Genomic DNA, 71,808 nt, shown 5'->3' with positions numbered 1-71,808 from the left:
GTTTTTGCTTATTTTGCCTTGTATCTTCAACTGTGTTCAAAACATGGTCAGCCGTACAATAGCAAAAGCATGGCAAACTAATCTCCTTGCACAAGAAGAAAACGGGGGAAATGTGGAGAGTATTATTAATAATTGGTTAGCTGAGAAAGGCCACACTGATATAATGCCACTGGTTAAGCTGAAGGAGAAAAGTCAGCAGTCAGCAAGCTGAAAGGAAGAGTCAGCAGCGACCTTGCTGCAACATGAGGATAGGGAGTTGAGATTAGTCCTGAATATATCCTAAGAATATGTAGAAAGTATCAAAAGTAGAACCATAGGAATGTAGAAGTAGGCGTAGGGGCTGATATGTAAGCTGACCAATCCTGAGCTCAACTTTTGCAATATGTATGAAGCTCATTATTAACTGTATTTAACCCGCCGTACTGATCAATAAAATTGAGCCTGTGATGATCAAATTGATGTCCTGGTTCCCTTCCGCCGACAGGGGTGGCTCCTTCCACCTCCAACTTCTCCCCTGCAGCGTCCATGGGGAGCTGCCAGGCAGGCTGAGAGCTGCCTCTGGCAGGTGGCACATGCCCTGGGCTGGCCAAGAGCTCTGAGGGCTGCAGGAGCTGCTCTGCCGGACAGCCCTGGGCAGACCTGGCTGCAGCCCCAGCTTCACCCCCTGCAGCCGTCCCTGGCAGCAGGAGCCGTCCTGCCCTGTCCCTGTAATGGTGCCCAGGGCAGCCCCGCTCTGCAGCACATCCTCCTCCTCCTCCTTCTCCTGTGCCACAGAGAAACTGGGAGAGTCCTCCTGACACATCCCCCACACTGTGGCATGTGCTGGCTTCAGGAGATCCCTCTAGGAGCACAGGGGACATTGCCCTGCACCCACAGACTCACCATGCAGAGGGCTGTGAAGATCTTTCCCCAAGTGAAGTCTCAGCTCAATGTCTTCCTATTCTTATTGCCTTCAGCCTGTCTCAGCCTGGCTCCTGTCCCCTCAGTGCCTGCAGCTGAGCCCTCAGCCCTGCTGGGCTGGGAGAGGAGCTGGTCCTGGGAAGAGCTGTTCCTTTAAAGCTCAGCAGCACAGACACAGCACAAGGACTTTAATGAGCCTCTCAGGGATTTGGTGTTGTTTACATCAGACTCGCTCCCTAAGAGCATCTTCAAAAAGCTTCTCAAGAACTCAAAGTTAAATTTAGACTCCAAAGTTTCTTGAAGTTTTAATGGGTCCCACTGAGGGACACAACTGGGAAAGTGTCCCCAGGTTCCAGTTAGAGCAGAACACTGGAGGCAGTGATCACAGCTGTGGAGAAAGAAGGCAAAGGTGTCTCTGTTGCTGAGTAAAGCTGGATGTGTTTGAGGAATGCAAAGGGCCAAGGCCTGAGCCCCAGCCCCTGGCCAGGCAGATCCTGTCCCTCCCTCCTTGCTCAGGGCTCTTCCCGGGATGGGCACTGGCATGTGGGGATGTGCAATGGTAAGGGCAGGAGCATGGGGCGGCCCCTGCCAGGCTGCTGAGCAGGGACAAGGAGGCAATGAGGCCCTAGGCCTGCAAGGGTCACTTGTCTCCTGCTCCTGCCTCAGTGCTTTCCTTTTTATTGAAAAGAACCATCCCTCCTTCCCAGGCACCCATTGTGGGAAACAGGACTCCCATACTACTAACCAGTATGATTAAGCAGAAGACACTTATTGTTTACGTTATGCACTTTTTTATACATTCTAACCCTACTGCATACACTGATGACGCTCTTCTTCATTGGTGCCTCTCTCGTCCTTGCGTTCTGCACGCACTTCACAGGGTATGTGATTGTTTCCAGTCCAGGTGGTTCACAGCCCTCTGTTATCGAGTTCTTGCGGTCCTGGTATTTTGTTTCTCAGCCTTTTCTTTCTTCATTTAGCACAGTTTATGCCTTAGTAACCTTGGTGAATTCCAGAGGGCTCTGACAAGAATGACTACAAGCAACATGGCTTGTGCACATTGTTGCCCAAGTTGTTCAGATACATTGCTATAATTCCCTCTTCTTCTTCTTCTTGCACCAGCCAAACCCTTTTTACTATATTTTCTACCAAGCAGGTCATCAATTTCACTATGCATGGAATAGCACAAAGCAATATAATAATAACTACTAGTAACAACAAAGCTCCCTTTAAGGTATCTTTCAATCATCCAGTTATTCCCCATTCCTCAAACCATTCATCCAAGCTCCAGTTATTCACAGTCAATATCTTCATGTTGTCTTCTAGTTGTTTGAGTTTCCTGTGAATTGAAGAGAGGTTCATAAAACACATTCCTTCAAAATTCTCACACCTGTGCCCATGTGCTAACAGCAAAAAATATATAGCAGCTCCATTTTGCAGTGTGCCATGTCTAGTGTTTTCTAAATCAGTGCGCATTTGATTTAAAATAGCTGAATTTGTGTCCACTGTGAGAATCCACAAAATCACAGGGTTTTGGGAAAGCTGCAAAAGGCAGGCCTCAGAGACAGCAGAACTGTGATTAGAGCTAAGCAGCAGCCATGAGATAGATCAGCAGAAAAATTATTTGAAAAGTAGAAAAGCAAGGACAAATAGAACAATGGTGTGTGTATTAACGCTTGTCTAGAATAACTTGCTAAGACACAGAAATTTTTTTCTAGCAAGATATTAGGAAATTTGAAGCTTAATAATGGAGCTCTGTGCATTGTGTTTTAAGGCTTACAAGCAGGTATTGTATTCAAAATAAGCAAGCATTGTTTTATCCAAAGGTACCTGTGCTTATAGTGGTTGGATAGAACTGTCAATATGCTTTTGCTTTGTGTGATTGGTCAAAAAACTTAGAAAGGAAGTTGTAACATTAAGTTCTTGGTCTGCTGCTTGGGATGTGAGCTGCTGTCATCTTCCCATTGTCATAACCATGTAATGAGACTGGTGCTGAAAAATAAAACAGCTCAAGGCACGTTCCACAGCAGTCCCGTCCCGTTTGTGATTTGTAAATAGCCCCCAGCTCCCTCCCTTCACAAGAGAGACTGTGTAAAGTACTTTATGTTATTCGAATTTCATGAATTCTAATATCATATCTATTTCATGAATTGCTCTCAAAAAGAACCAAAGCCCCCTGTCTTAAGGCACTTTCATACCAACATGTACACACACCTCAAAGAAAGACCTCCAGTACTTCACCAGAATCATGAATGTAAAATTATTGAAGGGCCATAGCCTCTCATTATGTGGGGGAGAGGATATGCTTGTGTTTCTACAGATACAGGACCCCAGTGGATTCCCAGAAGATTTATCAGTCCCTACGTAGACCACAGATCCGGAAGATAACCCCTCAAATGAACACAAAGTCAGCTCCCTCTCCCACCATGCCACAGAAGCAGCTTTCTCTTGGAGATGAAGAAGAAAGAAATTCATATATCCAAACATTGTGGCAAGGACACTCATCGCACATAGATATATCCCACTGATAACGTCCATGTCAATCTCAAATGCAGACACACTCCTCCCTTTTCCGTCCCTCTACCAGTGACCCTTTATCCCTACCCCTCCCTCTTTCCCCTCTTGAAACTACTCCTTTTTCCCTGCCTCAAACTTCCCTTAAAAAAGAGAAGGGAGTGATTGGGAGGAGTTGGTAAGAACTATAGGGGGAACTTAAGAATATTTAAGGATGTCTTAAAATAAGTCAACTAATGTGTGTTTTTGCCATACACAAGTGAAAACTACCCAGTTGGAAAGAAGAAGTATGATTCTTTCTGCGACATCCTCCAGGGCACCCTGCAGCAGTACCAGTGTCACCATTGCCATCGTCTTTATCAGCCCTTATCCGTATCCAAGTGACCACCAGCTGGATCGTCCCTCAGCCAAAACAAAACATCTGGGTCACTTTGGCAAAGTCATTAAAGCCAGACAATCTTTGCATGGCCATGGAAAGCGTGGATGATCTGCTCTCAACATGCCTGGTGGGAGCTCCCCTGTCACCAAATGACTACCCATACCTAGATAAGAAACCCAACCCCGTGGACACCTGGGACAAATGGACAAAGATCCTCCCACACCATGTCTCCACAGGATTTGCTTTTCCAGGCCCAGGATGGTGTTCTGGGCAGTGGCATGAGGCATAGGGTGGGTCTCCAGCCATCCAGTGGTGGCTTCCACCATGGTCAGCACATAGCGCTTGCCCTGGTGTGTCTGGGGCAGTGGGATGGAGTCAATCTGCCAAGCCTCCCCATACTTGTACTTGGACCACCGCCCACTGTATCAGAGGGGCTTCACTTGCTTGGCCTGCTTGATGGCAGCACACGTTTCACAGTCATGGATAACCTAAGAAATACTGTCCATGGTTAGACCCACCCCTCGGTCTCCTGCCCACTTATAGGTGGCATCCCTGCCGTGATGACCTGAGGCATCATGGGCCCATCGAGCTGGGAACAACTCCCCCTTATGTTGACAATCTAAGTCTATCTTTGACACCTCTATCTTTGCAGCCTGACCTACCTGCTCATTGTTTTGGTGTTCCTCACTGGCCCAGCCTTTGGGGACATGGGCATCTACATGGTGGACAGATAGATTTTCTACCCAAGAGACAATGTCTTTCCATCCATCAGCAGCCCAGATTGATTTTTCTCTACGCTGCTGGTTTGCCTTTTTCCACCTCTCCAGCCAACCTGACAGAGCATTGGCTACCATCCATGAATCAGTGTAGAGGTCGAGCTTTGGCCACTTCTCTCTTTCAGCAATGTCCAGGGGCAGCTGAATGGCCTTGAGTTCCTCAAGTTGATTTGATCCACCTTCTCCTTCAGTAGCTTGTGCAAATGTTGTGTGGGGCTCCATACGGCTGCTTTTCACTTCTGGCTCATCCCTACGATGTGACAGGAACCGTCAGTGAAAAGAGCATGGTGTGCTTCCTCTGCTGGTAGCTAATTGTATGGTGGAGCTTCTTTAGCCTTGTCACATTTTTCTCTTCATCAGTGAGACCAAAGTTCTCACCTTCCAGCCAGTATGTAATTGTCTCCAAAATCCCAGGGTGATTCAGGTATCCAGTACGGGCATGCTGTGTGATTATGGCAATTCATTTACTCCATGTGGCATCGGTGGCATGGTGGGTAGAGGGAACCTTTCCTTTAAACATCCACCTCAGCACTGGTATTCAGGGTGCCAGAAGGAGTTGTGCTTCCATGCAAATCACCTCTGAGGCAACCTGGACTTCTTCACAGGCAGCCAAGATTTCTTTCTCTGTGGGAGTGTAGTTGGCTTCGGACCCTCTGTAGCTTCGGCTCCAGAATCCCAGTAGTTGGCCTTGAGTATCCCCATGCACCTTCTGCCAAAGGCTCCAGGACAAGTCGCGGTTCCCAGCTGCAGTGTAGAGCACGTTCTTCACCTCTGGTCCTGTCCTGACTGGGCCAAGGGCAACTGCATGAGCCATCTCCTGCTTGATCTGAGCAAAGGCTTGTTGCTATTCAGGCCCCCAGTGGAAATCGTTCTTCTTGTGGGTGACCAGGTATAGAGGACTCACAATCTGGATGTGTATTCTCCAAAAGCCTATGGCACCTTGGAATGCTTGTGTTTCCTTCTTGCTGGTTGATGGAGACATTGTTGGGATCTTACTGATGACCTCAGTGGGAATCTGACACTGTCCATCTTGCCACTTTACTCCCAGGAACTGGATCTCTCAGGCAGGTCCTTTGATTTTTCTCTTCTTGATGGCGAAGCCGGCTTCCAGCAGAATCTGGATGATCCTCTCCTTTCTGAAACACTTCCATGGCCATGTTCCCCCACACAATGATGTCATCGATTTACTGAAGATGTTCTGGAGCCTCGCCCTTTTCCAGTGCAGCCTGGATCAGTCCATGGCAGATGGTGGGGCTGTGCTTCCATCCCTGGGGCAGTCAGTTCCAGGTGTACTGCATGCCCCTCCAGGTGAAAGCAAACTGAGGCCTGCATTCTGCTGCCAGAGGAATGGAGAAAAATGTGTTAGCAATGTCTATAGTGGCAAAGCACTTTGCTGCCTTGGACTCCAGCTCATACTGGAGTTCCAACGTGTCTGGCACAGCAGCGCTCAGCAGTGGAGTCACTTCATTCAAGGCACAATAGTCCACAGTCAATCTCCATTCTCTGTCAGACTTGTGCACAGGCCAGATGGGACTGCTGAAGGGTGAGCGGGTCTTGCTGACAACTCCTTGGCCCTCCAGCTCATGGATCATTCTGTGGATGGGGATCACGGCATCTCAATTTGTTCAATATTGCTGGCAGTGCACCATCGAGGTGACAATTGGTACTTGTTGCTCTGCCATCCTCAGGAGTCCTACTGCAGATGGGCTTTCTGATAGTCCAGACAAGGTGGTTAATTGATTAATGTCCTCTGCCTCTACAGCAGCTATTCCAAAGGCCCACCTGAGTCCCTTTGGGTCTTTGTAAAGCTGTTCCAGAGGAAGTCTATGCCCAGAATCCACGGGGCCTCTGGGCCAGTCACAATAGGATGTTTCTGCCACTCCTTCCCAGTCAGGCTCCCCTCAGCTCCCAAGAGGGTCAATTGCTGTGATTCCCCCATCACCCTAGCAATGGAAAGAGGTTCTGCCCCCACATGTCCTGATGGTATCAGGGTACACTGCATACCTGTATCAACAAAGGTGTTGCGTTTTTGTTGTTCTGATGTGCCAGGCCATTGGATCCACACCATCAGGAAGATCCAGTTTTGCTGTACCTCTTCCTGTCTAGAGGCAAGGCCCCCCTAGCCCTTGCTGTTATTTCTTTCCTGGGCATACATACTAGAGGTACTTTCGAGGGAATCTGAGAGATCACACCTGGTAGCTTGGTCATGGGAGGTTGAGGCTACCTTCACTGTAGTGAATCTCCCTCAGTTAGTGTTTCCCTCATTGAGTTGATGCGCAACTCCGACCTCATTATCCACCAGCGCATCCACACTGGGGAGAGGCCCTACGAGTGTCCGACATGTGGGAAGAGGTTTCTGACCAGCTCAAATCTCCGTCTGCATGAGCGGATTCACACAGAGGAGAGGCCCTTCCACTGCCCTGACTGTGAGAAGGGCTTCAAGCAAAAGTCCACCCTCATCACCCACCGGCACATCCACACTGGGGAGAGGCCCTACGAGTGTCCCCAGTGTGGAAAGAGCGTCACCCAGAGCTCTGCCTGGACCAGACACCAACGGAGGCACCGGTAAGGGAAGCCCTGCAAATGCCACAAATGCAGGAACAGCTTCATGCACCACTCCAGCTTCATCCCCCATTGGAGGGCCCACATTGGGAAGAGCCCTGGGGATCCATTTTCCCTGTGATCCATCTGGGAAGACACCTGTCCCTTTTCCTGCTGTTGCCAAAGACATGATGTGGGATGGAAGAACATGAGAGTCTGGCCATGGCCGTGTCATTACATTCACTCCCACCTCAGGTCATTGCCAGGGGCAGGAAAGAGACTCTCTCTCTCTCCCTCTGAGGAGAAGGGTGTCCTTTCCAGGCAGGGGAAAGGCATGGCCAGGAAGAGCCTGCTGTTGATGTATTAGTTTTCCCTGTAAACAGTTTTTCTTATCTCTTCTGTTATCAATATTATTTCTGTTTCTGTTTGTTCCTTATCTCATTGCTGTTCCCAATAAATTGTTCTTATCCCAGCCCAGGATCTTTGCCTTTTGTGCTTTCCATTGGAGGCAGGAGGGCAGCGAAGGCAGTGCGGTTTTAGCGGGAGGAGGAAATTGGAGACTCTCATTCCTGAACCCTGGCCCATTGAAACCGAGCATCCCAGCTGGTCCCAGCCCTGGTGGCCATGGCAACAGCCTTGGGAGCAGGTCCCTGGTTGGGGCTGGGGGAACCTCTTCCATCTGGTGCCCAGGGACAGGAGTGGAGGGAGCGGCTGCAGCTGAGTTGAGCCAGGCTCAGGTTGGATGTCAGGAAAAGGTTTCTGCCCAGAGGCTGCTGGGGCCCTGCCCAGGCTCCCCAGGGAAGGGTCCCAGCTCCAGGGCTCTCTGAGCTCCAGCAGCGTTTGGACAGCGCTGCCAGGCCCAGGCTGGCGTTGTTGGGGTGTCCTGTGCAGGGCAGCAGTTGGACTGGAGGATCCTTATGGGTTGCTCCCAGCTCAGCCAATTCTGTGGTTCTGGGATCCCATGAGCCTGGGGATGGGTCTGCCAATGGTTGCCATGGCAACGGACTATGGCTGCAGGCCTGAGCTGGTGTCCATGGCAACCACCCCTGGCGTGGGGTCTCCATGGAGCTGCCAAGGGACTAAGCATAGCAACAGGGGGCTGGTGATGGTTGCCATGGAAACTGTCCATAGCAACAGGGGGTTGGTGATGGTTGCCATGGAAACTGACCATGGCAACAGGGGGCTGGTGATGGTTGCCATGGAAACTGACCATAGCAACAGGGGGCTGGTAATAGTTGCCATGGATACTGACCATAGCAACAGGGAGCTGGTAATGGTTGCCTGCTAAGGATCAGATTTGTTACAGGCCCTCAGAGGGGTTCCATGGGGACTTTCCAAGAGTCTCCAGGCTGTTCCAGAGCTGGAATGTCACAGGCAGAGACAGGGGCACCATGGACACCTCCCAGGGGTTTCTGGGATGGTAAAGAGCCGTGTGGTCAGAGGCAGTCACAGCCATTCCATGGTGACAATCCTAGGGACCTTGGGCTGCAAAGGCACCGGTCTGTCACAGGCACTCACGGGGGCTCCACGGTGACGTCCCAGGAGTCCCCAGGCTGCCAAACAACTGGGATGTCCCAGGCACTCACAGGGGTTCCTGTCATGGGCACAGAGGGAGCTTCAGGCAAAAGCTTTATTTCTTTATTGGAGAAACTTCTGATGAGTCATGAGGTGAAGAAATGACACCCAACAGCCACCATGGATCCTCAAACCCCTGCAGGGCCCGTAGACTTCTAAAATTCCTTCTAAGAGAGGAGACTGGGAGTGGCTGGATCCAATACCAGCCCCAGACTTTGTCAAAGGTGTAAAAGATTGAACAGGTGGAAATCAACTTCAACACAATTTGTCCCACAGGATTAATGACAGAATACCAGATACATTTATATAAATATGTCTCTGGCTTATTCTGATCATGATCATATGGAAAGATCACCAGCACAGTTATTTACTCCACTAATCAGGAGCTATAACAATTAGTAGAATATCATGCTCTAGGCAGCAGTTTTGAAGTCAGCAGGGCCTTGCTGGAGTTGCTGCAGCCCACTGCAGGCAGAGTCTCCTGCTCCAGCAGGAACTGCCTTTCCTGTGCCATGAGCAGGGCAGGTCCCGCTGCAGGAAAAGCCCCAGGCCAGCCCCTGCACAGGGAAGGCCTCGGGCACAAGGGCAGAGTGCCATGCTGGGAGCTGTGCCAGGGAGAGCCTGAGGCACCAAAGGCACCTTGGCAGCAGCAGCTGCTTGCAGGCCACGGCCAGAAGCCTCCCTTGGCAGCCCGGCCTGGTGGCCACCACTGCAGAGCTGCTGCCTCAGGGCTCATTCCTGGCTGGGCTCTGAAAAGCCACTTCTGCTCCAGCAGCCTGACTGGGCAGCCATTGGCCCCAGCACCTTGGGGACAAGATATTAATGACAAAACTCTTCATGCCAGCAGAGCCAAGGCAGGGGCAGAGGAAAGAGCAGAGCCAGGCCCAGGGGACAGGGCTGCCATGGTGATGGCTGTGAGGTCACTGCCCCTGCAGCAGCCTGGCTGCCCTCAGCAGACATTCTGGCCAGCAGTGTTGTGAGGGCACTCAGCACATCAGAGAACCCATACTACAGGAATTCTGTCCCTGAGGATGAGAGGGTTTCACTGGGTCAGGCTGCACAAACATCCTGATCTTAGACAGTTCCTGTGATGGGGTATCCCTTTCTCTGGAAATACACTTGCAGCTTTGTGCCTTTCTCATAACTATAAAAGATTTCCTCCTTCTACCAAATGTAAATCCACCCTCATTCATTTTAAAGATATAGACCCTTGTTCTGTCACTGCAAGATTTAGGAGAAAAATCCTTTAATCACTATTCTTCCATTTTCACAGGTCTTGGAGAGGACCCAAAAGTCTCCCAAGATGGGGTTTGGAGGCCTCATCAGATAAGCACCAGGGAGAGGCTGATAGCTCTGGGGTCAGTGGGGTAGAGATTGAGGACTAAACGGGAATAGCCTGGGAGGGATGGAAGGGTGGTTTCAGAGACTCTGGAGCTTTTTCTTCATAGTGGGAATGGGCCTGAAGAAGACATAATAGCACCAAGGGCAGCTGGGGAGGCCCAGACTGGCACCAGGAGAAAGGAATTTCCCTGGCAGGGCAGGGCTGTGGTGCAGCACAGCCCCCAGCAGGAGCCTGGAGCAGCCCAAGGCTTTGTGCGGGCAGGCAGAGGCAGGCAGGAGGCAGAGCTGTCAGCAAAGGAAGGGCCCAGCCTGGTGGGGCAGCCGGGGCATGCCGACAGCCTGCAGGGAGAGAGGCACAGCTTTGCTCAGCACCAGGGACACCTTTCCCTCGCTTGTCCCCACCTGTCATCACTGCCACCTGTGTTCTGCTCTCTCTGGAACCTGGGGACAGTTTCTCAGTCCTGTCCCTCACAGGGATCTATTTAAAGTACAAGAAACTTCAGTATTTCAATCTCACTTTGAACTCTTGGGAAATTCTTTGAGCACACTCTGAGGGACTGGGTCTGATGCAAAGAGCACCAAAGCCCCAGAGGCTCATTAAAGTCCCTGTGCTGTGTCTGGGCTGCTGAGCTGGGCCGGGCTCGGCTCCTGGCAGGGAGCAGCTCCTGGCAAGGGCAGCGCTGCAGAGAGACAGCTCTGGCCAGGAGCAGCTCCTGTGCACAGCCCAGCAGGGCTGGGGCACTGCCAGGGCCCCTCAGGGACACCAGTAGGGCACAGACAGAGCTCACAGGGGCTCAGCACTGGCAGGGGCTGTGGGATGTCCCAGAGGGGGCTGTGACACAGCAGCACCTCTGGGGCTGTGTCATAGAGGCGCAGAGCAGCTGTGATGTCAGCAAGGGGTTGTGTGACAGCACAGAGTGGGATGTGTGAGGTCACAGATTGGGCTATGACATCACAGAGTTTGTTGAGTGAGGTCACTGAGCAGCTACAGCAACATAGAGGGGACTGTGTGACATCACAGAGCAGTCTGTGACATCAAGGCATGGCTGTATGACATCATAGAGCTGGCTGTGAGGTCAGAGTGTGTGCTGTGACATTACAGAGTGGCAGTATGACATTGCAGAGAGGGTTTTGTGACATCACTGAGACTGTTGTGACATCACACAGCTGCCTGTGACAATAAAGAATAGGGTGTGAGGCCCTAGAGCAGATCCTGCCATCATAGAGGGTATCTCTGTGACATCAGAGAGTGGGTTGTGACATCACTGGGTGGCTGTGTAACATCACAGAGCAGGCTGTGACAACACAGAACAGACAGTGACATCACAGGGTGCCTTTTTGACATCACAGTGTTTTCTGTGACGTCACAGTGCAGCTGCATGACATTCCAGGGTGACATCCCAGATTTGGTTCTGTGGCATCACAAGCGTGATGTGTGACATCCCAGAGTGGGCTGTGACATCATTGGTGTCTATGTGACATTGCAAAAGAGGTGTGTGGCATCATAAGGGGCAGTGTGACATCACAGGGGCAGTGTGACATCACAGGGGCTATGTGACATCACAGAGGCTGTGTGACATCACAAGGGTGCTATGTGACGTTCCGGAGTAGTCTGTGACATCACAGGGGGCTGTGTGACATCACAGGGGCTGTGTGACATCACAGGAGGCAGTGTGACATCACAGGGGGCTGTGTGACATCACAGGGGCTTTGTGAGGTCACTGGGGAGGTCACTCTGCCCCAGCCCCCCTCACAGCTTCCCCCAGAGCAGTCCAACCCTGCTCGTGCACAGTGGGGTCCCCTGTCCCCCCAGGTCCCCCCGCCCCTGGCTGTCGGGAGTTTAGTTCAGGCATGGCTTGAAGAAAAAGGCCATGAAGCCATGCAATTGAGAGAAAAGTAAAAGGTAGTTGTGAAGCAGTTCCCAGCCTGACTTCTATAAACAATTAGACTCTTTCAGGCATCATTGTATAAACAATAAAGTTCTCAGGCAGTCTTCCCATAACAAGTGTAACACTCTCTCTGGGAAAAGATGGCACCCTGAGAATAGATGTGGAAGTTTTGGGAACCGTTCGTATCACAGTGAGAACACTGGTTTTGTTTTGTGTAAACAATCAACGGTGTAGTAAAACAAAAGGTGTGGTTAGAGTTTTCTCTGTTAGCCTATCATAAACCTGTATTTCGGAATATGCATGAAGTTCGTTAACACTATTATTTAAGATGGCTGATCGATCAATAAATCGAGTTCGATGCATCAAAGGATTGGTCGTTCTTCCCTCACTTCAACAAATGGTGACACCTGGACGTGATAGCGGACACCACGACGATCGCGAACACCACGGGGATTGCGAACACCACGAGAAGTGAGGACTGGTTCGAGCTCCGAAGCAGCGGGAGCGGCAAATAAGCGTGAAACCAAATCGGAGGAAAAAAGCTGCCGATACGCGCCGTGCCCTGGCGACCATATTAGATGGGTCCAGTCGATACGTGTGGCCGAAGCCTTGGAAAACGCTGCTAGATAAAAGTGCGCACTTAAAAGAGGTATGGAAAGGCAAGCCACATATGAACTTTTTATTACGTTTTTGCAAAAAAGGCAAATTAAGGGAATAGACTTACGGAAGGAATTGCAAGGTCTTTTGGCTTATGGTCTGGAATGGGGAGTCTTCGTGAATCCCCACACAGTTTACGAGTTAACGGAATTGTGTGAATTCGGTGATTTATTGTCAGAGGCTGCTTTAGAGAGTGGTAAAACTGCCAAGAAGCTAAGCAGGCCATGGAGAGTGATATATGGTGCACTGTTTTACTATCTCTCTGAGTGCAAGACAGCGGCCGCAGCTCGCGGAGCTTGCGAGTCTGTGCTACTCTGAACTCGGCACGGGCGCTCCGCCATGGCGAGCAGCCGCGGCGAGCGACGCGGGAGCGGAGGCAGCGGAGGGGAGAGCCGAGCCACTGCCGCGGGAGCTGAGGCGCGCCGCCCCGGTAGAGAGTGAAGCCACCGCGGGGGGAGCCGCCACGGGTGCAGCGGTGCCTGCAGCGGAGTCAGCCTGCCGGCGAGTAAACAAAGAGCCCAGTGCAGGGGGGGTTTTCGCCCGCTCCAACACACGCGCCGTGGGACTGGAGCGCTTTTTGCAGCGGGAGCGTTTCTCCCTCCCCCCACAGCCGGCAAAAGCTTCAGTTTAAGACCTAACAGCCTAATGGATACCTCGGTTTAGGACCTAACAGCCTAATGGATGTAACTTTTGTCAGCAAAAGGAAAAGATCCCTGTTGAAATTAAGAAACAAGTGATGGTAAACAAGGAAAGTTAAAGGCACTTTTGTTCTTCCTGGCAGAAACTATGAAACAGGAATCAGCGTACTGTATGCATGGGTCAAATTTCGGCCGATTTGGCTTGTCATTGGTTACGCTGTCTTGAAATCACCTGCATTAACATAGACTTTAACATCAGAAGCCCGGATGGTTCAGTCAGCGGAACATCAGAGTCTAAAATTATATTTTGAAAAGTTTAGAAATTAAGATGTGTTGGATTGATTGTATGAGTGAGATTGTATGAGTGTGCTTTTTGGTATAAATGCTGCAGTAGAAACGTGAGAAAGGTTGTTTTGATTTAGTGTTTTGGAGTCAGGCCTGTGGGTGAGTGATAGTGAATGCTATATTTTATGTTTATAGTAAGTTATCTGTTATTAAGTAGTTTAAGTTAAATTATTTATTAAGTGCCGTTCTGTTAAGGTTAAGTTTGTTAAGTTTATTTTCTGTTAAGTTCGAGGTCTGTTAAGTTTAAATTGTATATTAAGTTAAGTTAGATTCTGTTAAGTTTGATCTTACATTATTTACAAATAAGTCTGTTATTTAAAGTCAGTTAAGTTTTGTTATAGTTAAGTTTTATTAGAATTAAGAGATTTTACATGTAAGTTCTGTTGATTTAAAAATCTATTAAGTTTAAGTAAAGATAAGTTTAAGTAATGTTAAGATCTATTAAGTTTAAATATTTAAAGTTTAAGTATTTTAAGTATAAGTGCTATTAAGTTTAAGTGATGTTAGATAGATTTATGCTTTTACGATAGGCGTTTATTTTATGGCTTGTGTGCAAAGTGTTGTTGTGAACATCAGAGAAACCTTGCTAGCTGAAAATACTATTTAATTATTAGAACTGCCTATTCTTATGTTGCAAAGAGTGTAACACAGCTAGCCCATAGAATTTTGAAGCCAGTTAATTTCTGTTAATTTACAAATAAGTCTGCTAAGTTAAATATTTTAAGTGCTTTAAGTGTATACTATTTTCTCACCACTCCAAATCAACAAAGGACTGAGAATCGCCCAGCTGATGCCATTTCAGCCAAATGACTAAAGGATTACAGACTGTAAAACTGATTTTGAACTTTTCTGAGAGGCCCGGGGAAGGGGTGGATGTGAAAATCTCAAGGACAAAAAGGATTGTTTTCAGACTTGCCGTTCACCTCCTCTCCAGGTTCACATGAATGAAAACAGCTAACAGCTGTCTTTTCTTAGTCCAATTACCACCTACCTTGCAATGCCTGATAAGGCCGGACATTGTGGCTCAGCTGGGGGTGCGTTTAACCCTTTGGGATAAAACGCCGTTGCCGGACGACCAGGAAACTGATTGACATTATTGAATCATTATCATCTTTCCATATAAAAGGACCGGCAAAAGAGAACTGTCTTGAATGTCACAGCCCAAATTGTGCTGCTTGGGTTGCACTGTGTTGTGGGGGTTGTGACAGGACCTTTTGGGTGGATCAGTTGTCACTTTTTCATTTATGGTGTAATACCTGTAATCATAGACATACCTGGGAACATAATTGGGAGTGGGCACTGCGGAGTGAAACAGGACTAAACACTGCCTCAGCTTTAGATCTTTATGAATCGCATGAGCAGAAAATCTTGGCTTATTATTGGTGGGAGGTACAGTGTATTTTGAAAAGGATTAAAGCTCAAAGTGCATCATATATAACCTCTGTAAGGTGTAAAAAACTGGTGCCTTTAACACAACATTCCGTTGTAGGGCCTATAGAAGGAGATCCCAATCAGGCATTAGATAACTGCATTAGAAGGATACAAAGGTGTGGTCTTCAGGTCTCGGGAACAGTAAGGTTAAAAACTGATAAGAAGAAGAAGGTCAAAGTAAAACCAGAAAAATGAGGTTTCCTTTTATTATATTACTTGGTGTAGTGGTAGCTGAAGAATTAAAGGTAACACATTTTAGTCAACCTAGAGATAATGTATGGCTAACACTTGCTAGGCAGATTAATCAGACATCGCTTTGTCTCAGCATTGGAGGAGTTACTAACCCCTTTCGAACATGTTTGGTAGGGCTTCCAGTATAGTCTCCTTAAGAATTCTGCAGTCTTATTAATAACCGTGCCTTATGTATGCGCAGTATGGTAAATATTAAATTGCCTGTACAAAAAGGATATACGGCCAGTCAAAGTGACGGCTACCGCCAATGCCTGTTAATTCAATCACTTAATACTCCTTTGCATTCTCCACCTGAGGAGTTGGAGCTTTTCGGAAGTGCAAATGCTAGAGCATGACCAGCACTTCCAATGGTGGGTGGTTCAGCTTTGATTACTCTAATCCTCAAAAGATGAATCAGCATAAACAAACATGGGCTACTCTGAATTCATCTCTAAAGCCAAACATAGTGTCTAAACAACTCTACAACCATTGTAAAGGCTCTAGCATCATAACACCTAAGAAATTACCTACAGAGATATTTCTAATTTGCGGAGATAGAGCCTGGAATGGTATACCTGCCCAACCTCAGGGTGGACCTTGTTATTTAGGCAAGTTATCACTATTCCACCCTAATATATCTGTACTAATGCAATTAAGTCATAAGATAAGCAGGCAAAAACGTAGCTTACATAATTTAGACTGTAGTCAAATAGGAGATCCATGGTTCTGGAGTAAATTTAAGCAAGTGATGGTTTCAGCTTTCCTACCATGAGGTGCTGCAAGCAAAGCATTGACTCTAGCAAAACAAATAGGGTGTTGGGCTAAGGGTGAACTGAATAAAACTTCACAGATATTAGATATGTTAACTGCAGATGTACAGAGTGTTAATCACGCTGTTCTGCAAAATAGAGCTGCCATAGATTTTTTACTATTAGCACACGGCCATGGGTGTGAAGAGTTTGAAGTGATGTGTTGCATGAACTTACCTGATCATTCTGTATCTATTCATGCTAAGTTAAAAGAGCTACGACTAGGGCTTAACAGCCTTAAGAAAGAAGAAGGATTGGGAATTGATGAGTGGCTTAAAAGTTTCGGATTGGGACCCTGGCTAAGAAACCTTATAATATATGCTATAGGGATATTAGGTGTACTTTTATTGCTTTTACTTATATTACCTTGTTTCTGTAGTTGTATCCAAAAGATGGTTAGTAGGATGATAAAACCTGGCAAACTAAACTCCTTTCTCTCAAAGAAAAAAGCGGGGGAAATGTCGGGAGTTTAGTTCAGGCATGGCTTGAAGAAAAAGGCCATGAAGCCATGCAATTGAGAGAAAAGTAAAAGGTAGTTGTGAAGCAGTTCCCAGCCTGACTTCTATAAACAATTAGACTCTTTCAGGCATCATTGTATAAACAATAAAGTTCTCAGGCAGTCTTCCCATAACAAGCAAAACACCCTCTCTGGGAAAAGATGGCACCCTGAGAACAGATGTGGAAGTTTTGGGAACCGTTCATATCACAGTGAGAACACTGGTTTTGTTTTGTGTAAACAATCAACAGTGTAGTAAAACAAAAGGTGTGGTTAGAGTTTTCTCTGTTAGCCTATCATAAACCTGTATTTCGGAATATGCATGAAGTTCGTTAACACTATTATTTAAGATGGCTGATCGATCAATAAATCGAGTTTGATGCATCAAAGGATTGGTCATTCTCCCCTCACTTCAACACCCGGCCCCGCAGCCTCCCCCAGAGGATGTTCCACGAGATCGACCCCAGAGCCTGACACGGGGACGGGGGGCCGGGACCCTGGGGGTGGCACAGGGGGACAGGGACCCCCTGGCAGCGTCCCAGTGTCCCCCAGGGCCCGAGCCTCGGTCAGGGCTCCTTCACACTGCTACGAACGAGGGCTTGAGAGCACTGAAAAAATCCCCAGCAAGGGATCAGCAAAAACCAGATTTAATATTAAGGGAGAGTAGCATAGATTTCCTTGGCAAGAGTCACTCTGCTCCTGACTGGACACTTCAGGCACAGAAAGGAAACAAAGTAACAACAAAACCAAAGTAAATCCAGGCAATCAAACCAGAAATGAACTGAGAACTGTCCTTGTGTGTGTGTGTATGACACAAGGGCAGCGAGGGCAAGGATAAGAGGACTACAGCCTAAAAGCTTTATTAAGCTCAAACCTAACAGAATTTAACTTACACCTTAACCTTAAGTGATACCTTCAACTTCACAATTTGGCAGAAGAACACTACTTAACAGTATTTAAGCTAACTTATAACTTACCAATTTAAAACAGGAATACCACTTAAAAAATTAGGTAATAACTTAAAATAAACTTTAAATCTTAGCAAAAGAACAGCTCTTAGCAGCATTTAACTTAGCTTAGAGCTTGTGACAAAACCTTACTTACTGATATCTGGATATCTAACTGTCTCAGCTATCCAAGGCACTTCAGAGAGCAGCATTTCTGCCACATTTCCCCAGCACAGGCACTCCTGTGTGCACACACACACAAAGAGTCAAGGCAAGGCACCAGTGAGAAATTCCCCTGAGGAAAGGAAATGCTCCCTGTGGATCCTTTGGCATCTCCCCAGCAAAGGGCAAAGGGTTGAGCCTGGAGGAGTGGGGGGATCGGCCCAGGCCCCGTCGTTGTTCAGGATCCCCGAGTGCAGCAAACGGGAGCGTTCCTGGCTGGGAGAGGCCCCACTCAGATGGAGTCGCTGGCCCAGGAGAGCTCCAAGGGCTCCTTTTGGAGCGCTGTGTGCAGGGCCCCAAGAGAGGGGCTTCAGTCTCAGCAATGGTTCATCCTGGCCGCACTTGACATCAACAACTTTCTTTGGCAGTGTGAGAACAGGGATGTTGTGCCACTGAGGGAACAAAACCAGTTCCCAGGGCTGCTCCTTCAGAAACCAGGAGCTGGTTGGGCAGCACCAGTGCCTGGAGCAGACAGTGTTTGTGATGAGCTGCAGAGGAGCTGAGCCCAGGGGCTGTTGGCCAAGGCTGAGGCCCAAGAAGCATTTCCCAGCTGGCAGGGCAGCCTGAGAAGGGGAGGGGGGAATGCAGCAGCACAGGGCCCATGGAACCAAGGGACCATTGTGACACTGTGGGGCTTTGTGAGACCAAGGGACCATTGTGACACTGTGGGGCCCTGTCAGACCAAAGAGCCAGTGTGACACTGTGGGGCCCTGTGACATCAAGGGACCATTGTGACACTGTGGGGCACCATGAAATCATGGAGAGCACTGTGACATTGCTGGGCCTCATGGAAACATGGAGACCATTGTGACACTATGAGGCCCCGTGGAATAAGCAAACCATTGGGACACTGTGAGGCCTCATGGAACCAGTGAGACCATGAGGAAGTCCATTGTGATACTATGGACCTCCTCATGGTGGCCCTGGGAGGACCATTGTGATACTGTGGGGCCTCATGTAATCAAGAGGCCTTTGTGACACTGCAGGGCTACATGGAACCAAAGCTCCAGGGCAACACAGAGTGGCCTCATGTCATCAGTGGTCCATTGTGACACTGTGAAGACAAAGGAGACCATTGTGACACAGCAAAGCCCCATTGTGACATTGCAGACCTCATGGAACAGAGAAGTCCCATGACATTGTGGGGCCTGGGGAGCCACGGAGACCATTGTGACACTGCAAGGGCTCATGGAGTCCTTGGAACCATTGTGACACTGCAAGGGCTCATGGAGCCCTTGGGACCATTGTGACACTGTGGGGCCTTATGGAACCTAGGGGCCACTGTGACATTGTGGGACCCCATGGAACCTGGGGGCCATTGTGGCACTGCAGGTCTTCTTGTAATCAGGGGGCCATTGTGATACTGCTGGAAACCATGGAATCAAGTCACCATGATGACACTGCGGGGCCCCATGGATCCAAGGCACCGTTGTGACATTATGGAGCCCCATAAAACCAAGGGAACACAGAACAGCTCTGGCTGGTTTGGCCTCCCATGGACTGCCTGACTGGTCCAGCTGACCTGTGCATTTTGAGGGTCACTTCTCATCTGCTGCTGAAACACTGGGGCTCTGTGCTTTCCTTCCCAATGGAAAAGAACTGTCCTTCTGCTCCAGGCACCCATGGCCAGAACTGGGATTTCACCTCCAAATTTCCTTATATCCCGAGATTGTTCCCATAGGAATATTGCCAGGACAAGTCTGGCTGGCAATGGTTTCACAATAGTCACTTCTCATCTGTCCCCAAAACACTGAGGGAGGGTCCATGCTCTCCTTCCCATGGGAAAGAACTGTCCTGCCTCTCCAGGTGCCCATGGCCGAGATTGGGTTTCCACATCCAAAATTCCCTAAATTCAAAGACTGCTCCCAAAAAAATCTGCCATTCCTGACACGTCTGGATGGCCTTGGCCTACTGAGGTTCTCACCTGCCTTCCAAACCTTGGAGCTCTGTGCTTTCCTTCCTCTGGAAAAGAACTATCCTGAACCAGGTGCCCATGGCCACAAATGGGATTTCACTTCCAGCATTCCCTGTAGTGACAGACTGGAGGAGATTGTTGGCTCAGTTGCGGTGTGTTGTAATGTCCTGTTTTAGACTTCCAGGTCACCTCCCAGGTGTGCCTATACCTCTCTCCCTTCCCCCTCGCCCCCTTGCTGAGTGAGTCCTGTCAATCAGGCTTAACATTCCAGGAAGGTCGTCGTGTGGTTGGTCAAGTTCAAAAGATGCCCCTATGCCCAGAGGTCATTGGCCTGTCTGGGTGTCATCCTCCCCTGAGACCCTGCCCCTCCCACCTGGTTGGTGGCTCACCTGCCCCTTCCCTCCCCCTCCCCCGGGAGCTTAAAAAGGTAATCAGACCATGTGCTCGTGATTCTGTTGGAGCTGTTGCCAAGATTCAGACCTCTGTGACTGTGGAATAAAGCTCTGGATATAAGCCCTCCAACAGAATCCGTCTCCTTCTTCCTCACCATTAGCCTGAAGCCTTCTCTCCTGAGGTAAATAGAGTTCCTAACAAGCCTGGACTTGTTCAGCTGCCCAGCTGCAACCACCAGCAAGCTAAAGGAGTCTCTGGGGTGATACGCCACAGTTGCCGCTTTTGGCCCAGCAGCGAGGGTCAGACCGGCTCAGGCACAATCTACCTGGTAATACTGGGATTCTTATTCCAATAGGCTCAAAACATTTTGTGTGGGGGGGAGGAAGGGGCAGGTCCAGACTTGCCCTGCCCTGGAACCCCAGCCCTGCCCTGCCCTGGAACCCCAATCCCCCCAGAGCCTCTATCCCAGCCCAGCAGTGTCTGCCAGTCCCTGGCACAGCACGGGCAATGCTCCACAGCCACCTCTGCAGCCCCCAGCCCAGCTCCTGAGGGACCAAATGAGCCCAAGCCCCACCTGGGGGAAGGGCCCAGGGAGACCAAGGGGTATTAAAGGCTGACCACAAGGCAAGCACACATCTTGACCCTACCTCCTCTTGGAATTTCTATCTGAACACTGCTGGAATCCAGGAGTTGGTAGCTGTGTGTGTGCTTCTCTGTATCTTTTTTGTCTTTCTCTCTTTTTAATTCACGCTTCTTGTAAAATTTGAGTAACTTAAAATTGATCAAGCTGAGAATTTGCGAAGGTGAATGGGCCAAGTCAGTGCTTTGAGAATTGGTTTTTGTTGATTGAATGTCATACTAACCCTTTTGCCAAAGTTTCTCTGATTTTTCTAAAGTTCCCAGTAAAGGCTGTTTTGTTCTTTTGAGCTCCCAGCCACATTCCACACTCCATTTCCCAGCTGGAGCCGCTGGTGCCTCTGAGTTGTGCTCCCCCAGCCCCAGGAACGCTCTCCTTGTCTGCCCATTCCCCCATGGTCTCTGGGCAGGGATGGCGTCAGTGGGGGCTGCTGACATCCTCAGCAACTTGGAGGCTACTGCTGAATTTTACAACTCCAGAGGCTTGTTCAGTCTTCAGTTCTTCAGTGCAGGAATTCAGTGTCCCAGGGCTCATTAACATTTAGAACACTTTAACAAGCCAAGCCTCTGGGGATAATTTGATTTCAGTTTTTAAATATTGTATGGTTAATTAGGCAGATTTCAGAAGTGCATTCAAACTGAATATATTCTATTTGAAAAAACAGTGAGAAAAGATTTCTTAGGTCCCGTTTAGGTTTTTTTCCCTGTTAATAAATTGATACGTGCAATCTTCAATTGACACTGAATCCAAGTACCTCCTCATGCAGTTGGAATAGATATGAAAATCAAGACCCTTCATGGCTGACAATCATTCAGACTCTGTCCCCACCCCCACCCCACCATTTTCCCCATCCAAGCCCTGGCACTCAGAGCAGCCTTGTGCAAATCTGAGCTCCCTCCAGCCCAGGCTGCACCTGCAGCTTTCAGCTCCTTGGCTCCAACTCCCACCTGCTTTCCTTGGAGAAGGAGCTGCCTGAGACACAGAGGGATGTTCATTTCTTGTCAGCCAACAAAGCCAAGGGAAGGCACAGCTCCATCGAATGCAAAAGTCATCCCTCTGCTGGATATTAAATCCACTTTCCACTGCAGACAGCCTCAGAGCAATGGAAAACACCTTCTGTGCCCAGCACAGATCCCAAGGTCTCCCCAAACCCTCCCTGCCCCAATTCTGCCCAGATTTGCTCTTTGCACACACAAGTCACACACTGAAGTCAGGAGCTCCCTCCATGCCCAGAGGGAGGAAAAGAGAGAAAGGGGATGAAGAGCTCTCCTGTGCAGAGCCAAGGTCCAAGTGCACTGGGATGTCCCAGCACCATCTGATATGTCCACCATTCCCCAAAGATTTCCATACAGGAACAGTTATAGACAAAGACAAAAGAAAAGGTAATTCTGTGAGATATAAACATAATTAAGATGTTGACTAATATGATATTTATTTGAGCTTCAGAAAGAGTGGGCAATTCCCTGAAGCTCAAAGCATGAAACCAGTCAGCTGAAGGGCACTTGAATGACCAGAAAGCATTGGGAGGAGTGCTGAGGGTTTTTTGCAGGACAATGGACATATGCAACATATGCACAATCCAGCCTTCATAGAAACTGAGTAAGGTCACCATGCCCTTGAAGGACACAAAAGGATAAGAACACCCTCAGCAGCAGACGGTTCAGGATGCAAAGGCACGCAAGAAAGCCTGCAGCAAGATGCATGAAGAAAAAAGACAAACTAAAATTAACTGAAATATCAAAATGCATGCGTAAAAAGGATTTAACCAATCACGTATTAGCTTGAGGTGTGAACAATAGAGAACAGTATAAAAATGGCTTGCTTTTAGTAATAAATTGGCTTCACATGATCATATTGATCATGGTGTGGTGTCCCGTTAATGATCCTCCGCACCTAGGGACCAGAAATGTATGCAAGCCTCCACCCCAAGAGACATTATGAATTCAGAAAACATGGCCATTAACTGCTTGATACCAACACAGAGTAATGGCAACAAAAAAGCACTCAGACCAGGGGTTTTTCCACTCTCTTTCAAGCCCCACGCGTTGGGCACCAAATTTTGTCCTGGTTTAGGGCAAATTTGGGAGAAAATCTCCAAAGGGGCCCCTCCAGAAAGGAAACTCACACAGCCCCTCTCCCCAACCAGGTCGGGAAGGATTCCCTGGAGAGAAGTGGAAAGAACCTGTTTATTTAACAGGCAAAGCACCCCCAGCACACAAAATGAACAATACCAGGTGACAACACTCTTTCACCACTCTGAAAAAGATGACAAATTCAGAAAGTCTCTCTTGGGAGTGGTCGCTCTGTTATCAGTCCCTCCGGTGCTGGGGCAGCTGCTGCAGCCACAAGGTGCAAACTCTCAGTGTTTCCCAGGTCCCAGTCCAGAGCAGGTTTGAGTGGTTCCGAAAAAGGGAAAGGAAAACAGTCCAGGGAAAAATTCGAAGTGCTTAGCTAAACTAACTAATGAGCAGAAACAAACGCAAGAGCAAAGCAAAAAGCCAAGGAAAAAGCAAAAGCAGCACCATGTACTGCCCTGTCTCTGTGCCCTGCCAGCCATGGGTTGCGGCTGATACCAAAACCAAAACAAAACTTTGCTCTTCAGAGCCAGTCTTGAAGGCACAGAACATAATATCCAGCATAAACAGAACAGACAGCTGGGGATACAAGCGTCCTAATGTCACCCTAGGACAGCACAGTTATTCCAAACTGCCCCCCAGCAGCCCCCTCCTCACCCATGCCATCTGCTGGGGCTGTGCCAGTTTCAGGAGATGCCTCCAGGGCCTGCATTACCTGTGTGAAAAATGCATATTGTAGGACTGGCTTTTCACAAATATTAAAATGAATATTATATGTGTTGTGTTAGAAAGTTATGTTGTACTGATTTTCTTAAGTAGTGTGTTAAATCTAGTTTTAGGTTATAACATAATGTTAAAATAGAAACTATGCTACGTAAGATACTTTTATAATTAGAGTATTAATAATTTGGCTGATTTTCATATCCCTGATAACTTTTTAGACTTTTTTATCCTAAGCTATTGAAGTACCATCAGGACTGTAACAAAACTGTGATGCAGCCAAAACAAGGATGTTGTTTGGGGCTGTTGTAAGTGAACCAAAGGGCCCTTGGGGCTCGTGTGTTGCTCTCCCTGCCTCGACCACTGGCCCAGCACTGCTTGTAGGGCACTTTCAAGGTGTTCTAAGGGCACAAGGATGGTGGTTTTCCTTCCTGCTCTGTGTGTGAGCAGAGAACTGCTGGGACACTTGGATATTTATAAATCCCTGGGTCCAGATGGGATCCATGCCAGGGTGATGAGGGAGCTGGCAGATGAGCTTGCCAAGCCTGTCTCCATCATTTATCAGGAGTTGTGGCTCACTGTGAGGTTCCAGATGATTGGACACTGGCCAGTGTGACACCCATGTACAGAAAAGGTAGGAAGGAGGATCCTGGTAATTCCAGGCCAGTCAGCCTGGCCTCAGTAGCAGGTGAGATAATGGAGCAGTTCACACTGAGTGCTATCACACTGCACTCGCAGCATGGCCAGGCTATCAGACCCAGCCAGCAGGGCTTTACCAAGGGTGGGTCATGTCTGACCAACCTGGGCTCCGTCTGTGAGCAGGTGACTGCCTGGTGGGTGCAGGAAAGGCTGTGGGCGTTGTGTATCTGGGCTCCAGCAAGGCCTTTGGCACTGTCTCCCACAGCACACTCCTGGAGAAGCTGCAGCCATGGCTGGGACAGGAGCACTCTGTGCTGGGCTCAGAACTGGCTGGATGGGCCCAGAGAGTGATGGTGAATGGTGCTGCATCCAGCTGGCAGCCAGGCACCAGTGCTGTCCCTCAGGGCTGTACTGGGACCAGTTCTGTTTAATATTTTTATAGACGACATGGGTGAGGGCATTGAGTCATTCATGAGTAAATTTGCAGAGGACACTAAGCTGGGTGCGTGTGTTGATCTATTGGAAGGAAGGAGGGCTCTGCAGAGAGACTTAGATCAGTGGAATGGATGGGCAGAGTTCAGCAGCATGAAGTTTAATCAGTCCAAGTGCTGAGTTCCACATTTTGGCCACAAAAGTCCCCTACAACATTCCAGGCTGGGGACAGTGTGTCTGGACAGTGCTCAGGTAGAAAGGGCCCTGGGGGTGCTGGGGACAGCCGGTTGAACATGAGCCAGCAGTGTGCCCTGGTGGCCAAGAAGGCCAATGGCATCCTGGCCTGGGTCAGGAATGGTGTGGCCAGCAGGAGCAGGGAGCTCATTCTGCCCCTGTACTGGGCACTGCTGAGGCTGCACCTTGAGTGCTGTGTCCAGTTCTGGGCCCTCAGTTTAGGAAGGACGTTGGGATGCTGGAGCACATCCAGAGGAAGGCAGCAAGGCTGGGGAGGGGTTTGGAACACAAGCCCTGTGAGGAACGTTTGAAGGAGCTGGGGCTGTTTAGCCCGGAGAAGAGGAGGCTCAGGGGTGACCTTATGGCTCTCTGCAGCTTCCTGCAGGGAGGTTGGAGCCAGGTGCGGTTGGTCTCTTCCACCGGGCAGCACTGACAGAACCAGAGGACACAGTCTCCAGCTACATCAGGGAAGGGATAGGTTGGATATTAGGGAAAAAAATTTCACCAAAGGAATAATGAAGCACTGGAATGCTCTTCCCAGGGAGGTGGTAGAATCTCCATCTCTGTATGTGTTTAAAAAAGCCTGGACATGGCACTTGGTACTGCAGTTGAGGTGTCAGGGCATAGGTTGGACTTGATGATCTGAGAGGTCTCTTCCAACCTCATTATTCTGTGATTCTGTGATTCTGTGTGTGTCCATGGCAATATCACAGGTACTCCTGGGCAAAGTCTCTGAAGCTGCCTTTACTTAACTCATCAGTGTCTGTCAGAAGGAGAGGACAGAAATGGGGTGAAGAACCTGCTAGAAGGAATTTTGGCTTCACTGATAATTCTGGCAAAATTTTTATTGATTTTGGTGGACTGCAGTTATCCGTGTCTTTAAGCCCATCTATTTGGTGATGTCTGAAGGGGGTTTGGGATATTTCATTGTATTTGTTTCTCCTATGTGCCCTGTAATGCCTTTTGATACATACACAGAGGATGCACAAAGATTTAAACTTGGGCTCCTGATCATATCTAAGCTTATATCACCATCTGTGGAAAAAAATATTACTCTTGTGATGTTTCTAAGAGATAAATACATTATCTACAACAGTATTAATTAGATATTATATACTATTAATTAGATAGTATTTGAGATTAACTTGTGGAACCTGTTTTAATAGAATCCAGAAACAACGAATGAATTGTTCTCAAAACTCTACAAAGAGGCTGAGAAGATCAAGCAGTGGAAACTGACTGTGGAAACTGAACTAAACCAGAAAGAAAGAAAACTCCAAGAGAATAGAAAGATTATTGAAGCACAGAATAAAGCCATTCAAGAACTGCAGGCCAGTATTGTATAGTTACATTGAATAGATGAAGTTCAGTGCTTCCTGATTCAGTATGACACTATTATTGATACAATTAAATATTAAAGACTGTTGCAGTTTGGTTTGTGCCTTGAGAAAATGATTATTTTGAGAAGTTGCAGGCACCTGTCCTGTGTGAGGGTGTGTATGAAGAATATACCTGTAAATGTCTCAGTTGCTGGTAAATTATTGTTCATTAATTATTACATCTTTCATGCAAAAGATGACTCAGCATGTAATACCAGATAAAACAGACTTCTGTCTACTGATGCCCCAAATGACTTTTTCATGAGGGATTTGAGAAGTTCAAGTGCATTTCTAATATATTTTTCAATAACAGTGTCTTTTTGCATTTGTTCCCTATGAAATCTGTTTGAAAATGAGAAACTCCATTTGAAACTGGAAGAAGAGATATGTGAAAATTAAGATCTCTTGAAAGAGTAAGTAATAGAACCAAGGATATATTTTTGTGGTGGAAATAATCAGTTTCCATGTGGGCAGTTTTATGTAGCTGTTAAATTTTGAAGGTCATTTCCATTGTTACTCCTTAGGTGCACAAAGCACTGTGCACTCCTGTGCAAACATGATATTTTCCCCTCCTTCAGAGCTGCTGCTTCGGGGCATCTGTGTAATCTGCTCAAGGAAACCTGCACTCGATTCACAGAGAAGACCAGCAAATGTAAATGCTTTTTTAGTTTTTATTTATCAGAGTAAATATACTTTTAGCTTGCTCTAAATTCACGAACAGAAGCAAGAAGAAGAAATTTCTCCTGCTGTTCAGAAAAGTTCTGCAGTTGAGATCTACTGGATGTGGCTCTCAGAATGAGAAATGAATTTTAAGTGGCTCACAAAATTGGAAGTGAAGCCCCAGGTCTAACAGACTTGTGGTTTGTAGTGCTAAATGCAGAGGGCTTTTGAAGGCTGTGAGATTGTTTGCTGCAAGGTTGCCAGCCTGGGAGCTCTTTGGGTGCCCAAACAGTGCTCCAGGTTTGAGGCAGTGCCCACAGCCCCGACTGGCACTGGAGCCACTGCAGAGCAGGGCAGGGCTCCCCAAGGCTGCTCAGCCCATTGAAGCTTTGCAGTCCCAGCCACACTCTGGGAATATATTCAGACATGAGAAGTGACACTTCATGCCTGGTTTTAGGCAGTAGAATCTACTCTAAATTCCCAGCACTCTGAAACAAATTTCCAGATCTGACATTTCCTGTTTTCAGCCATCACACATTTATGGGGAAAAAAGGTCTTAACCCCAAGGTATAATGAGTAACTGGAATTCTTCTCATGAAACTGAACAAGCCAAGTCAGTTGGATAACTTAATGAAGTTTAAATTCTTGAGGTTTTAAAATATGTTCTTGATTGGAAATCCTACTTTATATGCAATTTAGAATCGTTATTATAATAATTAGAATTTTACTAACTTGATCCTGGATACTTAAATGTCTGTTTCTTTTTAGCCTTAATTCTAGAAACAATTGTATATAGGTGTGTTGTTCTTTTTTGATAGCTGTTTCTGTTACTGTTCTCTTTTTAATTGTTTTCTTAAGAAAAAATAGTATCAATTACAAAAGTGAAAGGAAAGAAGGAAAATATGGACCTGGAGTGTTGTTGCAGTTTTATAATGACAGCTCTGTGGGTATAGGTATCTGCTGATAGGAAGAAATTCAGTGCTAACCCTAGATTACAGTTTATAAATACTAACAGTTCTGATACATTATTATTCAACAGCATTAATACTATAATAATTAATATGGTCACATAAACTGATCTAGAATTACACTTTTCACAGAAAAAAATATCTTAGGAAGGAAATTTAAAAGCTGAGCTTGCTCAATGTTTCAATGAAATAGACATTTTCCCTAGATTCTGTAACTTTTGGCACCATGTTTCATAATGACTTATTTAATAAGAATGGAGCTGAGAATTCCTTTTTAATTCATTTTGCTGATTAAGTATAGTGACTTGGGCAAATGGCATTCTAGTCCAAAAGAAAAAGTTTCTCATATGTTCTTGCTTTGATAGATGAACAGGAAAAGGAAGCAACAATGCAATTGTATGAGGAACTTCACTGCAACATAGAAATAAGTGAGCAAGCTGGATGAAAGGAATGTGAGTTATGTGAGCTGAGCTGAGTTCCATGTTTATGTTGGGATACTGTTTGTGTCCATCATGTGTGGGTGTCATGTCATGTGTGATGCAGGAAGTTGGGTTTTCAATCCCTTTTCAAGAATTATTTTTGTGTTCTATCAAACACATTCAATGGAGAAGGTGCAGCAGTGTGTGGGATGTAGATCCCTGTGATCTGGGTGATGTGTGCTTAGTGCTGGGTCACTGCCACAGCTTCTGGCTTCTCTTTGGGGTCTATTTCACCTCCCTCCTGGTTCCTCAGAATGGCTGAGGTGGGCAGCAGCCCCTTGAGAAGTTCCAGGGTTTCCAGTATTGAACTTCAAATATAAAATTTTGGTTTTAGAGAATGACAGTGGCATTTGAAGAGCTTCGTGTGCAAGCAGAGGACGACAGATTGGAAATGAGTTTCAAATGTGAGAATTCTGTTTATTGAGTTTATGCAGCTGGCTCAGTTTTGTACTTCATAGCTTGTGTTACACATGCAGTGTCAGGGCAGAGAAATGTGAAGTGCTGGAATGGTGAGCAGCTCACACTGAGACACTGGGACCCTTCTTTTATTCATGCTGCCTTTGGTCACTGCCTGGCCCCTTCTGTTGCTGTTCCACTGGGCCAAAGCTGGAACTTTATTTCTCAAACAGTCACTCAAAATTGAAGTTTTGTCTGTGAAGTACAGTCCAGAGATCAATACTTACTTCCCATAGTTCATTTATTTAAATGATAATGCACTAGCGTATAGCTACACTAGCTACAGAAAGTTTAGCTAAATGCTCTCTCTCTGTATGTATAGTCTGGTATGTTCCTGTTTCATTTTCACATGCTCTTTTCTGTTAGTATTTTGATTATAAAATCAAACATTGCCTCAGCAATTACTCTGGGGAAACAAATGGTACAGCTGTACAATTCCAAGCAGTCTTAAAGTGGAAGTTGTATTGAACTTGGAGTATATTTCAGCTAGAATGTTAACTATGGATGTTACTGTATCTCCAAAGTAAAAGAAGAAGCAAAAAAAAGTGGACAAGTTTGAGAAAGAATGCAAACTGGAAGTCAGCCAAAAGGAAAAGCAGGTTTGCTCATTTTACTATCTAAGATGTAGAGCTTTATTTGTGCCTAAAGGGGCAATGCAAGAGCCAAGAAGTCTTTCTGGGCATTAGTAAAAAAGACAAAATAACATCTGAAGCTGCATTTAAGTCAAATTCTGCTAAGTTTAGTGGTGTTTCAGTACCTTTAGTCTCCTGGAATTTATGGTTTGATTTTGAATTGGAGAACTTTTTTGTTTAGATTTAAGTGACTTGATCAATATTTGGCTAAGATTATATCTAGCCAAATATTATCTATCTATCTATTTATCTATCTATCTATCTATCTATCTATCTATCTATCTATCTATCTATCTATCTAATCTATCTATCTAATCTATCTATCTAATCTAACTTGAATGACAGCAAAATGGCTGCTAACCATACCTAGAGTACAAATGAAAATTAATATCTGTCCCTTCTCCAGACTTCATGATGATATTTCTTGCTCTTTTCTAGATTTCAGCTCTTACCATACAGAGAGATGAAAAAGATGATGTCACAAAAGACATCAAGGCTTAGCTGCAGACGTCACAAAATAAGATTGCTGACTTAATGGAAGCAAAATGTAAGAGTTCTGCCTGCTGTGTTTAAATGTAATTGTTTATAGAATTTAAATGTCATGGTTTATGATTGTTTATTTATTAGATGTAATTGTTTATAGAAGCATAGGAAACAGGGCCATGATAGTCTTATTCTGTTGCTGGTTGGCAGCAGAATTTTGGGGCCTTGAAGGCCTTATTTTTGTTTGGAGCAGGAGCTGCTCATGTGGGAGCAGGACTGGCAGGGCAGTTTTTAGGGGGAGTCAAGCAGTGAGAGCTTTTGAAAATTGCAAGGGGAAAATATGTTGCTTCAGTTTTGCAAATGTACAGTCAGGCAGATGTCACTGAGGACACTTTTCAGAACTTGATTTTCAATATTTTTAAGCCATCTATATTAAAATTTTATGTATTATTTTATAGTAAATGATATTAGTACCATTGGTCTTTGTTACATTCTTAAAATGTATGTAATTTTCCATTTTTAGCAGCATTTTTTAGTAAATATCCTATTTTTAAAAATATAAACATCTTTTTTTGTTTAGTACATAATGAAGAAATGTTAAAGGAATCCCAGGTCAGTAAAGAACATTTGAGGGCAGAGCTGGAAGAGGCTAAAATTTCATTGCAAAAGGCAGAGGTACCCTTTGCTTATAGTTTTACAGTAGAAATAGATTAGGTGAGTATTTGCATAAATAATTATGGATACTTTAGACATGAAACAGCTGTAGCTGTTTGTTGCAAAACATGTTTAGAAATGATATCATGTCTTGAAGGTGTCTCAGAACAACTTGGAAACTGAATTCCAGACTACAGTGAAGACATTAATTCAGGTCCCTGGAGAAAAGGAAGAGCAGGAGGAAGAATGTAAAAAAATGAAAGCTTTGCTTGCAGCCCTGACAGAGGAGTTTGACACTTCTGTTGCCAATTTGAAAAGCTTGCTGTGAGAAGAGCAAAATAGGTAAATGAGTTTAAATTCCAAGAGTGATCTTACAAGTTGCAGTCTATGACAAAATCAAGAACAATTGGAAATGAAGCTGAAATTTGGAGGTTTTTTCCGCACAGTGGTCTAAATGCAGAGAGTTTAATGTAATTTTTTTGGTTGTGCTAGTTGATACTGTATAAAAAGTAAATTTTTGCCCCCTCCAATTTTCACAATTCTCTCTTTAAAAAATACAGATTTCTGTAGGTATATATTTGTTTACTTTTATGTCTACTGTTCTGAGGTTGTAAAAGTGAAATTTGATATGTGCTGCAGGCAGATCTATCACCTGTCTGTTAAAGGTAAATGTTCTTAAAGTGCTTGTGCTAAGACTTTGTCTTATTGTCCTTGAAGTTTCAAATGCAGTGCTTTGTACTCTACATTTGGGGTTTTTAATTTACCATTTTCTTAGATTTAAGAAATCTGAAGATGATTCAAAGCTGCTTACCTTGGAGCTCCAGAATAAATCTGCTGAACTGGGTAAGGCTTGTAGAAAGGCAGAAAATGAGCTGGGCAGTAATAAAAATGTTTTCTGCTGTTGTCTGGAAATGGACTGTCTCTGGTAGTTGGGAAATGATTTTACAGTGCCTGTACCTGTCAGGAATGCCTGGATTTATTTTTACTCAGCTGATCCCTTTTCTTTGGGGGTCATTGGTGCTGGCAGCAGCCAAAGGGCAGTGCTGTGCACAGCTCCAATAGTCAGACCATTCATGCATGAATTCCTCTGCAGGTAATTTTGGTTTGCAGCTCAGAGCAGCAGCACTGCAGGTGCCAGGAGTGACTTCTGCAGCAGAGATAAAACCCTCCCATGGAGGTTTCTGTGTCCTCCCCATGCTAGAAGTGGAATGATGCTGGCAGGGGTTGTCTTTAAATATCATCAGTTTGACATCCTGTGGTTTCTAGGGATGTGCTCCTTAGTCCCCAGAGTAAGAGCTCTGCCTTGCTGTTGAGAACTTGCAAAAAATCCCAGAATTGTGAATGTGCACATAGAAACCATCTGGAAGTTAGTAACAACTGGTTTCCTTTCTCAGCATATCCATCTGATACTTTCAGCAGTTCAGATTTTTTTTCTGGAACAATGCAGGTGCATCAATACTTGGAGAACAATCCAGTCTTACAGTCCATGGTTTATTTGAAGCTATATTTGTGGAAAACATAATAGGCTCTAAATTTTATTTAAGATAAATATTTAGTTTCTCTTCAGATATAGATTTGCTAATGTCTGAATCATTTTCTCAAGTCTACATTTAGATTAAGTCATAAATTAGCTTTTCAGTTTCTTAACTTAATCCAACAAGTTTTGAGAACTGGGTATTGCAAAAGGGTAAATGTTTTATACTGCCTGCTAAATATGAAAAATAATTTCTGTTCCATTCATTTTACATTCCATGTGCTGTAGAAGAGATGACTAAAGTGAAATGTGATAAAGAAGTGCAACTCGAAGAGCTGTCAGAAACTCTGGTAAATGTTCATTTTATTAATCTCATGGCATTTGCTCTTCATATGAAATTCCTCTTGCTTTGTAAGTATCTTAAATGCCATAAATAAACTCTTATCTAGTCAACCTTAACATTTCTACTAAACTTTCTCACACACAATTTCAGTGTTTTCTTTGAAGAACTTCTTTATTGCCTCTGTTTTTCTTGTCTCCCGTGCTTTTGGTTTTTCTTGTCTCCCATGTTTTTGGTTTTCCTTATCAAGGTTTTTGGTTATTTCCTTCTTTGTTCATGCCCATTCAAATGCCACTCCCTCTGGATATAAAGTTTTCCCATTTTTTCTTCCTTCCAGGAAGGTAATTAGCTCTGGCCTCTGTGAACCCTGCTCTGCTGTGACACAGGCCCATTTTCTGTCACAGAAGTCTAAGCTATATGAAATACACTCTTAACAGAGGTTTATTTTCATTATGATTTTATATTTACAAGCCTAACAAGAATCCATATCAACTAAAGTTAAGATAGTCTGAAATCATGTGTGCATTTTACTGTGTCTGCTTGTTCTTATAATCTGTGCATTGAATGTTCTGAACTGAGTTTCACTCATTTTCTAAAATGGGTAAATTGGACGACTTTTATTGAAGAAGAATCTCGAGGCTACTGTAGAAAATATGCAGAGAGAGAAAAATGTGGAGAGAGAAATGAAAATGCTCTCCAAATGAGAGAGGTCTGAAGCAGGGCAATAGTAACATGTTTTTAGAAATAGTGAAGTTACACATCATGACTTGGATTCAAGTTTATACATAAGAAACAGCACCCAGAGCAGGGTCCCACCCTAATTTTGCAGCCCAGGTAATGAAACTCACAGCAGGGGACAGACATGAACAGCACTGGTGTCACAGTTCACTGTCTCACACCACTTCCAGATCCCAGCAGAGACTGGAAAGATCCAATCTGGATAATCCATAGCATGGATGTTGTTGGGTTCTTCTGAAAGCCTTGTGCTCTTAGTTCATGTCTGATAACCTCCAGCAGTTGGAGTTTGCACATGGATACTGAAAACTCTTCCTTTGCATTTTGCAGAAAGAATTCCAGGATTTGAAAGCACAGCTGACAAGTACAGCTGAGAAGGAACAAGATTATTTAAAGCAGCTTGTGACTCTGAAAACAGATCTTGAACAAGAGGTGTATGAGCATTTTGAAAATATAATATTGAATTAGTTTTGGTGTAATGTAGAAGTTTCTTTAATCCACAGTGAAATGAACTATGATTGTTTTCTAATGGAAGTTTTGAACCACATATATGCCATTAATTATATACTTACATTTCTAAATTCCACTTTATCTATTTGTATATATTCTATGGCATATGTAGTTGTTCCATATCTCTCTGACTTATTTAACAAGAAGAGAAAGTTTCTGAATTCATTGCTAATCTTGCTTTGAACTACATCACCTTTACTAACCATTATATTTATGTAAAAGTTGACTCTGATTTTCTTTCCTTCTTCTGTCACCTTTTTACATCTCTCTGACTCTGCTGCAAAGCTTATATTTGTAGATAAAGGCCTGGACTTTTTTTCAGCATGGAGTAACACTTGATAATGGGTAAGTTTAATTTAAAAGGAGATTTCAAAATGTATCTTCTTATTCTTCTTGGGCATTTGATTTAAATTAGGTTAAAGAATGAACAGCTAACAGTGTATCTCAGTAAGCTTTCACTAGAGAAAGAACAAACAGCACAAGAGAAAAATGCTGTGGCTGCAGAACTCCAGAAGCTGCAAGAACAACAAGAGGCAAGTTGTAAACTTCCAGCTTTCTTGAAAGGACAATACTCAATTTGACAAATTACTCAGTTTCACAAATTAGATGATGAGCTGCAACATGACCTGAGATATTTTTTGTATTTGAATTGGAAAGGAAGTGTATTTACACTTGTGAACAAGGCAGGTCAGTGTGCTTTGGATGTCTTTGAATTGTTTAAGAAGTCACTTTGAATTTTATTTCTTTGCTGACACATGGGTCTTTATTTAGGATAGTAAGAAAGAAGAAGAAAATACAAAGCAGTTAGTTGAAAACCTAGAAGAGGCAAATAGCCAGCTAAGGCAAGTAAAAACAAATAGTAATAACTGATATTGTTAAAGGAAGTAGACTCAGTTTGTTCTGTTCAAATGCTGCTTTCTGGGATTTTTTGATTAATGTTTTTCTAGATTACATAGCTAAACAGAAACTATTCAGAACTGCTGTTGGCCAAGTAGAAATTTTCTCAGATTAGAAATACCAATTGCTGCAGGAACAATGTTTGCTATCATTTTGTATTACACAGTAGGAGCTGTCTTGTTTTGCATTAGACATCTCAGGTGTGAAAGAAATTAAAATGGAAACTGAAGGTTATGGATTAAATGTGACAAGGCAAAACTGGATCAGAGTTACTCTCTGCGTCCCCATTCAACAGACAGGCAGCTCCCATGTTCCACAGCTGCATTGCAATATTCCAGGTCAGGATGTATCCTCCTTGGGTTCCTGGAACATCTTTTCCTACTTAAAAGAAGTATGGACAGTTCACATATTGACTTACTGGGCATGTTGCTGCATTTTAACAACATTTTCATTGAGCAGCTTATGAAGTTCCCATCAACATCAGCAGCTCTTTTCAGAAAATAAAATATGGGTTTATTAGAAGTACTGAAAATAAGTTAAAGGCAATAAGGAAATATTTACTAATGCTTGGTAATTTGGCACTTAGAAATGAACTGGAGTCTTTGAAGGAGAAAATGGCAAAGCCAGGTGAAGAGATGAAAAGTACACTGGATGAAAGAGAAGAAAATGTATGTCCTGTGTCAGGAAAATATCTTACAGAACCTGCAGGGCAGCATTCAGTGTAAAATCTTTGTTGGGGTTTTTTCTGCAAGTCTCTGCCTGGGGGATGTGATCTCTGCCAGAGGTTTCTTCTTTCCCAGCTGCTGCCAGCTATGCCCTTGTGTGTCCCCATGTGAGCCCTGGTATTTCAAAAGACAAGCACAGTCACTGGGATGTTCACTCTGTGCTGGAAGTTTAATATTAAAGATTTGTTTGTTTTCAGGCAAACAGAGAACCTGCTTTTCTGTTTTTTCATATACCCACTCAGTGATGGATGGGCTCTAGATTAGCTTTTTATATGTAGTGTGAATTTGAGCTTAAGTAGATTCAAACATTTTTGCTTTTCTTTCTATTGGTTCAAAGCAACCTGGGGTTTTTAGCAAATTTCAAAATTTCATTGTAAAAGTCAAAGATTTACAATTTAATTTCAGGTTAAGAGAACTGAAAATGAAATTTCAAGAAAGGAAAAGCCATTGAAGATTGTAGAAAATAATTGGGAAAATTCATTTTTTCATGGATGTAGGGAACTTCATACAAGTGCATTTTTTAAATTGTGAAGATCTTGGGTTTTTTTCTTCTTCTTTTTAACTCCATAACCACTAAAGAACTGGTTCACTGGTCTTAATTAACATCTTGTGGTACTTTATGGCTAAAACTCTGATTATTCTAACATGTCAGCTGGTGTTTCAGTCCCATTGGAACAAACCAGATTGGTGCAAGTGCAGGTTTGAGAACATCTACAGGAATTGCTCACATAGGGAGTCATTTGTAGAACTTACTAATTCATGTCTGAAATATCTCTTTCAGATGAAAAATTGAAAGAAACAGATGGAAAATAAAACCAAATGCATTGAAGAGTTGCAGCAGGAGGTGTGTAGAGATTTTAAATGTCACAAATACATAAACACATTATATTTTGGGTTGCCCTTTCAGCAGGTTTGTGTCTGCTGTGATGTCTTTAGATACACCTATGTAATTTAAAAATTCTCCTTTCTTATCCTAACCCTGAGCAAATTAGAGAGTCATCTTAGGGATCACTTGATTTGTTAAATGAGCCCTAATTTGAAAAGAGCAATTACAAAAATAATATCTTTAATAAACTTCTGCTCTTTTTCATTTAGTGCATAGTGTTATTTATGTACGTGTATGAGTATCTCAGTTACCACGAGTAGAAAAGAATTCTGCACTGGCACAAACTGTAGTAACTTCACTGTAAAAATAAATAAGTTGTATTTTTGGTCATGACATCTTCACACCTTCTGTCAGCAGCATCTTAGTTTTAATTCACTTACTGCACCTCATTTGTTATTCCCTGCTGCTGCTCAGGAGGGCCTTTCTTAAGGTCATGAAGAAACAGTAATTATCACAGAAATTAGCTGAACATTCATTTGTTTGAAGAATTGTTCTGGAACCTGAGCTGCACAACAGAGAGTTATTTGCTTGATGAAAGCTAGAATTTCTTGATGCAGTTAAACCATTACATAATTCTATTAACTTATTAAGGTACAATGCTTGTTTTGTTTAATTTCAACAGAATAAGGTGCTGAAAAAGAAAATTACTGCAGAAAGCAAGAAAAGCAATACTTATGAAGGGAAGGTAGGTTTGAATAACATCATGTAGAAGATGAGGTGAGTGTTTTTAACTCCCAGTGTAAGTAATGATAATACTTGTTAAATACATTCTGAACTGGTTTTTGGATCTGGGATACAGACTTTGCAGGAATGAGCTCATAGTTTTTAGAAGATGCTTCCATTTTTAATCATTGGGCACTGACTATTGGACATTTAAGAGATGGATTCACATTGCAATTAATGATGTTTCCAATGTATTCCTTTTTTTTTTCTTTTGTTGATAGTGGATTGAACAGGGTTCAGCAACCTCATTGTAACAGAAAAGCATTTAAATGAAATCTATATATATATAAATATATTACTCTTTTTAGTCTGTTCTTTAAATGTGTTCTGCAGTGGCAATCCCTCTGATGGGAATATTGTGTCCAGCTTTGGGTACTGCACTTGAAGAAAAGTGGAGTTTTTTGAGGATATTCATATGATAAACTTAAAAGGAAAAACTGTAATCAAAATGCACAGCTGGGAGGAAAATGTACCATAAAACCTGTGAAAATCTGATACAGATTTACAAGAGAGAAAAAACAAACGTGTTTGTTTTTTCTTGAGGCATTCAAAGCATTTAGGGTGACTGCTTAGGGCAGTCTTCCCCATTGTGCTGTTGGCATTGTTCCTTTGAGTATTTTCTAACTCACTTCAGGCCAAAGTTCAACTCTTTATTAAAAAAAAAACCAAAACCTGAACTTTTAAATAGGAAACACTTGAATCATATACCTGAAAAGTAACAGTGTTTGTGCTCAAAAATAAGAGGTAAGAAAAAATCATTAACATAGTAATCCCTAAACAAATAACAGCAGCAATTCTGCATTCTCCAAAGGTGAATAAATTGCAGTTAGAGATGGAAAATATGAACAAGCAACATAAGGAAGAAGTTGACATCTATAAAAAAGACATAGAAACAAGAAAAGTAAATGAAAATAAACTTTGTGAAGAGGTGAGAGGTGTTAATTTTTACTGCAATTTAATTTTTTTAATTTAAAATGTTTTTATGAAGCTTTATTGGCCAGAGTCCTTGCTCATATTTCAGTCTTATTAACATAAATGGAACTTGTTGTGAATCCCTGTGAGCAAAGCTTTAGTACATTAGGTGCTTAGGTTGAAGTATTTGAATATGTCTTTGAAAATGAGAACTCCATTAAAAATTCTTTCTTTCAAGATATAGTTCAAAGAAATTCCACCCTTGGTATAAGGTCAGCCCAGTTAAATTAGATTATAACTTCTCCCATATTAGTATTTTTCTGCCCACACATTTTTTGATGGCAATGCTAAGAAATGTTAGGGCAGAGTGCTTGAAATGTACTTTTGGTTTGCAGTGAGCTTGCCTGCCATGGCTGTACCTTTGATCTTGCCCATTTTACCAATCTGCAGAAAAGATGAGGGATTGCAAAGGGATCTTGAAAGCAAATAAAGCCCAAGTGGGACTGCAAACTTTGTACCACAGGGGGAAGAAGAAATTAAGATTTAAAAGAAATATATTGCTATGTTGATGAATGAAATGCAATTTATTACTGACAGGTAGAAAAGATGAGGTTGCTTTGTGATGAAACTGCAATGATACAGAGAGAAACTGATGCCAGATATCTTGTCAGCACAAGATAACTGAGATGGTGGCACTGATGGAAAAGCACAAGGTCAGAGATTTTCCTGCTTGCTGTAGTTTGCAATGGGTGATACCATGTCAATACCATGTTTATAACTTGTGACACCACGTTAATGACCTTTCAAAAGCAGAAACAGGCCTGAGTCTGGGAAAAGGAAGCTGAACACATGCTGCACTTTGCATCATCTAAAATCAAATTCATTTGAAGATTTTGAAAAGATTCCTATGGGCAGATAAATTCCAGTCGTCTAAACTTCTGGGATTTTTAGATTTTTGTTTTCAGTTCAGGCTTCCTTTGATACCATCTGAATGCAATATTTTTCAGTATCAGTTTGGCCTCTTTCTCAAAGGTTACCTAGTGACTGTCAGCAGTTTAGCCTGACACATTTTAGTTTACCTTTCTATTCCTCATTTTGCAATATCTTTAGCAGATACATTAATAAAGATGGCACAGCTGGCTCTTAGTGCTGAGCACATATTGCTGCACAGAAATAAAGCACTCTCTGCCAGTCCACAAAATAATACTTGAATTGAGCATTTCCTGTTTTACAGTTTCTGCAGAAGCATCAATGAATCTTTTCTTTATGAATCTTAAGAGCCTTGTTTGAAAAAATGATGTTTTAAGACTGGATAACTCTATAATTGTAACATTTAGTCACATGTTTTGAGTTGGTTGTTGGTTTGGTTTTTTTGACACAGAATGAATATGATAAAATGGTTGAAGAAAAAGATGCAGAGTTAAAAGTATATAAAATGAAACAGCAAAAGCAGTTCTCATCAGAAAGAGCGCTGGTAAGGAGCACTTTGCAATGGTCAATAATTCAGTGAAGGGGCTGATGTCCTTGTGGAGTGGTTTTATACTGGCTAAGTGCAGGCACACACAAAAAAACATTCACTCATTTTTCTTTGCTATTGTTGAGCAGAGGAGGGGAAAGAAAAATCCAAGGACTGAGTTGAGATAAAGATCAGGAGAAAAATACTTTGAGGGTAAAGCAGATTCAAACTTAAATAGTATCAAAAAATATTATTAATAGAATTAAAAGTGAGCAATAAGAATTAATATAAACCTTTAAAACACCTTTTTTTCCAATCCCTCCCTCTTGCCCACCGTCAGCACAGAGAGACAAAAGATGTGATCTTCAGTCAGTTTGTGACTTCTAAAGATCTTTTTTCAGTTTGCTTAGAGAGTTTCTTTTCCTGCTGTCTGGGGTCTTTCCCACCAGAGACATTCTCTGGGAACTTTTCCAGTGTGGTTTGAATTTTTACCAGTAGCAGTCCCACCCAACCTGCTGCAACAGATCTTATTCTGGGCACTAAAAACTCCAAATGTTTCTAAGAATAAATTGGAGTAGCAGTGTGTTTGTGTCTGCTCTTCCAGATAGTGTGTCATGTTCTGACTCCCCACTTTGAATAGGAAACTTTTGTTTTAAATATTTAGATTGTGCCCTCTCACCCCTGCTCTCCCAAGGGTTTTAAGGTATTACCTTGAACATTTCTGATCAAGTACCTGTTTCGGACAGTGCTTCAGTCTTTGTTAAACAATCTAAAGTAAAGCTTCAAGTATAGGGCTGAAAAGCACATAGAATTATCTTGTGTATCTAATGAGTGTCCCTGTTAATTACTGTCTCACCTGGGACTGTTTTCCTTTTTCTGGGCTGTGCAGAGTTAACCCTGTCCTTTATTTAACGGTTTGTAGGAAAATGAGCTGCCATGTTTGAAAAGGGAACTGTCCTACCTTAAGGAACAACTGTGAGCAGAAATAGAAGAAAAGGTGGAGTTTTTTATTCCCTGAGCACTGGGGGTGAGAGGTGTGGCCTGGGCTTGTGCTGTGGGAGGAGTTGGATAAGAAATGAAACTGAACAGGAAAACAGTGACTTTGGAATGCTGGAGTTGTGCTAAATCTGGTCATAGATTTGTGTGAACTTTGTAACAGTCTGTGATTATAGATTATATATAAATAAACAAACAACAAAACAAAACTCTCCTTTATTTTTGGTAATTTTAACTGGCTAAAGCAAAAAAGTTCCCTAAACTGCAGGGTTTTTTTCAGTGACTTTTGAATGCTGGGGTTGTACTAAACCTGGTCACATTTTTCATATTTTTGTGTGAACTTTGTAACAGTCTGTGATTATAGACTGTGCTCTGTCATTACACCAAGAAGATTTTTAACAACTGAAATCAAATAAATACTTCCTTGCTGTCACATAACTCTTTTGTAGGAGAATCTTGTAAAAGAGCACTCTGGCAGTATGATTCCTGACAGTGAAAAGAAACACAAGGTAACTTCAACTTTTAAATTGCTTTTAGAATTTGGGAGTGTTTATATGTGTAGAATCAATTGAAGTGCCATGAGAATTTATTTGCATTCAACAAAAGACATTGGAATGCTTTTGACTTCAAACTTTTTAAATTATAGAAAATACAAACTTATGTTCCTAGGACTCCTAAACCTTGTTTAGATCTATACGGTGAATCTATTAATGTAAAAAATAGAAAGTCTCCAAATTATATTCCTAAAATTAAAAAAATGAAAGTAAAAAAAAAAAAAAATGTGTTCGTCAGAACAGGAAGTCCCTTGGACAGTCCAACATTGAAGTTTTGTAACTCCTAACAGTGAATTTTTCTTGTTGCATTTTTCTGCCTGTATTTCTTACTTCTCTGTAGATGATTTATTTTTCCCCCTGGGATAAGAAGGGATTTTAAAGGGTCACACCATTCCATGGAGATATTAGAAAGCAGTTTCTGGAAGGGCTCCCAGTGTGTAATTTTTCTTGCTCAGTTGCTGATTTTTTATGTCTCTAGAATTGTTTTACTTAGTCTTACAAGTGTCCATTTGTAAAGGCACTTTTCCTCTATGGAAGAGAAAAAAGCTGATATAGCTGTAAAAATGGTCAAAGTATCAAAGTAGTCCTGAGTGCAGAACTCACCCTTCTTCCCTGTTAGGAGTTCACTTGTGGTTTTCACACTGGAACAATGGAATCCAGCACCATTTTGATGTTATCTGTCTAAAAAAGGACTGCACTGGACCATTCAATGCTTCTCTGTTTAACTTCTAATGAAAAAACTATTTTAAGTAACACCAATCTTGATGTAGCTATCAATCTTTCTCTGGAAGCTTTTCCTGCAGTTTTGTTTGTTCCCATTTTCTTTGAGGTTTGATAGAGTCCAGCGTAGTGGCTACAGTTCAGAATAACCTGAATTTCTGCAGATAAGCATGGAGAACGTAATACAATGTGCCATGAAACTCAGCTCTTCCATAGCTTCCCCTTCATTCTCCTCATTTGGCAACAAAAATAGTATAAAAAATTATATTTCCACCCCACTTTGTTTGGGTCTTTGCTCCATGTTTGGATGGAAAGAGAAGAGTTCCACCATTTCTGTCAGGTGAATTCTTGGACACTCAGACTGTAAACTGGGTCCTGAGTTTGTCTTTAGATTCCATATTTACCCTATAAAATACGATCTAAAAATAGAAACATTTTCTTTCCCAGACATGTGTTATAAAGACTCCTCCAAGGGATAAGATGCAGAGTGGAAGAAGCACAAACCTGCCTGCAGAGCAGAGCAGCAGGAAAAAGCAGAAAGTGCTTGTGCAGCTGGACACTCAGACAGCTCTGAGCACACTGACCTCCTGGTAAGAGCCAGAGAACAAATCATGTGCTGAGCAGCTCTTTGTGCTCACTGCTGGGGCTGAGAATGGAAATAAAGAGTTTGGGCTCCCACATTCCAGCCAATATTTATGTATATTTTTAATTTATTGGTTCTTTCTGGAATTGTAGTTGTATGTACATAATTAACATTCTTTTTATTGAACTGTTATGCCTCATAATGACAACTTTTCTTTTTCATAATTTAATATCCTTAGGCAGAAAGAAAAAGTAATTTTAATATAGTGTGACTAAGTAACTTTTAATTTAACTTTCAACTTTTAATCATATAGAGCATAGTCTCGGAAGAAGAAACATTTAAAAATTTGTACAAAGGTTATCCACAAGCTTCACAGATACATTCCAGAGCACCAAAAAAGGTATGTTAGCCTTTCCTAAGATTAAAGCAAGCAGTTAATCAGGTTGTTTACAGAAACGAAAGGATGGCTTTATTTTCCTTCCCAGAGCCCAGCTCCATGCAGTGTGAAATCTCCAGGCTCTGCTCTGAAACTCAAGACCATGAGGAGAATGCGCAAGGCAGGCTGGACTGCGCTCTCCAAAATGGACAGGAAAAGGAAAATTAAAGATGCTGTAACGCTCTTTGCTTAAAATGCAGAAATGCCCAGTGCCCTGGCATTGCTTGCACGGTTGTTCTTCTCTCAGAGTTAGGAATTTGTTGCTTTTTTCTGTCATATTCAATGTGTTTAATAATTCAAAATGTTGGGACAAAAATGAGCCAATTTTAAATTTTGAAATAAATAGAACTACATAGAAAGTTGTTTCAAAGCTGTTTCTGGCATTATAAACTCTGGTTTTAAAAACTTCTGTTCTTTTACATTTGCTCTGTTTTTCTTAACACATAAATACTTAGTGGAAGAAATGTAGCTGTTAAATCAGTGTTCTTTTACCTGAAGTCCTCTTGCTTTTTCCTGCATTTTAATGGCTGTTAGACCTGTCTTTTTAGACTGTTTTGTTTTCAGTATGTTAAAATGGTTTTGAAACTTCTAAAATTTCAGTAGAATTACTTGTATTTAAAAAGATTTCAGCTTCACAAGGAGTAAAATATGCCCATTATAAGATTGTGAAACCAATGTTAAGATGCCATTAAATTGTTTATCTGAAATATAAAGTGTGGGACTATTTGTTGTTGCTTTAAATATTTGAACACAGACAGAAATCACCTACCAGCCTTCCTAGGGACCAGCAGAAGTGCAAGGATAGATTAGAACATCTATTTCTGTATTAATCCTTGATTAATCTGTGTCAGGGTCTCTGGCTGGTCAGAGTGACCCCGAGAAAAGTTCCAAAGTCTCTTTTCCCAGCCCGGCGCTTGAAGAAGGAGTCAGGGCTCTTCATTTCTCAGTCTCAAGGTTGTTTCATTTATCTTATCTGTAAAAAATTTTCTCCTGCCCTGCCAAGGTCAGCTCAGCGGGACAGTCTGAGGCATTCTGCCTCCCCCGGGGCAGTGTTATGTCTTTATACTACAAACTACGTGTACAATGTTTACAATTACTTTCCAAAACCTATCATCTATGTTAGACAGTGAGCTTCTACTCTAAACCCATCGGTAAGTGCCACCATCACAGCAGAAGAAGAAGGAGAAAGCTGGACACACACAGTTCCCTCCATCTTGCCCCCTGAACCCCCATACCAGAAACCCCAAAATCTACTTTTTCACCCCGTAATAGCTTCACTAATATGCTACCTAAACTGTTGTGGCTTGCTGATCTTCATAGAAGGTTGGTAACTTGCTCCATGGGTCATAATCAAAACCACAGGGGCATTCTGGGCTCTGTGCCAGGGTCTCTGAGCCCCCTGGCAGGGGTCTGGGCTGCTCAGGACAGCCAGAGGGATGTCCTGGGTCCTGACAAATCTTGGTTTCACAACAATGACAAACCCTGCTTCAGAGCCTAGACATAACAAGAAAACTACAAGTACATCTTAATCCCCGAGCCCCCTGCCCATCGCTAGGGACTCTGGGGGTTTCTCCCCCTGTCCCAGTGTAGGATTGATGGGGGTAGCACGGTCAGGACACATGGAGATGAGAGATCTCTGCAGCCAGGTCGTGGAACTTGGGGTTTATTGCAGAGGGCCTGGGTGCAGGGACCTTTTGGGGTTTGGGGTTTATTGCAAAGGGCCTGGCTGCAGGGCCCTGCTGGGATTTGGGGTTTATTGCAAAGGGCCTGGGTGCAGGGCCCTGCTGGGATTTGGGGTTTATTGCAAAGGCCTGGGTGCAGGGCCCTGCTTGGAGCTGCAACCACAGCTCGGAGCAGGCCTAAGAGAAGAGAGGGGGAGAGAGGATGAGAGGGTAAGAGATTAAAAGCATAAGAGAGTAAAAGGGGTAAGAGCATCAAAGGCAAGAGCTAAGAGACAAGAGGTAAGAGCAAGAGTAAGAGAGATAAGAGCTAAGACAGCGAAGTTCCCGTTACAATACAATAAATCTTTTTCTATGTTGAATATTCTGATTCTCACTAACCAATCCAGTACAATATAGAAATCCTATAGCATTTCCATACCGCCTGTAAGAATCACTGCATTACCATACAGGGCTACATTTTAAACCCTAAAAACTCCTCTGTGGACCCCTTCTGACCCTGGGACCTGCCTGCAGGCAGATGGAATTGTTCCATCAAAAGGGGATTACTTTCAGCGGCCTCACTGTTATTTTCCCGTTGTTCAGTAACTGAGGGATCTCAAAGCTTGCTTTCATTTCAATCTTGCTTATAGTTTCCATATTCTCAAAATCTTTTGCCAGACAATCATATTTGTAAGGTTTTCCTGTTTCATCTTCCCCAACACCCCAGAGCCGGCGCTGCTGCGGCCATGGGGCAGAGCAGGTGCGAAAGGGGGATCCGGGCTTGGAGCGGGAGGAAGGGGAGGGAGAGGAGAAGCGGAGGAGCAGGAACAGGAGCAGCACGAAGGGGAGCAGCCTGAGGAGGAGCAGCAGCAGGGCAAGGAGCATTGCGGGGTTCCATGGTGAGCCCGCAGCTCGGCTGGGCCCGGCAGCATCGCATTGCCCCGCGTCCCGCAGGTGAGCGCCGAGGGGAAGCGGCAGCTCCGGGAGGGTTTTTCGGGGGAAGAGGGGGATTCTGCTGGGGTTTGGACCTTGCCGATTCCGGAGTTGGGAAAAGTGCGTATTGTAGGGCTCTATGCAGATATTTACTGTGGGAATCCATAGAATCAGAGGCTTTTGGGAAAGCTGCAAAAGGCAGGCCTCAGATACAGCAGAACTGTGAGTAGAGCACAGCCATGAGATAGGTCAGCAGAAAAATTATTTAAACTGTAGAAAAAGCAAGGGCAAATAGAACAATGGCCTGTGTATTAACGCTTGTCTGAATAGCTCTCTAAGCTGCAGAAAGTTTATTTAGCAAGATATTAGGAAAGTTGAAGCTTAAGAATGGAGCTCTGTGCGTTGTGTTTTAAGGCTTACAAGCAGGTATTGTATTCGAAATAAGCAAGCATTGTTTTAAGCAAAGGTACGTGTGTTTATGGTTTGTGAAAAACGACAATCACTTGTTTTTAAAATTTTAAAAGTTTAATAGTAATAAAATAGTTCTACAAATAGTAATACAATTAGAGTAATAATAATTTGGACAATTTGAATTAGGACAATACGAGACAACAAATATAAAGAGTTACGGACATCTGGGTACCTTTTTCTGGGCAGCACAAGCCCAAAAAAGGACCCCCGCTAACGAAGATTAACCCTTAAAAACAATAACCCGTTGCATATTCATACACCTCATAGATGATGCATAAATTCCATTCAAACATTCAAACACAGGATTCTGTGGTTCTGGTCAGTGTCAGCTTCTTCCTCTGAATCCTAACAGCGCCTTCGAGGCGGGAAGAAGTTCATTTCTTCTGATAAGAGAGCAATAAATTCTTTTTCTCTGAAAGGTTTAGGTGTCCTGTGGCTGCTATCTTGCTGCAAGTCCTTTCTTTAAAAAAGTATCCTACATAGTATCGTTTCTATGTTAACAATTTTTATAACCTAAAACTATATTTAACACGGTACTTAAGAGAATTAATACAGCATTACTTTCTAACACAACACATGTAATATTCATTTTAATATTTGCAAAAAGCCAATCATAAAATACAGGCATTTTCACATTTACCATATGTATTTTGATGTATTGATCAGTAGTGCTGTATTAACAGTTTAATAATAAATGTAGTCTTGTAATTAAAAGGTAACTTTTGCAGTTAAAAGAAGAACTATGTTAGTGGGGTTTTTTTAAAGAAAGGAATGAGGCACTTGCACCAGATAGCAGCCACAGGACACCTGAATCTTTCAGAGAAAAGAATTTATTGCTCTCTTATCAGAAGAAATGAACTTCTTCCCACCTCAAAGGGGCTTTTAGGATTAGAGGGAAGAGGTCGATAATGGCCAGACAGAATCCTGTGTTTGAATGGAATTTATGCATCATGTATGAGGTGTATGAATATGCAACGGGTTATTGTTTTTAAGGGTTAATCCTTTGCTAACGGGTGTCCTTTTTCGGGCTTGTGCTGCCCAGAAAAAGGTACCCAGATGTCCGTAACTCTTTATATTTGTTGTCTCGTATTGTCCTAATTCAAATTGTCCAAATTATTATTACTCTAATTGTATTACTATTTGTAGAACTATTTTATTACTATTAAACTTCTAAAATTTTAAAAACAAGTGATTGGCATTTTTCACAGGAGTTGAGTCCCAAATATATTTTGGTGTCGCTGAGAGAGGTATTTTTAATTTATTTGATGAAGGGGATACTTCTGGATCTCTCAGGAGTGCAAAGGGGAGCAGGGGAAGCGCTGAGTGCCTAGAGTGGGGGGATGCTGGAGAAAGGGGACCCTGGAACACCTGATGTAAAATTTCAATAGCGAATGTGAATTTTACTTCTATACCTTTTATTTTAAAGCAAGCACGCAGCGCTGGGTGGCTGGGGAGTCACTGCTCCACTCATAGCACACACAGTTCAGTAAATTATATATACTGTTTTTAAGCCTACAAAGCATTTTCCAATGTGCTTGGTTAGTCCAAATTAGCAAATATCAATAAGCTGGGAGCAGTAATTTCACAATATTTCTAGGTGGTCATTGATTGCTATCCTTCTTGTGATTGTCTGGAGGGAGGCCTTGCACTGGTGTCTGCTACATGATTGTGGGATCTCAGCACCTCAGGATGAGGGTGCAGAGCAACCAAGACCACCCCTGGGGGGCTCGGGAGTCCTGGAATGTTGCCAGAAGTGTCTGGTGGCAGGACTTTGATCCTACACAGGAGATGACACCTGTATGAGGACTGGGAGGATTTCACTGGGTGAATGGTGAAGGGATAAGTTAATTAAGGTGTAGAACACAGGGTTTAGGATTTCTGTACAGGGGGGTCTAGAGAAGTAAGATGGAGGAATTGGGGCGTGTCCTGTCCTTCTTCTTCTTCTTCTTGGCCTCCATCTTCTGTGGTGATGGTGGCACTTTGGGATTGGTCTTTACTAGAAGTGCACCGGTTAATAAGAGTAGAAGGTATTGGAGAAAAATCATAAATATTGTACACGTAACTTTAGGTATAAAGATAAGTGACCGCCCCGGAGGCTGCGGAGTGTGCCCATGGCTGACTTGCTGTGCAGACCTCTGTTGGGCTGAAAGAAAATCTTTTAGATATACAATTAATAAACACTGAGACCGAAACAAGATCAGAAGTCTCTCCTCGTCCTTTGAAGCGCCGGGCTGCCCAAGGTCACTCTGGGCCTTTCCAGGCCTTTGAAACAGCCGAGAAACCGAGCAAGTGGCATCCCTGAGCTATCCCCGGACATAAAACAGCCGGGAAGAGAAATCGACAACCAGCAAACATAAATCAACCATTAAAACAGAAGAGAAAAAAGAAAAATGAAATCCGACATCTGGCGTCCCTGGAATCCGACAAGTGGCGTTCACTGCGTGGGCTACTCCCCACCAAACCTTTCGGGGGGGGGATCAGCCCTGAAGAGCTGAAGCTAAAGAGCTGAAAAGCAAAGAGGGCAGCTCCAATCTAGGACGAGTTCTCAGGAGAGCATTGATAGCTCCTGAGGAGAGAAGCCTGAAGAAAAAAGAAGAAGAAAAGAAGAAAAAGAAAAAACAGCCAGAAGCGTCTGCAAAAAAACAGCAGTCACTGAGAAATACACCTCTCAGCTTCTACCGAAGACAGTTCGTAGCAGAGCAGCCCGGATCGGAACCGGAAGGCGCCTCCGGATCCTTCTCCTGTGACCTGCTGGACAGAGACGGGAGACTTCGGACAGCTCTGACGACAGATTCGGTGAGAAGGTCAAAAATAAGAACATGGGGGGCACACTCTCCCAGGAACAGCGGGAAATTTTGTCCGCCTTACAAGGCGTGGCTCAAGCATATACAGAAGGGATCCCAAAGAAAGAATTAAAACAGCTATTGTTGTGGGCAAGGCTTAATTACCCACTGGCCGAAACATGCCTGCTATTCGAAGTGGGGTTTTGGCAGGAAATCAATAGGCACTGATATTTCTTAACGACAAAAAAGACGAGACAGCGTTAAAGCTGCTCTCGCTGGCAAGATTAATGCTAGAAAAGCATACCGGTTCAGTCGAAAAGACTGGGAGAGCGACGAAAAGTTGCTCTGCATCCTCAACAGAAGGGTGGGGGAGCAAGGCTCCCGGAAAAAGAAAAAAAAGAAAAGCATATCAGCACAGTCGAAAAGACTGGGAGAGTAACGAAAAGTTGCTCTGCATCCTCAGCAGAAGGGTGGGGGAGCAAAGCTCCGGAAAAAAAAAAATTATTTCTGGCCTCAAGAAGCCAGGGGGAAAGGGCTCTCGAGAAAAGAGAGCAGGAAAAAATATTAAAGCCCCGGTCCCAAAACCCAGAAACCCCAGGAAACTCCTAAAGCGTCCTGAAACTCCGGAGAGTACAGGGGAGTCAGGATCGGAGCGGGGGGTGCAGGGGGGACAGAGAAGGGATCGGGGGGGGGCGCTTCCTCGCGGGGGCACGGCGCGCCAGCGGCGGAGCAGGCGGGGAGCGCGGGTGAAGAGATACCGGGAGACACATGTCCCGGTGCGGCTTTTGTCAGCACGGCGCCGGGGGGTGGCGGCCGTCCCGGAGACGCGCGCGGCGGGCAGAACTCGCAAAAACCCGCGGACAGATTCGGCTCGAATTGCGGGGCGGGCCCGGGCGCCGGCGGGGGGCGGGCCGTACACACCGGCGGGAGGAATGGACACAGAGACAGAGTCAGGGGCAGACCGAGGGAGGAGACCTGGGAGGTGGAACAAGGGGGGGAGAGTGACGTCAGCCCAGGAGAGACGGGGAGAGGCTCGGAGAGCACGCATGCGCAGAGTAGAGCGCGGGCGGGGGCGGGCCCGTGACGTCTCGGGCGAGGAGGGGCCGTGCTCGGGTTCCTATGTCCCAGCGGCTCCACACCCTCTTCAGACTTGGTACCTCTGGATGAAACCCTCGGAGTCCCAGTCCCTTCCCTTCAAGGGAGACGTTCTGGTGTTCAAGCTCTATTTCCAGCTGAATTAAAAGCCAGGCAGACACGGTCTCAAACGAGATCACGAACACGGCAGTTGACAGGACGAGGGGCAGTCCAGCTCATGCTGTCGTCCGACCTGGGGAGGCCGGTGACAGCGCCACCTAGAGGGGGGCAAGGCTTTCGCTTGTATCTCCACAGATCGAGACCTGACGTGGGTGTCGGTACGACACGTGAAACCATCTTGAGTGCGAGAACATGAAAACGTGGATCCGAGAAACAATGATTCAAGTAACAAAGAGACGAGTACTCAGACAGGAGTCGAGACTCAGACTGCACAAGACGACTCGGAAGAGAAATAAAAAGAAACTAAGGACTTTGGGGGAATTCTCTGTTAAGGTCCTGAAAGAAAAGCGAAACAATGATTTCACATAGAAGCGAAGCCATGAGTTTTATGATGCTTATCTGCATCATTCTTTCATTCATTGCAGTAAGCAATGGGGGTAATATACCTATTAGTCAGCAAAAGCAAAATGTATGGTAGAATTCTTTGACATCTCTCCCATTTGGAGAGGAATTTTAAGGGTAGAGTTCTTTGACATCTCTCCCATTTGGAGAGGAATTTTAAGGGTAGGATTCTATGTTTTAATAATTCTACTAGTCCTCATACTTGTTATCCCATGCATATTTGCATGTTTAAAACACACTATAAATCGGATAGCAAAAGAAGTTTTCCTGGTGCAAACAGAAGGGGGAGATGTGGGATCTCAGCACCTCAGGATGAGGGTGCAGAGCAACCAAGACCACCCCTGGGGGGCTCGGGAGTCCTGGAATGTTGCCAGAAGTGTCTGGTGGCAGGACTTTGATCCTACACAGGAGATGACACCTGTATGAGGACTGGGAGGATTTCACTGGGTGAATGGTGAAGGGATAAGTTAATTAAGGTGTAGAACACAGGGTTTAGGATTTCTGTACAGGGGGGTCTAGAGAAGTAAGATGGAGGAATTGGGGCGTGTCCTGTCCTTCTTCTTCTTCTTCTTGGCCTCCATCTTCTGTGGTGATGGTGGCACTTTGGGATTGGTCTTTACTAGAAGTGCACCGGTTAATAAGAGTAGAAGGTATTGGAGAAAAATCATAAATATTGTACACGTAACTTTAGGTATAAAGATAAGTGACCGCCCCGGAGGCTGCGGAGTGTGCCCATGGCTGACTGCTGTGCAGACCTCTGTTGGGCTGAAAGAAAATCTTTTAGATATACAATTAATAAACACTGAGACCGAAACAAGATCAGAAGTCTCTCCTCGTCCTTTGAAGCGCCGGGCTGCCCAAGGTCACTCTGGGCCTTTCCAGGCCTTTGAAACAGCCGAGAAACCGAGCAAGTGGCATCCCTGAGCTATCCCCGGACATAAAACAGCCGGGAAGAGAAATCGACAACCAGCAAACATAAATCAACCATTAAAACAGAAGAGAAAAAAGAAAAATGAAATCCGACAATGATTTGTCAAGTGCATCAAGCTTTTTATTATACATAAGCTTTTAATTGCTTTGTTGCAATATCTCTTAGCTTTACCCCAACTTCCTCTATTTTATTCTAAGCATCAGTTGTCTTGCTGCCTCATCTCTTTTGCTCTACTATACTTCTTTGATTTTGATGCTTTATTTGTCTATTTGGTCAGAAAGTTTCAAAACCTTTCTTTGTGTCTTGTTTTGGACACAGCAGATAGAAGCATTTGCTGATTCCATTCCCAATTGGCACGTGTCACAAAAACAATTTCCACAGAATCAGGGGAGGGTGAGCCCTGGGACCCCCAAAACCCCCTCAGCATGCCTGAGCAGGACCCGAGAGAGGGGGAATGCCCAGGACCCACAGGCCCCCCATCAGCTGTGAGAAGAGGGACCCCCATAAGCCCAAAATAAGGACACTGGAAACGGGGCACTCCTGGGAGAGGTTTTTGGAATTCCTGATTTTTGGAGGTATTTCTGGCCACCAGACACTCAGTGACTTCTAGAGATGGACTTGGCCAGTGGGACCTTCAAAGCCAATGTCCTGGCTTAGGGCAATTTTGGGAGGAAAAACTCTAAAGGTATTTCTTGTAGAAGAGCAAAGTCAAGTGGCCCCTCCTCCAGCTGGTTCTGGAAAAGTATTTTCTTTGAGAGAAGTGGAAAAAACTGTTTATTGAACAGGCAAAGCACTCACCAGCCCCAAAAATGAACAGTATTAAACAATAAAATCTCTTGCTGCTCCAAAAGAGATGACAAACTCACAAAGTCCCTCCGTGAGCTGTAGCATGGCTTGCTCAGTCTCTTATCAGTCTCTTATCAGTCTCTCTGGTGCTGGAAATGCTGTGGCCCAGCCCCGGTGGGGCACAGGTGTGAGCACCTGGTGCTCTTCTGGGTGTTCAATCCAAAGCAGGTTTAGACAGGTCCAAAGAAAAGGATAAACCAAAAACCACAGTCCAGGGAGCTTCTCTTCCTCTGCTAGCTCAAACTGACTAACAGCAAAGGAGGGCTCTGTCCCGCTGTCTGTCCATCTGCAGACAAGAGAGGAGCAGGAATGTGGAGGAGTGAGAGAGGTTCTGAAAACAAACTCCATGCTTCTTCTTCCTCCCTCTCTGCTCTCAGAACCAGTGTTAAAGGTGCAAAGCTTATTTCAGACAAATGGGGATACGAGCATCATAATTTCACCCCTGGGACCCCCAAAAGACCCTCAGCCTGTGTAAGCAGGACCCGGGAGAGGGGGAATGCCCAGGCCCCACAGCCCTCCCAGCAGCTCTGAGAAGAGGGACCCCCATAAGCCCAAAGTGAGGACACTGGAAACAGGGAACTCCTGGGAGAGGTTTTTGGACTCCTTGATTTTTGGAGGTATTTCTGGCCACCAGACGTCCGGTGACTTCTAGAGATGGACTTGGCCAGTGGGACCTCCGAAGGCAATGCACTCACATCTTGTTTTTCCCCAAAATCAGGATTTCCCATTCCCAAACCTCATCTGGATGGAGAAGGCTGTGAGGAAGAGGAAGATGCCCCAGGGCACTGAGGCAGGTGAGAAGGAAGTCAGTGCCCCTTTTCCCCTCTGTCCTGCTCCGTCTCCCAGCCCAGCACGGCCCCAGCTGCAGCACAGCCCCACTGCTGATGCTGTCCAGCCAGGGATGCACTGGGGGGATCTCCTTCCCCTTCCCTGTGGCACGGAGGCAAATCCCATCCTCTCCTTGTCCTTCCTCCCCCAGGGAAGGAGCTGAGGATGGAGACCAGGGAGGACAAATCCTCACAGCAGAACCTGGTGGAAGAGGCCATTTTGAGCGGCTCCAGGGCACAGGAATCCAATGGGGAGGAAAAGCCCCGGAGATCCCTCAAGAGGAGGGGCTGCAAACCCAGCCCAGGGTGCTCCGAGGACTCAGCCTGTGCCTGGAAGGCAACCAGAGATCTGGCCAGAGCGCTGAAGTGGTGGTCAATGAGCAGCTTGATGATGGCAAGAAGCCCCACCAGTGCTTGGAATGTGGGAAGAGTTTCGGCAGGAGCGACCACCTGCTCATCCACCAGAGGACCCACACCGGGGAACGGCCCTATGAGTGTGGGGAATGTGGGAAGAGCTTCAGGATCAGCTCCCACCTGATTGTCCACCAGAGGATCCACACCAATGAACGGCCCCACAAGTGTGGGGAATGTGGGAAGAGCTTCAGGATCAACTCCAACCTGATCGCCCACCAGAGGATCCACACCAATGAACGGCCCTATAAATGTGGAGAATGTGGGAAGGGCTTCAGGAGGAGCTCCAGCTTGAAACTCCACCAGATGATCCACACTGGGATACGACTCTTTGTATGTGGGGAATGTGGGAAGGGCTTCCATGACAGCTCCCGCCTGATCATCCACCAGACAATGCACACTGGGGAGTGCCCCTACATGTGCTCAGTGTGGGAAGAGCTTCATTGAGAACTCCAGCCTGATTCTGCACCAGAGGATCCACACTGGGGAGAGGCCCTACAAGTGCAGGGAATGTGGGAAAAGCTTTAGGCAGAGCTGCCATCTGAATGCCCACCAGAGGATCCACACTGGGGAGAGGCCCTATAAGTGCAGGGAATGTGGGAAAAGCTTCATCGACCCCTCTGGCCTGAGTGTCCACCAAGGGATCCACACTGGGGAGAGGCCTTACAGGTGTGGGGATTGTGGGAAAAGCTTCAGTCAGAGCACTAGGCTGATTCTGCACCAGACGATCCACACCAGGGAGAGGCCTTACAGGTGTGGGGAATGTGGGAAATGCTTCAGGCAGAACTCTAGGCTGATTGCCCACCAGAGAATCCACACTGGGGAGAGATACTATGAGTGTTCTGAGTGTGGGGAGAGGTTTCAGAGCCGATACCGTCTCCTCAAGCATCAGCAGATTCACAGAGAATAGAGGCTCTTCTGCTGCCCTGACTGCAGGAAGGGCTTTTAGAAAAACTCCACTCTCGTCACCCACCAGTGGATCCACACTGGGGAGAGGCCCTGACAGTGTCCCAAGTGTGGGAAGAACTTCTCCCAGAACTCTGCCATGACCCAACACCAAGGGAGGCAGCAGTAAGGGATGCCCAACAAGTGCCCTGTGTGCAGGAAGAGTGTTGCCTTGATTTTTAAAGATTTTCTGAGCCTTCTAATGTTTACATTCTTGTAGCAAACTTTCTCAAACACTTTCTGTAAATAACTTCTTGTTTGGCATTCTTTTATAGAAGAAGAAAAATATGATGGACTGTTAGTTTGTCCAGTGTCATTGGAGAGGTGGCACTTTCACCCTCCAATCCACGGTCGCTTTTAGAAAACTATAAATGTTGGAGTCAGGAAATAAACTTCCCTTTTCTTCCCCTTGAGAGCAGCAGTGTGTGCGCTCATGTTGTTTTATGTCCTACAGTGACAGGAAGAGCTTTGAGCGCTGCTTCAACTCCATCCCCCATTGGGGACCCCCACTGGATGGTCCACAGTGACCCTCACTGGGCGGAGACTTGGTCATCCATGATCCTGGTGATCCATGTTGGGAAGACACCTGGCTGGTGGTCCCCACATCTTCCTGGCTCTCCTTGGGCACTTGGACACGGCCAGAGAAAAATCCATTGAGATGCAAACAGACATCAGAATTCCATAGTGGACAGCACAGTTTTTTACTTTTGACCCCAAAACAGTCTCACCTTTTGCATCCAGTCATTGCTTCGAGTGGCATCCAGAATTCCAAATGGTGTTGGAGGTCTTTTCCAACCTGAATCATTCCATGATTCTAATTCTCTCTGGCCCACCAGCATCTTCCACAGCCAAATGGTGATTGACTGGGGCAAAACCCAGGATTTTGGAGACAATGGAGTGGAAATCTTTCTAGAAAAGGTCCTTTCTACCTGCCCAGGCACATGGATACTCAGCCAGCATGGACACATAAATGCTTTTATTTTGGCCTTTATTTTCGTTCATTTTTCATTATCCTTCACCCAACATTGGGGTAAATATAAAGACATTCAACTAAGACATGGATGGTGACATTGTGGGACTTGGGTGGGGACATGGTAGGGATGGGGACAGGGACGTGGGTGGGGATATGGTGGGGATGGGGACAAGGACATGGCTGTGGATGGCGATATTGGGCATGGAGGGTGTCACAGATAGAGATGGTGACATGGGGCTCTATGGCCATGGATGAGGAAATGGGGGACATGGCCATGGATGGTGACACAAGTGGCCTAGAGACAAGTCCATGGGTTGACATGTCCATGCCATGGGGTGTCCCATGGCCAAGGACAACACATCCCCACCACCACCATGATACTGTCCCTTTCATGCTACCATTTATTCCCTGCTCCTCCCCATTGTCACCCCACTATGAACCCAGCCAGGGACAGGGGTGACATTTGGGGACACTCTGTCCCCACTCCAGCACATACCCGGGGCCAGCAGAGAAGGGGATGAAGGACGACGGGGACCGTTCCTTGCTGTTTTCCAGACTGAACCTCAGAGGACTGAACACCTGGGGTGACACCAACACAGTCACACTGAGGGGACACAGCTGTCACCACCATGGTGACAGGGACACCTCATAGGGTGGCCCTACATCAGGCTTGGGCCAGAGGTCTGGGTTGTGGTGGGTCCTGTAGATGCTCATCAGGCAGATGACCCCTGGTGGGATGGGAATGGCCACTTTAGGGACAGCAGATGAGGGTGGGTGGTGACACTGGGGACACCCTGGCCATGCCATACCCTTGGGGATGACACAGCCGTCACACAGGGGGATGTCCTCGGTGCAGCGCCGGGACACAGCAGTGACAGGAGGGTGCAGCCGCAGGCTCTCCTTGATGCACATGGTGGTGAAGGGCAGCTGGGACAGGTCGTCCCTGGGGACAAGCGGGGGTGGCATTGTGTCCCCAAGCCACATGACCGGGGTGGCCCTGGGGACATCTCACCATTCAATGTCTGCAGTGTCCCGGCCAGCCAGGAGCTCCTGTACCTGCTGGCGGCATCGCTCCTGGTGCTCAGGATGGCCAGCCAGGTTGTAGAAGAGCCATGCCAGGCCACTGGCCGTGGTGTCATGGCCTGTGGGGACACTGGGTGAGTGAGGGGACACTGGAGTGGCTCCTCCCCAGTGGCACCTGGGAGCTCGTGCTCACCCTCAAACATGAAGGTGTCAGCCTCAGCCGCAATGTCCTCGTCCAACAGGGTGCGGCCATTCTCGTCCTGCAGAGGCAAGATGAGCCACGGGCCACTGGGGCCACCAGTCTGTGGGCCCCCTGGGGCCAAATCCCATCCATGGCCACCACCCTATGGCACCACCATCCCACTGGCCACCAGCTCTATGGTCAATGCTGCCCATGGCCACCACTGTTCCCCTGTAGCCACCAGTCTATGTCCAAGCCTCCCATGGCCACCAGCATCCTACTGGCCTCTATGGTCAATCCTTCCATGGCCACCACCACTCTCTTGACCACTTTCATGCCCCATGGCCACCAGCCCAGCCCCACCTTGGTGAGCAGCAGGATGTACTCGCTGGGCTGCCTGTACCAGGGACGATGTGGGGACACTGTGGCCACCAGCATGGATGATAGCAGGGCCATTGGGGCCACCAGAATGGCCAGCAGGGACAGTGATTGGACAGGAGGGCCAGTGGGGACCATGGCAGAGCCAGCACAGCCACCAGGATGGCCAGCAGGGACAATGGTAGGGCCACCAGGATGGTGTCATGATCCGCTCGTACAAGCGAGGGTCATGATGGTTTGTTAACTGATCTGAGTGCAAAAGCAACACGGAAGGGGATTTTGGTATTAATCAAAACAAATGCACCTCTTGTTGAGTGCCCACAGCAGATGTGATGGAAGGATTAGAAAGGAGAATAAAGGAGAGAGAGAGAGAGAGAGAGAGAGAGAAAGAGGGGAGGAATAGATGCCAATGGAGAGATGAAACCCTCGTGGTCCAGCCAATAGATCTGTCTTGTCACGTCAGGGAGAATCTCAAAGTCTTGGTTCTATTATAGTCCTCCACCAAGGGGGGGAACGGGTAAGTCTATTGAAACCACCGAGAGGGAACAGGTAAGTTTACAGACAGTCCATGTTCTCAGCAGTGAGTGAGACCAATTGTTTTCTTAGTCCAGGGAACACACCTGCAGGCAACACTTGGCAAACATCTGGCTTCAGTCCGGCCAGCCCCCTGTGTTAGAGTTATAGGGGTCTCAGTCTCAGCCCTTGGGAGGGGACTTGAGTCTCCGTCCATCACAGTGGTCGTGAGGCAGCTGAGGGAAACCTCAGAGTGTCTCTTACAGATGATCAGTGGGGACAGGTGTCAATCACTCCTGGCCGTGGGTCTCATAGCTGAAGATGCACTTCTGGAGTGTGTCCAGGGTGAGGAGGCTCAGAGGCTGCAGCACCTCCAACTCCACCGGCCCCCACCAGCTGCCACTGCTGCTGCCGCCCACTTGGCCTGCGGGGAAGGGCTGGGTTGGGGAGGGAACAGGGAGGGGATCAGGGACATGGGATAAATTTGGGGGTGGGACAGGGGTGGGAGAGGGGGAGGAGTTGAAGAGAAGGTGTGGAACAGGAATGTGGTGATAAATGAGGGGTGGGGTTGGGGTTTGGGGGCAGCTTTGAGTTTGGGGTATGGGACAGTACAGAATTTGGGTACAGGACGGGGCTCAGGGTGCAGGACAGGACTCAGGATGCAGCAGTGGGTGCAGGACAGAATTTTGGGTGCAGGACTGTCCTATGGTGACGTTATGATGCTTGTATCCCCATCCATGTGTTCTGTTTATGCTGGATATTATGTTCTGTGCCTTCAAGACTGGCTCTGAAGAGCGAAGTTTTGTTTTGGTTTTGTTATCAGCCGCTCCCCCACGGCTGGCGGGGCACAGAGACAGGGCAGTACATGGTGCTGCTTTTGCTTTTTCCTTGGCTTTTTGCTTTGCTCTTGCTTTTGTTTCTGCTCATTACTTAGTTTAGCTAAGCACTCCGAATTTTTCCCTGGACTGTTTTCCTTTCCCTTTTTTGGAACCACTCAAACCTGCTCTGGACTGGGACCTGGGAAACACTGAGAGTTTGCACCTTGTGGCTGCAGCAGCTGCCCCAGCACCGGAGGGACTGATAACAGAGCGACCACTCCCAAGAGAGACTTTCTGAATTTGTCATCTTTTTCAGAGTGGTGAAAGAGTGTTGTCACCTGGTATTGTTCATTTTGTGTGCTGGGGGTGCTTTGCCTGTTAAATAAACAGGTTCTTTCCACTTCTCTCCAGGGAATCCTTCCCGACCTGGTTGGGGAGAGGGGCTGTGTGAGTTTCCTTTCTGGAGGGGCCCCTTTGGAGATTTTCTCCCAAATTTGCCCTAAACCAGGACAAAATTTGGTGCCCAACGTGTGGGGCTTGAGCGAGAGTGGAAAAAACCCTGTTCTGACTGCATTTTGGTTGCCATTACTCTGTGTTGGTATAAAGCAGTTAATGGCCATGTTTTTTGAATTCATAATGTCTCTTGGGGTGGAGGCTTGCATGCATTTCTGGTCCCTAGGTGCAGAGGATCATTAATGGGACATCACACCATGATTAATATGATAAGGGAAACCAATTTATTACAAAAAGCAAGCCATATTTATACTGTTCTCTATTGTTCACACCTCAAGCTAATACATGATTGGTTAAATCCTTTTTACGCACGCATTTTGATATTTCAGTTAATTTTAGTTAGTCTTTCTTCTTCATGCATCTCGCTGTGGTTTTCTTGTCTGCCTTTGCATCCTGAACCGTCTGCTGCTGAGCGTGTTCTCCTTCTTTTGTGTCCTTCAAGGGCATGGTGACCTTACTCAGTTTCTATGAAGGCTGGATTGTGAACATGTTACATATGTCCATTGTCCTCCAAAAAACCCTCAGCACTCCTCCCGGTGCTTTCTGGTCATTCAAGTGCCCTTCAGCTGACTGGTTTCATGCTTTGAGCTTCAGGGAATTGCCCAATCTTTCTGAAGCTGAAATAAATATCATATTAGTCAACATCTTAATTGTGTTTATATCTCACAGAATTGCCTTTTCTTTTGCCTTTGTCTAAAACTGTTCCTTTGCGGAAATCTCTGGGGGATGGTGGACATGTCAGATGCTGCTGGGACATCCCAGAGCACTTGGACCTTTGCTCTGCACAGGAGAGCTCTTCATCCCCTTTCTCTCTTTTCCTCCCTCTGGGCATGGAAGGAGCTCCTGACTTCAGTGTGTGACTCGTGTGTGCAAAGAGCAAATCTGGGCAGAATTGGGGCAGGAAGGGTTTGGGGGGACCTTGGGATCTGTGCTGGGCACAGAAGGTGCTTTCCATTGCTCTGAGGCTGTCTGCTGTGGAAAGTGGATTTAATATCCAGCAGAGGAATGAATTTTGCATTTGATGGAGCTGTGCCTTCCCTTGGCTTTGTTGGCTGAAAAGATACAGAGGAGCACACACAGAGTTACCAACTCCTGGATTCCAGCAGTGTTCAGATAGAAATTACAACAGGAGGTAGGGTCAAGATGTGTGCTTGCCTTGTTGTCAGCCTTCAATACCCCTTGGTCTCTCTGGGCCCTTCCCCCAGGTGGGTCTTGGGCTCATTTGGTCCCTCAGGAGCTGGGCTGGGGGCTGCAGAGGTGGCTGTGGAGCATTGCCTGTGCTGTGCCAGGGACTGGCAAACACTGCTGGGCTGGGATAGAGGCTCTGGGGGGATTGGGGCTACAGGGCAGGGCAAGGCTGGACCTGCCCCTTGCTCCCCCACACACAAAATGTTTCTAGCCAACAATCTCCTCCAGTCTGTCACAACAGGGAATGCTGGAAGTGAAATCCCAGTTGTGGCCATGGGCACCTGGCTGAGAAGGACAGTTTTGTTCCATAGGAAGGAAAGCACAGAGCCTCAGTGTTTGGAAGGAGGGGGGGGTCTCACTAGGCCAAGGCCAGCCAGACTTGTCAGGAATGGCAGATTTTTTTGGGAGCAGTCTTTGGATTTAGGGAATTCTGGAGGCGGAAGACCAATCTCAGCCATGCATGCCTGGAGAAGTAGGACAGTTCTTTCTCATAGGGAGGAAAGCACGGAGCCTTCCCCAGTGTTTTGGGGACAGATGGGAGGTGACTCTCCTGAAAACATTGCCTGCCACACTTGTCCTGGCAATATTCCTATGGGAAAAATTTGGAGTTGAAATCCCAGTTCTGGCCATGAGTAATTAGAAGAGATTGACAGTTCTTTTCCTAGCAAGGAAAGCACAGAGCCGCAGTGCTCCAGGAGCTGATGAAAGGCAGCCTTTGACATTCCAACATCAGCCAGAGCTGTCCAGTGGCCCCTGGGAGGCCAAGCCAGCCAGGCCTGTTCCATGTTCCCTCAGTTCCATGAGACCCAATGGTCCCTTGCTTCCATGTGTCCCTGAGGTGCCATAATGCTCCCTTGGTGACACGAGGCCCTGAAGGGTCCCAATGGTCTCCATGGTTCCATCAGGCCCCACAGAGCCATAATGGTCTCTGAGTCCATGAAGCCCCGCTGTGTCACCAAGGCCCCTTGGTTCCATGGGCTCCAGTGGTGCCACAATGATCCCCTTGGTTCCATGAGGTTCCATAGTATCACCACGGTGTCCTTGGACCTGCTGGGACTCTCAGTGTGTTCCCAGACACCCCCAGCATGGTTACAGACACTCCCAGTATATCCCAGTTGCCTTCAGCATACTCACAGTCATTCCCAGTCACATCCACTTGGCCCAGTAAGATTCCACTTTCCACCAGTATGATCCCAGTCACTCCCAGTGAAGGGAGGGGACCGGGACAGACTGGGACAGGCTGGGATGGACTGGGACAGGCTGGGATGGACTGGGACACACCAGGCAGGATACACTGGGATACACCAGGATAAACTGGGATACACCGGGACACACTGGGATATACTGGGATACACCGGGACATACCAAGACACACCAGGATACTCCAGGATCCACCAGGACACTCCAGGATACACCAGGACACTCTGGGATTCACCGTGCCCAGCACTAGGACCCACTGGGAGCAGGATCAGAGCACACTGGGACTCAGCAGGGCCAGAACTGGGGCAAAAGGGATCATAGTGGGACCCACTGGGATATACTGGGAGTGACTGCAACCATACTGGGGATGACTGGGAACACACTGAGAGTGACTGGAGTCACTGAGTCTACATTGGGGGCAACTGGGAAGACTGGGATCACAGTGGATTCCTACCGGGGTCATACTGGGAGTGACTGGGTCTGTGCTAGGGTGTCGTGGTTTTGGTTTGCTAATATAAGATCTCTTTAATTTTGAGATTTTTTTTGGCTAATGCACTAAAGAATGTGGTGGGTTTGGTGTTGGTTAATTACTAATACACTTATTTTTGGTTGTGAGATAGGATTAGGAGAAAGGTAAAGCAGGCTCAAAACTTTAAAAGGGTAGAAAGAAAAATTTTAATAATAGTACGTAAAAAGAAAAAAAAAGGTAGTAAGAATCAAAGCAAACTTTTTAGAATACTTCTCCCCACAACTTTTTCTTTCTCACTGACAATGTAAAGAAACTAAAGATTTCTAGTCAGTTTACTACCTCTCAAAGAGTCTTTTTTTAGTTCACTTAGGGAGAGAAGTCCCTCTTGATAAAGTTATGGAGACTTTTCTACAAAAGGAAAAAACAGTTTTCTCGTGGTTCCCAATTTTGTCATGAATAACAACTGCCAGGGGAACCTTGCTATCGTAAAATCTTTCTTATTTCTACAAACCTTCCCACAGCTTGGAGATGGGCTATGTTGATTGATGGGGTATTGTTTTAAAGATGAGCTGTTCAAAGGCAAACGTTCTCATTATCTATCTCTAAAATCATCTTAATCTCTGGGAGCACAGATCTTCATTTTTAGAAGCACAAGACTGTGCTCTTTCTTTGTGCAAACTTCTCATGAGATTACAGCTATTTCAACATCTGCTTACTTTAACATAGAAGCCTTTACCTAATATCAATTCAAACACTTTCATTTCCTTATAGTTTTATGTGTTATAAGGGAAAAGAGTCTTTTCTTTATAGCTTACAAGAGGATTTCAGCTCTAAAAACAAAGCATCTTCTCCCCCTCCCATTTGGGACTTACTTACCTTCTTCTTTATTACCTTTAATATCTTCATCTTGTTTTTAATATACTTGCATGTTGTTCTTTTCTCTCACTCAGAAGAAGACTGAAGCACTGAAAAAGTTAACATCACACCTGAAGCCTACCTAACCCACCAATAACTACTAACAGAAAGCTGTGGCTCAGTTGTGTTCAGATCAGCTTTATAGTTAGTGTTTAGTTTTCTACACCAGCCACAGAAGTCTCTGGTCTCAGCCATGCTAAGAAGAAGAAGCAGCAGCCTGACAGCAAGATCTTCACAGCCACAGCCAGCCCTGCTCTGGCTAAAGCTCCTTAGCCTCCCCTGTCTCCTTGCCCAGCAGCTGCTGAAGCCCAGCCCGGCCAAACCAGAGCCCATGGAGAGAGAAGCCAGCAAGCAGCCCAGGAAATAGAAAAGAAGCCCAGCCTGCAGCAAGATGGCCCAGCCCAGCCCAGACACAGAGATGAAGCCCAAACCGAAACCCAGCACCTCTCTGCCGACCAACAAAGAAAAGAAAAGTTTCTGAATTTTTTGGTCTTTACCATGTGTGTTTCAAAAAAGCGTGTGTAGCTTTTCAGCAGCTCAACAGACTGTCAGATACACAAAAAACTTTGCACCACTTCCCTACATTTCCTCCCATTCCCAAACATAACACAGGGGCCACTGGGAACAACTGGGATCAGACTGGGAGCAACTGGGAGCAGCTAGGACCAAGCTGGGAGCAACTGGGATCATCATGGCATCAGAGTAGGATCATACTGGGAGGGACTGGGTCTGTGCTAGAGGCAACTGGGATCACACTGGGAGGAAATGGGGACATGCTGGGGACCAATGGGATCATACTGGGAGCAACTGGCACCACACTGAGGGATCCTTCTGGAATCATACTGGAAGTGACTAGGGGCAGGCTGAGGGCAATTGGGACCATGTTGAGGCAACTGGGATATACAGGAAGTGACAGGAATCATGCTGGAGGTGACTGGGAGTGGCTGTGAGCAAATGGAATCATACCGGAAGCTACTGGGAGCAACTGGGAGTGAGTGGAAATACATTAGGGACAACTGGGATGTACTGGGAGAGACCAGGAGTGACTGGAATCACAAAAGAACCATAAAGGAAGTCACTGGAATAATACTGGGAGTATCTGGGATTGACTGGAATCCTACTGGGCGTGACTGGAATCCTACTGGGTGACTTGGAGTGACTGGGACCATACTGGGGGCAAATGGCACTGTACTGAGAGTGACTGGGTTCATCCTGGAATCATACTGGGAAGGACTGGAACCATACTGGGAGTGTCTGGAACTATAGTAGGGGTGAATGGGAACACCTGGGATCATACTGGGATCATACTGGGAGTGACTGGGATGATACTGGGATCACACTGAGTGTAACTGGAAGTGACTGGGACCATCCTGGGGGTGACTGGGAGCCACAGAGCCCATGCTGGGACTGACCTGGGGGGAACTGGGGGAACTGGCCTGGCTGGGGCTTAGGGTTGTTCTCCCCCAGGGCTGCCCTGGCTCCTGCTGCCACCCTGGGCCCCACAGAGCCGAGGGACAGGGGACAGCTGAGGGACAGGAGACAGGGGCAGGGATGTGGAGAGGTAAAAGGAAGTTCCAGGGGGTCCTTGAGCCCAGGAAAGGGGAGTCCAGGGTTTCCCAAAAAGGGGGGACAAGGGTGGGGACACCAGGGATGTTCAAGAACGAGGAGTTCAGGGGGTCTCTGGTTTTGCACACAGCTGGGGCTGGGGGCTGGGAAAGGCAGGAATGGGGGACCAAGGCATTCCAGGGCATCCCAGGGTCAAGCCAATGGCCAGTCTGGAGGCTGGGAGCCATGGGATGGCCGGGAAAAGGGGAGCAGAGAGCCCTGATGTCTAGGAATGGGGTGTGAAAAATGCATGTATTTTATGATTGGCTTTTCACAAATATTAAAATGAATATTATATGTGTTGTATTAGAAAGCAATGCTGTATTAATTTTCTTAAGTACTGTGTTAAATATAGTTTTAGGTTATAAAAATTGTTAAAATAGAACTATGCTATGTAAGATGCTTTGTTTAAAAGAAAGGACTTGCAGCGAGATGACTTGCAGCCACAGGACACCTAGCTCTTTCAGAGAAAAAGAATTTATGGCCTTCTTATCAGAAGAAACAAACTTCTTCCCACCTTGGATGTGCTATTAGGATTAGAGGGAAGAAGTTGACACTGGTCAGACAGAATCCTGTGTTTGAATGGAATTTATGCATCATGTATGAAGTGTATGAATATGCAACGGGCTGTTGTTTTTAAGGGTTAATCCTTTGTTACCAGGGGTCCTTTTTTGGGCCCGTGATGCCCAGAAAAAGGTACCTGGAGGTCCATAACTCTTTGTTTTTATTGTCTCATATTGTCTTAATTCAATTTGTCCAAATTGTTATTACTCTAATTGTGTTACTATATAACCATCTTATTACTATTAAACTTTAAAAATTTAAAAAACAAGTGATTGGCGTTTTTCACAATTTGGTAGCAGAGGATGGTTACTAACTCCTCGCTGCCGGTGCTTTGGGAGTCAGAGTGGGGAAGGCGCGCCCTGCCCTATTTGGCAGCCTCGCTCTGCTTCCCCTGAAGTGACCGACAGACGCAGGTTACGATCTGTGGACAAAAGGAGACAATAAAACAAAGAGAACAGGAAAAGGGTCCCTACAACTGCTGTAATTTGCCCCCTAAGAGTAGTAGTGCGCACGAAGAACCCGGGAAGGAAAAAGGATTGGTAAGTATTTCTCGGGGGGGGCAGGTACGGGGGGATGAATGCGTGTAAATGAGAGGCGGGCTGGTTGTCCCAGACCTGCCAAGTGAGTGCGGAGTCTCCCATGCTGCGTTTCCGACTTTTCGCTGGAAAAGCGGCCAGTAAAGAGATAAAGCCACTCATAAGAGAGTGAAAGAATCCCCGGGGGTGACTGGGACTGGGTCTCAGGGAGGGGTTGGACCCCTCGGAGGTGGGGAGCAAGGTTTCCTAGCCCAATCCACTAGGAAACAGGACAGGAGGGGCTCCTAAAACCTGCTGGGTTGAGGGATTTATATTCCAAGAGCATCCAAGAGCAGGGTTGAGCAGAATTCTGTCCGAGTGAGGATATGCCCGAGAACACTCAGGGTGGGACAACACAGCTAGAACGGGGGATAAAAAAAGGCCCAAGAACATCCAGGGTTGGACAACACAGCAGAACAAATTAAATGCCAAAGAGCATTTGTAGTTGTACCACACCGCTGGGTTGAGGGACAGAAAATGCCCAAGAGCATCTGAGGTTGAACAACACAGCTGGATTGAAGGAAAATTACCCGAGAGCATCTGGGGTTGGACAACACGACAGGATTGATGGAAAAATTGCCCAAGAGCATTTGGGGTTGGATAACACAGCTGGGTTGAGGGATATCCAATAGCACCAGGACTGGCCAGTAACACCTAAACTTGTAATAGGTGATGTGAAAGTAAAAGGTACCTTATTGTTGTTTTGTGGTGTGTGAGAGTGACACACACACAGTCAGCCTCAACTTCCCGGGCAGGTGGGAAGGGGGAGGTGTGGAAAGAGTGAGTGACCTGCACACCAGGCTGCAGCTCCCGGGTGGGTGGGGGCTTCTGGGCCGAAGAGGAGTGAGTGACCTGCGAACCAAGCTAGCGTTCCCTGGGTGTGTGAGGGGCTGTAGCTGAAGAGTGTGAAAGACACGCAGACAGCCTCACAGGTGAACGGACACCAGAGGCAGCCAGAGTCAGGGCCCTTCTAGGGGGCCTGGTGACACTGAGACCTGGAGGTAAACCCCAAAGCGAAAGAGGGGGCCACAAAGACCTGTGATTTTCTAGCAATAAGGATCCACTTTGTGTCTTGAGAGTGTGAAGGAATGTGTGAAAGTGAATGAGAAATAAAAGTGAGTGAATGTAGATGAATGAAAGTATAGGTAATGTCGATTGTGCATTTTAAGCCTTACCATATCTCCTTGGAGGGAGTTGGATTGCATTGAAAAGCAGTGTGAGAAAAAGGGGTTTTTTTGGGTGTAAGTAGTTGAAAGAAAAGTGGTATTTAAGTTGTTAGTAAAAAGTGAAAAACAGAAGCAGGGGACGAATAGATAGAAAACTGAAAAATGAGACAGAAATTCAGTAAGGTGGATACAGGAAAAGAAAAGCAGAAAAAAAATACCAACAGAAATACCCCAACACAGCACTTTGGGAGTTATGTTAACAAACAGAAATACAACTCATTGCAAAATACAGGGTATGCAGAAGTTGATGAGAAAAAACATGCAAACTTGTGAATTATATACTTAAAAACAGCATTAGAAAATTTAACACAAAAGAGTTATATATTGATTCAAGGTATGCCTTTAGAGTAGCACATACCTTAAGAAAAATTTTAAAAGGGAGATTGCTTAATTAAAGAAGAAAAAGATTAGTACATGAGAAACTTATTTTCGAGGTTTTAGAGGCATTACAATTACCTAAGAGAGATAGCAATAGTACATATTAAAGGACACCAAAAGGTAAAGACCTAGAAATAAGAAGAAATAAAATAAATAATTGGCAGATCAAGAAGCTAAAGACGCAGCAGAAAATAGAGCTGAAAGAGTTAATATTAACTCCAAATGAAGAAAAAAAAGGGGGGGGGGGAATTAAAACAAGATTGTGGCGAACAAGATAAATCTGGGAAATAGAAACATCTTGATACGGAAGACAATTAGATAATAAAACGCTTACGAGGGAATAGCAGAGGACGTGTATCAAAAAGCCCGGTGGGATACTCAGGCTAGGTGTGATCATTTTTTTAAAAGAACTATGGGTGCATTGAGACTTTTAGAGTAAAAAAACAAGTACCTGAAACATGTATAATTTGCCAAAAGATAAATAAAATGGTGATGAGAAAAACAATATGAGAAGGTCGTCAGTTAGCTCGTCGACCATTTCAAAGCATCCAAAAAGCAAAACGGGGAAAGTATAGAGCTGAGAACAAATTACCTCATCCATTCCCGTTCGTTCCCCCACTCGTTCGCACCAGCCCTCCCAGCCCCTGTGCCGGCTTCGGCACAGTCCGTCTGTCCCAGTCCGTCAGTCCCAGTACGTCTGTCCCAGTCCGTCTGTCCCGGTCCGTCTGTCCCAGTCCGGCCGCCTGGCCCGCGTTCTTGCCGGGGGTGGGGGTCTGTCCTGCCGTGTGCACCGTGGTCACCGCGCTGATCGCACCGAGGGGGGGTGCCGTCTGTCCCATCCCCGGCTGCCCGGACTCTGTCGGCTCCCGCCGCTGCAGCCGGGGTCAGTCCCGGCTTTGTCTCTGCCGGATCAGCCACCGTGAGCCGAGTGAGGGCGATCCCCGCTCCAGCTCGGTCTGCACCGGAACAGCCCCTCGGGCGATCCCAACCACAGACCCCGCCTTTGGTGCCCCCAGACCCTGAGCTGTGCCGATCCCCTCGGGCCATCCCAGCCACAGACCCCGCCTTTGGAGCCCCCAGACCCTGAGCTGTGCCGATCCCCTCGGGCGATCCCGGCTGCAGACCCCGCCTCTGGAGCACCCAGACCCTGAGCTGTGCCGAGCCCCTCGGGCCATCCCGGCTGCAGACCCCGCCTTTGGAGCCCCCAGACCCTGAGCTGTGCCGATCCCCTCGGGCGATCCCGGCTGCAGACCCCGCCTCTGGAGCACCCAGACCCTGAGCTGTGCCGAGCCCCTCGGGCCATCCCGGCTGCAGACCCCGCCTTTGGAGCCCCCAGACCCTGAGCTGTGCCGATCCCCTCGGGCCATCCCGGCTGCAGACCCCGCCTTTGGAGCCCCCAGACCCTGAGCTGTGCCGAGCCTCCCCGTCCTGCCCTGAGCTCCATTCCCTTGGTAACCACAGCTCTGGCTGCTTAAGGAAACTCTCTAAAGGAATCACTTTATTGAAACACTAAAAAATCAGTTAGAAGAAAGCCCTCTCCTGATTCTTCCTAAAAATACGTGAGAAAGGCTGTACAAGATAAAAATTCAAAAAGAATGGGATAAAGAGATTGGTCTATTTCCATTAAGAGAGGTTCTCAAAGGGGGGTGATGGATCAGAGTTTGTAAATGCTTCTTTGACTTTGTCTGAGGTCTGAAATTTTAAGAAATAAATAAAAGAGATATTTGGAGAATCCCATAGGCATAGCTGAACAATTAGACCAACTTTTAGGTCCAAACATGTATACTTGAGAACAGATGTGGTTGGTAATGAAAATAATATTTTTCTCAGGAAGAAAAGCAATTAATCAGAGCAACTGAAATAAAAGCTTAAGAAAAAGATAATCTGCAGGGACCCCTAGAGAAGACAAAATGCCAACTGTACCTCCTGAATGGGGTTAAAATAATGAGGAGGGGAGTAAACACATGAACAGTTATTGTAATTACATAACCAAGAGAATAAATGAGACAGCATATCAAAGGCGAAATGTGAAAACAAAAGATTTTTGAGAGACAGCTTTTAGAGGGGAAAGAAAAAACTCCAACTAAATAGATAAACAAACTTTAGAGAAAAAGGAAAATGGTCCTAAGTAAGCAGAAGATCTGAAAATCTTTAAAGAAATGGGCCCATAAAAAAAAAAAAAAAAAAGTCATAGGCTTTAATTTTTTTGGGGGGGGAACAAATACCATCAGGAGCCTGTGATAACTTTAAAAGTGGGTCCCCAAGAAGGAGAATTGGAATTTGTTATAGACACAGGGGCAGAGAAAACCTGCCTGTTAAAAGTTCCAAAAGGTTATAGTGTGAGCAAACATATAGTGAAAGTAACAGGGGCAAAAAGAGGAAGTTTTACATTTCTGGTCATTAAAGATGTGGTAACTGAGGGAAGAAACTAAAATTTAGATGGGAGATATGTTATTGGTCCCAGGGACAGGTAGCAATTTATTGGGAAGAGTCTTACAAGTGCAATTAAGAATAAGAGTTATATCAGAAAATAAGAAAATGACAGCTAGAGTTTTGAAATTAAGCCAAGAGGATGAAGAAAAAAAAAATCAACAAAGAAGTTTGGGCTGGAGAAAGAAATAGGGGAAGAATAAATATCGACCCCATAAGGGTTACAACTGAGAGAGGAGAAAGAGAGAAGTTGAAGTAGAGAAGTAGTTAGGAAACTCTGAGATGTTAGAATGTGAAGTGATGACATCTTGGTGCTGAAGAGAGCAGAAGTGTGAATGCAAGTTTTTTGCATAAAAGGCAGAGAAGTATCTTAACACATGATTGTTAAGAGGTTATTCAATGCCACACTGGGGTCCAGAAAAGCCTTAGCAGAACGGGTCCTCCTTGAAGAGAAAAGAGGGTAAGTTGACGAGAGAAAGAGAAAGAATGTCAGGAGCACCTGGGCACGCCAGGTTTGGGGTTGTCAGGGCTGGGAGGTGTCTGAGCGCTCCCTACGAGCGGCGGGGTCTCGGGGGCTGCGGCAGGGACCGATCCATGGAGGTGCCCCGAGCGGTGCTGGCAGCAGAGGACACAGGTTTGCGGCCAGGAGCGGGCTGGCTCCGGGGCAGAGCTGCCGGGGGGCTCCCAGACTGTCGGGGTCCCGAGCCCAGGATGGCAGCGTCAGCCTGGAAGTAGGCCGAGAGAGAGAAGGGGAGAGAGAGAGAGAGAGAGAGAGAGAGAGAGGGCAAAAGAGACCCAGGGCAGCCCCCAGGGTCCCCATGCCCGGGGCTACTCTCCCCTGCCCCGGCCCTGCAGCCAAGGGGCTGCACCGGGGAAGGGCCAAGAACAGCACTGACAGCAGGGCTGTGAAGAGAGGGGCAGGGGGACTAGCACTAAAAGATAGAATCAAAGCAGAGATTGCTGACTCTCCAAACCTCACAAAGCGGTTTGTTTTTCTTAAGTAAGAAGTTTTTTGGTTTTTTTTTCTTTTGTGTGTTTTGTTTGCCGTTAACGAGAAGGCTTTTTTCCTGAAGAAGAGGCTGCTGTAGAGAAAGCTTTTAGCTAAACCCAGAAAGTTTAGAAGGAAAGCGAATCGTAAAAGTTAATGCAGTATTACCTTTCTTTTATTACTATGCTATTAAGAAGTCCTTTCCAGGTACTACTGAAGCAACAATCAAAATCACGGAAAGAGAGTGAATTCATGCCAGCAGAATCAAAGGACTTGTGAAGAAACTTGAGGAACGGACTATCATATTTAAACCGGGTGATACTGAACTGACTTTCCAATGGGGACTGAGTGGTAATGGTTTGAGAAAACCTAAATGATCCAAGAAATGTACAAAGAATAACACTGAATTAAGAAATAAGATAATGCTTATATCACTGGATTTGAGCACTGCCTGAATAAAACATCTCCTAGGGGGAGGAATACCTCAGATAGAAGGATCAAGAATGTTTTTGTATTCTGACCTTAGCCCTAGAATTGTACAAGGGAGAAGGGGAATTACTATTTCCATTAGTAAACTTTACTTGATTCATTCCAATACTGGACATGCTAGGTGGGTTATAAGTAAATGCTTAAATTGTAAGAGTAATTAGTGTTGTGATTCGCAAAATTTATGCTCTTATTGCAAAAAGTGTTAAAGTACTGACTTGGTTTTTTGGATGGGAATTATTAGTGCCTGTTAAATGAGAGATACCTGAGGAACAGTAAGAGACCACAGTTAAAGAGTGTCAAAAACAATTTGCCTAGCAATTAGTTAAGAGAAAGTGACAAGAAAATAGAGGGCAAGACCAGATTGGCCTCTGTATTTCACCACCAAGAAGATCAAATAAACCTGCTGTGGGCTGCAACCTCACAGGCATGGGAGGTGGGAGCATAAGCCATACTGGACCTCTGTTATTCCTGTTTCTGGCACTCATTTGTTGTCTTTTCCCTTTCAGGATACCAGCAGGATTGTGTCACAAATGCTACAGAAAGTATCACATAGAAAGAAACCAAAGTTCCTCCTTTATTACACACACCTATGTCAACAGCCACTGTTATAACCCATCCAAATTAAGAACTTGTAGGCAAAACAGAGTAAATTATTAGATTACAAGAAACTTAAGAAAAAGTGGCAATAGATTTAGAACTGAATGTCCAAAAGGAGAGAAATGGATTTGTTTTAAATTTAATCTTGAAGATGCGGTTCAAGATTTGGGAAAAAAACCCCAAATAATAAAGGAAAAGGTAAAACCAGCACAGCAATCTAACTCTGTATTGACTCCAAATTATCTGTTGAATTGTATTACAAGACTCCAAGCAGTTATAGAAATGATAGCAAATAAGGCTGCCCAAGCATTAGAGTTAATATTAAGTCAGCTAAGCCGAACAAAAACTGTAGGGTATCAGAAAGGTTCGCTTTAGACTATTTATTGGCCAAAGAAGGGGGTGTTTGTGGAAAGTTCAATATATCAGATCGTTGAAAATTGATGACCACAGAAAAGTCATTCTAGCAAAAGCAAAAGAAATCAAAAAGAAAAATATATATGCATATAACAACCCAGGCACCAGTCCAAAAATTAGAAAACAATGTTAAAATCTAGCTGGTGGGGTAATGTATTAGAAGAAATTAAGATTTTTCATTTGTGTTACAACTCTTTTTATATTTCTTTCTTGTGTAATCCCGTGTTTTATTTTACCAGCATAGTCCAGAAGATATAAGTAGAAAAAAAATATTGCTCAAGCCAAATGATTTACAAAGAATAAGAGTGGGGATTGTGAAAAATGCATGTATTTTATGATTGGCTTTTCGCAAATATTAAAATGAATATTATATGTGTTGTGTTAGAAAGCAATGCTGTATTAATTTTCTTAAGCACTGTGTTAAATATAGTTTTAGGTTATAAAAATAGAAACTATGCTATGTAAGATGCTTTGTTTAACAGAAAGGGCTTGCAGCGAGATAGCAGCCACAGG

At 45.4% G+C, this 71,808-nt stretch overlaps 2 protein-coding genes and 1 pseudogene across 2 annotated transcripts in view; 2 read left to right on the top strand and 1 right to left on the bottom strand.

Moving 5' to 3' along the window:
• The first annotated feature begins 12,911 nt into the window (after positions 1-12,911).
• On the top strand, positions 12,912-44,570 carry LOC131087006 (synaptonemal complex protein 1-like; annotated as a pseudogene).
• A 7,601-nt stretch (positions 44,571-52,171) lies between these two features.
• Positions 52,172-54,894, top strand: LOC131087005 (zinc finger protein 664-like). The gene is given in 3 exon segments (XM_058030354.1): positions 52,172-52,266; positions 52,658-53,338; positions 53,340-54,894. Coding segments are annotated over 3 exon segments (1,260 nt in total). The 3' UTR covers positions 53,824-54,894.
• Positions 54,895-69,358: 14,464 nt separating this feature from the next.
• The window catches only part of LOC131086682 (PHD finger protein 7-like), a 12,448-nt gene continuing 9,998 nt past the window's right edge, over positions 69,359-71,808 (bottom strand). The window contains exon 11 of the mRNA XM_058029806.1: positions 69,359-69,532. Within this exon, the coding sequence (XP_057885789.1) occupies positions 69,359-69,532 (174 nt within the window). The remainder of the gene's footprint in view (positions 69,533-71,808) is intronic.

Source organism: Melospiza georgiana, chromosome 9, assembly GCF_028018845.1.
Source record: "Melospiza georgiana isolate bMelGeo1 chromosome 9, bMelGeo1.pri, whole genome shotgun sequence".
In the NCBI taxonomy this organism is placed as follows: Eukaryota; Metazoa; Chordata; class Aves; order Passeriformes; family Passerellidae; genus Melospiza; species Melospiza georgiana.
The sequence above is the reverse complement of the archived record's forward strand: the minus strand, read 5'-3'. Positions and strand labels throughout refer to the sequence as shown.